The sequence below is a fragment of the Epinephelus moara genome, chromosome 17, assembly GCF_006386435.1.
Source record: "Epinephelus moara isolate mb chromosome 17, YSFRI_EMoa_1.0, whole genome shotgun sequence".
In the NCBI taxonomy this organism is placed as follows: Eukaryota; Metazoa; Chordata; class Actinopteri; order Perciformes; family Serranidae; genus Epinephelus; species Epinephelus moara.
The window spans coordinates 24077449-24149120 of NC_065522.1; the positions used below are offsets into that span (position 1 = coordinate 24077449).

A 71672-nucleotide genomic window follows, 5' to 3' on the forward strand; every position below is an offset into this window, starting at 1 on the left:
CTCAACTTATCTCTGATCCAGGAGGTTTTTAACATGAGCCGCAGAGGTCTTTTCCTTTTCAAATGAACAAACCAGGTGATTTATATACTGAACAAAGCAGTTTCACTTAAAAGAATTGTGTTTTTCCGAGGCTGCTCATCGCAGAGGGGCTGCAAACTACGGTAGATGCGAATGGTCCAATCTGGAGCCAGTGTTTGGTTCGTCTCTTCTGGGCTACTGTAGAAACATGGTGATGCAACGTGGCACTCTCCCTAGACAAGGACCTGCTACCTACGTAGATATAAACTGCTCATTCTGAGGGAACAAAAAACAACAATTCCTATTTTAAGGTGATATATAGAGTCCACCAGAAGTCCTCAAACCCCGAAATGAGTTTGCATTTTACCACTCCTGGTTCCCTCGTCTTGAAGTCAATAGGTTTATTGAATGGCTTTTAGGTTTGATGCCTGAAATAAGGTCTGTGGTTAACACAAGCTTAAGAGACTTTCACATTTTGTTCTCCAACATGAAATACATCAGTTAATACCCCACTCGTGAACTTTGAAGCTTCTATGTATTTTAAAAAAGGCAGTCGCTAGCAAGTGGCTAAATGAGACCACAGAACCAACCTGCTCTGGCTCTGAAATCGTCGAAATCCAGTGCTTGGGCAGTGACTTGCAGCGTCCTTTAACGTTGGCATGATACACAGCCAGTCACTGGCGGGACAAGAACGAAAGTTAAGGTGGCGAAAGTCTGAGTAGGGCTGGTGGATGGGTCCAACACTGACTGTCACCTGGGAGATTCTAAAGCCAAACCCTGTTCTTTTTACCTAAACCTAACCACGTGCTTTAGTTGTTCAAGAAAAAAAAAACATCAATGCCCATTGTCGTACCGACGTAGTGCGTTTATTTTGAAAGAGACTGTATGTAAACGGTAAATTTCCTGTGAAAACGGAAGTGTATCTTGAAAGAAGACAATGCATGTAACAGGCAGAACTTGACACGGCGTCCAAGAACGTCAACATCCAACACACCCAGGGTACCTTACACGTCGAATCTGGATGTGGAAGGTCCATGACCAAATTTCGATATGTGACAAGATTGGAGTGAGAATGCATTGACAGAACGTCATCGTGCCAAACGCTGTCTTGTTACGGTAAGTGACGTTAAGTCATGTGACCATAGTGTAATTCGTTTATAGTGTAATGTTAGCTTTATACTTTTGGCGATTGCATTTAGACTTCAGTAACCATAAAAGTGGTGTTCCTTTGTGAAGATTATCTTGCTGAACAAAACGTGTAGGTATCATAAACATTTGTTAGCCACAGTGCATACAGTGCATCCATTTCTGACTGTATATACCCCTTTATCCTACACACTGGACCTTTAAATAAGACTTAACATCTTACTTAAAGCCAGTGAAGGTCTTACTTACTGAATGCAGTACCTAAATATTTTGGTATGAGTACTTTTGCTTGAAAAGAGTGGAGTACTTCTTCTACCGCCGGAATAGACAAAGCAAATTAACTGGGACTATATTACAGTTGAAAATTATATAACAGTGCTAATGAACTACTTCTCGGTGTAGTTTCATAGCTGTGTCTTTTCACAAAGCCACAGAGCTCTAGTTAAAGTTAATTTTCTCTGTGTGAATCTTTGGTTAAAGAGTAGCGTAATGATTCTCAGTGAAACCAGGCGACACAGTAACCACAGTTGGTTTAGCCATCATGTGTGAAGTCTGGTTCCAACTAATAACTGATGAAAGACTCATCGGTCAAATATCTCACAGCCGATGTTTAATGTTTAGAATTACAGATAACGTGCTTATAACTGCGTCTACCTCACCGCCTTTGGTTGTTTATGTGTTAATGCTACACACAAAGTCCAGTGTAAATAAGAGACTGTGGTGTGTTCGGGGCTAAAAATACATTTATGAGAGATTTGTCACAGAACACAGCATTCTGCAGAGTGGAGGGTGGGGAGGAAATGAACAGGGAATGGGGGATTTTGCTGGGCTGGCTTCAAATGCTCCGTAGCCAGCTTTCTCCTGAAAAAAACAGGCTGTCTGTGTGGCTATTAATAGCTCCAGCAGCAGGACGGTGGGGCTCTTTAAGACTGAGTAATGGCTCCTTTCATACAACGCAAGCAGAAAAGCCAGAGCTTTGCCACTGTTCTCATCAGCCAGCCTCTCCGGAGCTGCTGATGACGTGCGTCAGATACCCCTGACAGTTTTTACAGACGCACTCACAGGCAGCTAGAAGCAGAAACACCATAGACGATATTAGTCAGTGGATTGTGAGTAAGAGAGAGTGGGGCCGCTCACGGGGCCATGCACGTCTGACAAATGCCACAAAGACCCAGAAAAACCAGCGGTTGGTATGCACGCAAAGAGCAGTTCTTAGTGTTTATGTGAGTTCTGTGATCAGTGGGTGAGTGTTGCCAGGAGGAAATCCATGAGTACCCTGAGCGAGGACGTCTGATGTTGAAAGACCGGATACCCCTGAAGGTCCCAGGTTACATCACTGGTGATGTGCCAAGGTGCATCATATGGTTATTTCAAAATCAAAAAGTGTTTGTCATATATATTTTAAACCAAGCGGCAAATTCCAGGGGTGAAAAGTGAGGCTAATGCGGAAGTGCCAAAAACTGCAGTTCCTTGAATGGCCACTAGAGGCTAGCTCCAGAGGTGAGTCAATCCCCATAGACCTATATGCCCAACTTTACAGCAGAAATAAACATGTTCACAGCGTGGTACAAAAAACAGTTTTGTTCTTTACAACTAATCTCCCTTCACGACAACTGTACAGGCCTGAATTTTCAGACAACTCACCCGTTAATTTTTATTAACACTTTCTGTGAGGTGTCACCACAGTCTGTGAGTCAGATCTACCCCACACTCTCCCACAGCTCCAATCTCTCATCCAAATATGGTCACTTCTGGCTCCAAAAATCCTACATGGCGACAGTCAAAATGCCAAACTCGAGGCTTCAGAAGTGGAGTCTACAATCCTATGCGTAACGTCACAGTGGCTACGTTCATTATTTTTGTACAGTCTGTGTTCTTAACCCTATACAAGAATAGTTCCACATTAGAAAAATATGCTTATTCATTTACTTGCTGAGTATGAGATCAGAAGATTGACCTCAGCTAGCAGCTAGCTACACTGAGCGGTTAGCTTAGCATAGCATAAAGGCTGAAAACGGGGAAACAGCGAGCCTAATTTGGTTGGTGGCACTCAGAATTAGTATTTCTGAATGCACAACTCGCATCATCTTCCTCCATTGTCTAAAACAAGCCAACAGAACTTGCTAGCTAGCGTTGGCTAACGTCTTTGGAGAATTGATTTGCCTCCAGCTAAGCCCCGCCCACCAAAAGGGTCTATACCTCACACCCCAAGTGATTTGGATATCAATTAATCACCCCGTGTTACTTTGAATTTGTGAGAAAAACTTTGTTTTTCTCGATTGCAACCATGGCGAACGAAGAATCCAAAAACTGAGAAAAATTCTAAATTAACAGGAGCTAAACTATATCAGAACATCTGTTTAAACGTTTAAAATCCATTTTTTGGATTCTTCGTTCACTGTGGAGGCATGCAAAAAAAAAAAAAATGTTTTCTTTACAAATTTGAGGTGACACAAGGTGAGTAAGCGATATTCAACTGATCATTTTGGGGGTGAAGTATTCCTTTAATGCAGTACGTACAGCTCCAAATTTGGTGATAAACATTTCCAGAGACTCGTAAGGATTAAGTGTTCCTTTATGGATTGAGATACACATACTTCCTAAGAAAAAGCATCAACACTGTCACTTGTCATTTGTCACTTAAGGACATACTGGTAACATTGTTGTCATTCACAGTATTACGTCTGTGATGCTGACTTGTCACTTGTTGCATGCACTAGAAGCATAAACCCAAGGTCGCCTCAGTTTTATTCAGCACTAATGAATAGACCACTCATTGCATAACACTGACATTATTCACACCTCTGAATAATTCAAAAAGATGACATTCTGTGTGCGAGCTTTAATTTGGAAAAACCCTCGCAGCCAAGTTCTGTTCACGTCATTAAAACAACCAAATGCACTGCTGAGTTAATTGTTAGAAAATAAAAAATGATAGAAAAACACACCTGTAGTGAGGTGACGCTGAGGGAAAAAGCGGCCTGACTGATGATAGAGGACTGAGTGGGAAGTGTTGAGCCTTTACATCCAAACTAAACTGTCTTTTGTTCAGTTGTTGGGATGTAACTTGAGTATATTTTGACTCATTGTTTCTCCGTTTGAGATAGTTGGGTTCAGTCGAGTAGCACATACTGGATAATGTCCTCTCCTCCAGGGCTGGACAGGAAGCCACCTCCTCTTCCTGTTTAGTCTAGATTCTGATTGGTCCCTGGGCTCGAGAGCATTTGCACAACAAAGCAGTCAACACCACATTTATCAGTTTCAAAAAGGAGCTAAAAGTGGCCCGAAAAGAGGCGGTAGAAACACAGTCAAAACAAAAGGGGAATCGCTGCTGACATCTCCCACCCTCCCTGATTCGGCTTCCATTAATTCCATTTTTGGACATTATTTTGCCTTCAAAATAAGAGCCCCCCCTCCCCATAAGTAGATACTGTGCAGAATTAGTGTACATGAAGCATTGTGATAAGAGTTATTCTCGCAGCTTCATGCCTTTTATTCTACTTATCATGAATAGCTCACTTTGGGAATACGGTGCTCATGAGAGAAAACACTGATTTAGTTCAGATGCTACGTAATTGTTCAGTCTCTCTTTAGCATGATGCAAGCGGCTGTAATGATCACCTATTTTAAGAAAGGTCTTTATCAGAATGACTTGAAAATAATGGTGATTTAAGGAATTCCCCCAGACGTACCCTTCCTCCTGTCTGGCCTGCTCATGTTATTACACTTAAACCCCCACCAGTTCACTCGGTCTGGCGAAGTTAAAAAAAAAAAAAAAAAAAAAGGAAAAAAGAAGAAAGGAAATTAGCTCATCAGCAGACTGACGCAACCCTCATGTAAAGATAACTAGAGGAGGAAAAAAGCAGACACGGTGTCATTCCCTCTGCGCCGCACGAGCCCATTAACATGCCTTATTAGGACATCTGCAGCCAGCTGACACACGGGCAGATGCTGCTTTTTGTTTTTTGTTTTGGTCCCTCTGCCTCTCATACCACCCTCAGATGACACACTGAGCCATGTGATTCCTGCGAAGGTCAGGTCACTTGGCCACTTGCTCATTGTGGGACTTTGGCCGAGTGGGAAATTAAACAATAACACAGCAGGTGCGCTTTCGGTAAAGATAAATAGACAACTAGGTTTCCTGTAAGGAAAGGACAGACGTTTCAGTGTCAGTGCCCATTTAAATGTTTTGGATGGAGCACACTTCGCTTTCTGGAAGCAGCTGGCAGACATCCCATCAGTGCTATCAATCAGGGATAAATTACACTCACAGCTCAGATAAAAAAGTCTTATTTACAGACCTCATATTTATTTCCCACTGATAACACCCCAAGCTTCCCATTTTGATACCAGGTGAAATGCTAAAGATAAATTTCCTGTCCTGTTTTAGCCTTGGGGGCAGGTAAAGACTGAGGTCAACAAAGTTTACAGACAACAACGATTCACGTATAAACCTGTTGCAACTGCAAACATCACCTGTGAGTACCTTTAAAATGTGAGAATACCCCATCAAGCCTTTGGGCTACCGTGCAAGTGTAAAGCTCTCTTGTATATTTGCACAGAGATTAGTGCTTCCTGATATAGACCTCTTTAAACGTTGGAGGAAAAACCCTTTCTAAATGCAGCCCAATTTGGTGTTGCTGATATCAGGTTAAATTGGAGCCTGGCAGTTACCAAGGAGAGTTTTCTATGCTCCCTCAATCCTGTGTTCCCTCAGCCCTATGTTCCCCCAGCCCTGTGTTCTCTCAGCCCTTTGTTCCCTCATCCCTATTTTCTCTCATTCCTATGTTCCCTCAGCCCAATTTTCCCCTGACCCTATGTTCCCACATCCCTATGTACTCTCAGCCCTGTGTTCAGTCATTCCTATTCAGTCCAATGTTCCCTAAGCTGTATGTTTCTTTAGCCCTATGTTCCCTGAACTCTATGTTTCGTCAACCCCATGTTCCCTCAGCCCTAGAAGATCTGTGAGGCAGTACTTTCGGCACAGCTGTGCTTTGAGCTAAATGCTAATTTTAGCATGCTAACATGCTCACTATGACAATGTTAATACGCTAATGTTAGTCATGTATAAAAATGTTTACCATGTTCACCTTTATAGTTTAGCATACTAGCATACCAACATTCAATAATTAGCACAAATGCCACATTCATGTCATCATTATGAAATCTGGATGACATAATGCATTTGATAAGTTGGAATTGTGTGATCATATTTCATCATCTATTCGTAGGTCCCAGAGTATACTGTCAGCATATGATAAGGAAACACTTTGATCACATATTGTCCGTGCAGGGTTAACCTAGCCAACACCCTCTGATGTTCACAGACACTAAACAGTAAACAAACAAAGGCGTGTGCATCAGATCCACAAATTCCTGTATTTCCACAAAAACAGCAGCTTGTGAAGAGCACGTAGCGTATCTAAAGTCCAAACACACAGCAGCAGCACATAAGCTACCGCAGCAACATCCTGAGGAAATCGCCTCTCCTTCAAAGCTTTACTGTAACGACACATCAAAGCTCGGGCCGCAGCCAAGAACTGGACCGTGTGTGTGAGATTAAGTAGGTTTTAATTGGCAGTAAAGCTCCTGTAAAGATGTAAAACCTCACAGACTACGAGCTCACACTTTATTAGAATATCAGAGTTATCAAACGCAGCAGCCACCCACTTCTTGTCTCTTGTCCTTCTGTGGTCATTTCCTCAGATTTGATACCTTTGAATTTAGGCAGAAAACAGGAAAACCTGACTATGAGGCCCACAGATACAATGAACCCCCGCCGACGACTTGTCTTCTGAGTAAGTGAGCCATTTCCTTCTGTGAAACCAGAGGCCTGTTGGACTTGTTCAGGAAGGTGTTACCAGGGAGCCGGTAAAGACTTGGATTTACATGACTGAATCCGGTCACTTTCACTGGAAGCACTGCTATTGTCGCTTGAGTGTGTCAAACACATTAAAACATACAATTACTGTCAACACTCACTCCCTTACTACAACAATACCAGCATCCTGTATTCTTCAGAACATCATTCATGTCATATTTCGGGCACTAATGATCAATACGAACATGTGATGCCGCCAGCTAACTGTAACTTCAGCATTTATTTTGACACCAACAGAAAGTTAGTTGTTTTTCTGCTGTACTTCACTGAGAAAAAGCTTAATCATGCTCACAATCAGACCATACAACCGCTCAAGATTGACAGATAAAGTTATGCAACGCACCTCTGCTGCAATTACAACACTCAAATATGATGACTCTTTAACACACTTGTCATACCACACAAGGACACACACACACAAAAACCAACCCCTCCTATCATGTTCTCTATTGTAGCACACATCTGAGAACAGTGCAGAGCGACCCATAAATATGCAGTTACCATTCCTGTTTTCATATTTCCATGCCTCATCCAACTTCCCCGTACGGTTAAACGCTCTGTTGAAACAGTCTCTATGGGTGTGTGTGGTATTCAAGTAAATAACAACAAAAGCTGGTGTGACTAGGAGTCATCGGGTTTGAAAATTACACAACAGAAGTAATCAGACGTGATGTTGGAATGTTGTAGGTCAATATCTTTATTACACGTTACATATAGTTGACTGTAGACATAGACGATGGAAAAAACATCCCATGTCTCATGCTGTGACACACAACAAGTTTAGTTGATTCAAAACACACATTAAACACACATTAAACATGGCTTAATAGAGACAATTTCAAACACAAGTACACAAATCAGCTTCACTATAACTCGCAGCATTCACAAACACTTGTCATTATCTGGACACATTTTCCCCACAAATACAACATGCTAACGTTATTAGCACAAGCCTATGGCATTTTACATTGTATAAATTAGCCTAGCAGCTAACGGACTTTTCCTCTTCTCATATGAAGCCAGGGACAACAGCAACATTTAACAAAGGCGTCGTTACAAAATTCAGTTCCATTACAACTCACAAGGTTCACCGACAAAACAAAGTCTTAGAATAATCATGTATTGCAAATAACTATAACATGCTAACGTTATTAGCACAAGCTGATGGCATTTTACATTGTATTGATTAGCCTAATCATAGCCTTCAGGTTGTATACCTTCAAAAGCCAGTCAATTTTTGCATGGGGGTGTCATTCTGGGTGAAATTTCAAAATCCCAACTTTCAGCACGAAAAGCCATTACTTGACCCTGTAATGCATTTTTATCCTATCCATGACCCTTCAAGTGGACAAAAATGTCCATTTTCTAGAAAGTGTCCAACAAAAGGTCACAGGGGGTTGATCTTCAAGTGGACAAAAATGTCCACCTGTCATTTAGCCATTTGTTATTGTTGCTGGGATAAAAATGCCTTACAGGGTCAAATAATGGATTTTCGTGCTGAAAGTTGAGATTTTGAAATTTCACCCAGAATGACACCCCCATGCAAAAAATCACCCCCCTGTGACCTTTTAATTTGTCTGTGAGGGAGTTTTGAATTTTGGAAATGGACAAAAATGTCCAGGGGTAACACATTAAGGTGGACACTCAAGATTAGTGTCACCAATTCAGTATCTGACCAAATGTCTCCCCTTCTGATGGTGAGTAATTGCCAGAAAAATGTTTTTGCACAACAGTATGACGTCACAGTTGACCTTTTGGATATAAAACAGCATCACTTCATCATTTTATCCTATTAGACATTTATGTGAAATTTTGTCATGATTAGTGTATGAATTCTTGAGTGATAGCCAAAAAACATATTCTGTGAGGTCACAGTGACCTTGACCTACAACCACCAAATTTAAACAGTTTATTCTTGAGTCCAAATGGATGTTTTTGTGATACATTTGAGGAAACTCCCTCAAGGTGTTCTTGAGATAATCACAAAAATGAGACAGACATAAGGTTACTGTCACCTTGACCTTTGAACACCAAAATCTAATCAGTTCATCACTGACTCTTTGTGGATGTTTGTGCCAGTTTTGAAGAACTCCCTTTACGGTGAACCCTTTATTGGGTTCACATGAATGAGACAGTTGAGGTAACAGTGACATTGACCTATGAAAACCAAATCAAATCAGTTCATCGTTGAGTCCAAGTGGATGTTTATGCTAGGTTTGAAGAAATTCTCTTGAGTAGTTCTTGAGATATTGCTTTCACAAGAATGGGACGGATAAACAACCCGAAAACATAATGCCTCCAGTCATGGCCATCGCCAGCGCGGAGGCTTAAAAAACCCATTGACTTTTAGATGAAGGAGCCGGGAGAGCTAAAATGCTAACTGATTGGCTAGCTCATTTCCATGTTTGGGGACTCGTTCCTGCACTACTCTATTTACTACCAAAATGGTGATGATAGCCTACATTGTGTGCTGTAAAAATGTAAATAAGATGTTTAAAATTATAATTCACTTTTTATATTTGGTGAAACATATTCTGAGTCGACTTTTAATTTGTTCAGTAGCGTAGATATTTAACAAAACCAGCAAAAAAGTGATAGCCATGCTAGCAGCTGTGAGAGGCTGCCCTTATAGCTACTAATGTTAGCATGCTAACAGTGGTAAAGCTAATGTTTAGCAGGTACAATAACGGTATAAAGGTCACCACCTTGGTTTAGCATGTTAGCATGCTAATTTTAGCCACAGCATTGAACACAAATACAGCTGATGGGAATGTTATTTTTGGCATGCTAGCACCATAGCTAGCTAACAAGTGATTGACAGTTCAGGTGATTATCATATGAAGGCAAAAGTTCATTCTTGTTATATCAGTATGGTGGTGGTAATGGTGCCAGGGACAGACTGTGGCGTACCTTTTGTTTTCGTGGGACTCAGAGATAGCTGCCTTCATTGTTGACAAGCCTCGCTACTGCAGATATAAATCAGTAAATGCCACTGATATTTGATGTACAGCAGTTCAGAGAAAGGGAACTGGGCATAAAAACATTTCTACCACGGATGGGTGGGAGCATATATCATGTCAATGTACTTCCTCAATTTTCTGTGTTTGCCCCGCTTCCAACAATAGCAGTTTTACATCCCTGTTCAGCTTCTCAAGGCACAGCACGCTTACGAGAACCGAACCCTGTGAAAATAATGGAAACTGTTCTAGGAAATGAAATGACTCAGTAAACTTGATTCTTAAAACAACGCCCCTGATCTTCAGGACTCTCTGCTTCACTACAGTTGTAGTAACCTTCAGGGCTGGTCAGTTATTTTCTGTATTTTGTGTGAATTTCAAGCTAATCTCATTAGCCAACGATTCATTTTCCCTCTCTCTGCAATTTGCCTCTGCTTCGTCAGTGGTACACAATGTGATTTTGTTCTCCCTGAAATCCCCAAATTTCCTAGCAGCTCAACTGTGAACTGCGTTTGGCATCCAAGGAACTGTTTTTGTCATGAGGTGTTTGTAATGTGACCATTTCCCTTCACCCTGCCTCTTACTGCAGTCAGAGATTGTCTTTGTTTCCCCACAATGACTTGTAATAGTCTCCTCAGAGAATCGGAAACTTGGTTGGTTTCAGTCAAAAGTAGCAGTCAAGACTTTTGAATTAATGGCTGCTAATTAGTTTCTGAACAATTGGGTGTGTCTGTAAAAGAGCCCACACCCACTGATAATAATGTTTTGTGGCCGATTGTTTAGTCTAAAAAAAAGACTTTGCTCTCTGATTCAGAGGGACTTGTACTTATAAATGATGATTTGGTTGCCTAAAAAAGTCTTTAGTTGTACTAAAAGTCCCTCTAAGGAGTTGAATATGCAGTTTTTCAGTTCAATACATTTTGTGTTAATGGATTTAATGCTGTATTCACACCACGAGTGACACAGCAACAGGGTACAAGTCATTCCCAGTGGAAGCCGTCGACATAAAGCTACATACGAATGCCTGACACTTGTTGCTGTGGACAGGCGTGAAATCAAAGTTGAGCTGGCACCAACAATCCTGTCTTTTTGTGTCTAGCTGTATTTAGCTTAATTAGCTCGCACTATGCTAGCCTTATGTGCTAGCCCAAACAGGGATGCAATGAGGTGGCGAAATGCGACGTTAAAATGGGGCTCAGACATTGATCAAAAGCGTAGATATTTTTTTGACCAGATACAATCTTTAGGTGACGTTCAGCTGAGGTGCTTTGTGGTATGTAGCAGACCACACAAACCTGTGACGGCATAATTACGTTAAGTAGCGCTCGAGCAACACTTTATTGGCGACTTGGCGATAACGTAGCTGGTCATGCTGTTGTGCTCTTGCTCGTAGTTTGAACACAACATAAGCCTGATTTTCCAACACATTCTCACTCCGACCTATCGACATGAAATATCGACGTTTGGTCATGGACCTTTCACATCCAGATACGACGTGCAAGATACCCTGGTGCGTTGGTTGTTGACTTTCTGAAGTCTGCATTGTCTTCTTTCAGGAAATTTACCCTTTACATACAGCCTCTTTCAAAATAAACGCACTATGTCAGTACAACAACGCAAATTGACCTTTTTTCTCCTACAAAAACAAAAACACGTGGTTAGGTTCAGGAAAAAAGAACAGGGTTTGGCGTTATAATCTTACGTGACATGAACACTGCTCTCCCGGGTGAACGTTGGTGTTTGATGGACCCATCCTCCACCCTCCTGCCCGCGCTATTCGTACTTTCACCACCTTAACTTTCGCTCTTGTCCCGCTGCATTTCCCCCTGACGCCGCTGAGTGCCGTTAAACTATAACAGCGACCAGCCGCGCAGTGTCTGAAGCCGCAAGTCACTGCCTGGGTGCTGGATTTTGACGACTTCGGAGTGAGACCGGGTTGGAGTTTCCCTTGCAAAAACTAGCATTATCACATTTAACTATAGCTGTGAGTGCACCGTGCTAACCAAGCTAGCAGCTAACGTTATGGTTAGCTCCAACCTCTTGCCCGAATATGGTCACTTCTGGCTCCAAAATTCAAAATGGCGACGGCCAAAATGCCAAACTCAAGGCTTCAAAACAGTCTACGGACCAATGGGTGATGCCACGTTGGCTACGTTCATTGTCTTATACAGTCTTTGCTCTGTACCTTATATGTCAACCTCATGGTAGCGCTACAAGAAAAATGAGGGAATCACTGAAGTCAGTAGGGTTCATCCTCTGGCTTCCACAAATATCTCTAGCAAATTTCAATCCATCTATCCACGATACATCCAATAGTATCTTTATCATAATACACTACTGCTGAACAAATAAACAGAGCTAAAAATAAAAGGTACACTGCTGATTGTGTTGAATAAAAAGTAAGTTTGTTTAAAGGGGATTAAACCTGTGAAGTCTGCACTTCTCTGGACCTGCAGCTGCACTCCTGCCTATGCAACGCTTTGGATGCTGACTGTGTTCTTGCTGCCCGTTGCAAGATACGTAGGGAGGGCGTGTGCCTGTCTGAGATGGTCCATTATGTCACCGGTGCCCCAAGAATAGTTCCAGTGTGTCCTGCGAGCTACTGAGGCAAGTGTGACGTTCAGAACTTAACTGTTGTTGGGCCAAACCCAGGAGAAACAGGGGCCCTACTGTTTCCACACGTCAGGCACACCCAGCCACACACACACACACACATACAGATGCATAGACGCATACTCACATGGAACCGTTTAAGGTTTTCCCTCTGCCACTGTTCAAAATGCCCCCAGAATAAACACTCGAGGCAGATCTGAACCAGTGAGGCCAGTGATCCCCATTAGAGCTGGGCTGTGACGCAATGTGTAGGTAATGAAAGGTAGTGGGTTTCAGATGTTGCCTCAGCCTTGTTTTGTACATATATTTTTAGAAAGCAACGTGAAACTTTCAATGTTCGTAGAGCACAGGATCATGGGCTTGTGACATGATAACAACTACAATACATTGACATAAACACATATAAAAACAATTTTATTAGTCATGTGAATGCAAAAATATGAGGTTTTATCACAGTTCTTTTAGACACAGCTCTTTGGGTCATGCTGAAATTATAAATTGAGAGAATTAAATAACAATTTTGATAATCTGTTCATCATTTAGTTCATTTAAATCACAAAAATGGGAACAAGCGGGCCTCTCAAATATAACAGTTTCTCTGTAACTTCTGTCATCTTGGGGTTTTGAAATGTTTTTGGACAAAATAAGTCATTTTAAAAGTCAACTGGGCAACTTTGAGGCCCATTTTTGCCCATCAGTCCTGATGCATTTATAATAGGCTACAAGGGGGATTGTCTCACTCAGTCACCACGTATGTATGTTGCCAGTGTTTATTTTGACGGTCTAAATGACATTATAACCTCTCAGAAGTAATAATCAAACTGTGAAGTTGCTTTTGGTAAATAAAAGGTGATAAGGTCAAGGCTAAATTATATATGTTGTGCTATTTTTATGCTGTTCTTTAAGACTCAAGGTAGCCAGATGGGGCCACCGAAAATCTTAGGGTGGCACCAAAACCACAAGACATAACTGAATTTCAGGAACTCGATAATGCTGTGTTAGTATATACTGTAGGCTAGTTGCAACATGGAGAGTTAAGCAATCGCATACTGATATACTTTGGTTTCATCTGATATGCATAGACTAATACCCACACAGTTGACATTTTGAATTCCACAACAATCCCGTTATGATGTGTTAACTTTTGTATCTGTACGTTAGGCAATTCAGTTTTCTCCACATGGCTGGTTTTTCTTTCAATTCGAAGAAGTACATTGATTGTAAGGAACAAGCCGTCTCAAGTTTAGGGGAGACTTGTGGGTACCCACAAACCCCACTTTAATTCAGATATCCTGAGGTGAGACTTCAAGGGACATGTTTTAAAATGGTACTGCCACTGGTTGCCTCGCCAGAATTTAGCTTAAACTTGAGGTGATATTAAGCCGGCGTGTCAATTTAACCCTATTAAATGCATTGTATTTTTTATAAATACACTTAAATCTTTACAGGAAATGTACAGTTTCTGCTCGTTAGATGCGTACAGCATTTTTTAAAATAAACTTCAAGCCTTGGTAAAACAATCAACACATTCTCATTCCGACCTCGTCACATATCAACATTTGGTTATAGACTTTCCACGTCCACATACGACGTGCAAGGTACCCTGGGTGTGTTGGTTGTTGACAATCAGGGACGCCGTGTGAAGTTCTGCCAGTTACATTGTCTTCTTTCGAAATACACTTCTGTTTTCACAGGAAATGTAACGTTTGCATACAGTCTCTTTCAAAATAAATGCACTACGTCAGTACAACAACACGAATTGACGTTTTCTTCCTTCATCAACTAACACACATGGTTGGGTTTAGGAAAAAAGGACAAGGTTTGGATTTAGAATCTTACAGGACGCAAACACCACTCCTCGAGTAAAAGTCGGTGTTTGTTGGACCCATCCAACACCAATCCTACCTGCCCTACTAGGACTTTCGCCGCCTTAACTTGTGTTCTTGTCCCGCCGCATTTCCTCAACGCAGCCGAGCGGCATTAAACTATAACAGCAACTGACTGCGTATCATGCCGATGTTGAAGAACAGCTTTTTCGTCAGTGTCTGACACTGCAAGTCACTGCCCATGCATCAGATGTCAACGACTTCTAAGTGAGACCGGGCTCGGGCAACAAAAACGCGTGGTTAGGTTTAGAAGCAAGGTCATGATTTGGCTTAGCACTCAAACAGGAAGTGAACAACAGCCTCCCGGGTGAAAGGTCTGGGTGTGTTTGACCCATCCACCTCCTCTCCCACCCATGCTTTAAGGGCTCTCCAGCTCCTTATATTACGTCGTTAATGGTAGCGTTTAAAATTGTCCAGCGGCATATTATACCACTGTGACAGGTGCCATCCGGCCACATTTCATCATCACATACTGGCACCGCCCAGCAGCATATCGTACTGCCGCGAAAGTTGGCTTTTTTCTTCTTTTTTTTTTTTGGCTTTTTTGGCTTTATTAGATAGGACGGACTTGACCGCAAAAGGGGATGACATGCAGCAAAGGGCTGGATATGAACCCACAGCCGATGCGACAAGGACAATGCCTTTGATCATGGGATGACCACTCTGACCACTGGGCATCCCTGAAAGGTGGCTTTGGTGTCGGCGTCTGATGCCGAAATCACTGACCAAGCGGCGGTATTTGACGAGTTCGGGATGAGAACATGCTGTTCCACCCAAACAACCCCTGGCTCCTCTTTGGGGACGCCACTGAGTAAAACATTGTTAAAATCCATATAACTTTGTTTAAATTCAAAATTAGATGCAAAAAACTCAAATATATCAGGCTGATTTTTGGGGAGAAATGTGCCTATTTAACGCTGCCGAATACATAGAACATTTCCATTTGAAGGAACCACAAAAGGGGTTCAATAGTTCACACATATTTGCTTCCATGAGGAGCTGGTCGAGTATTTACAGTATATAATAAATAATATGATTTATCATATTAAACGTGGTGACAGAGCCTTCACTGGAAACACTATAGGGGCAGTGTAAATATGTACACAGGTCTTCCTCAGAGCAGCAGTGCCAGTAAGAGAACAACAGTGTGTCAGGTGTTATCATGCTGCCATGTCCTGTAAATCTCTCCTCTACTGTAAACCATCACCTCCTCTCCCCTCAGACCTCCCTCTGCTGCTGCTGCTGCTGATGATGAGCACACACCAGCCAGCCTCCTCCTCCTCCTCCTCACTGCTCAGACGCAAGTGCTCGTCCACGTCTGTGACGAGCTCGCGCCTACGCTGTTTTAAAAACGGTTGCTCCACGCGCTCAGTGATTCACTCAAGTCAAACGCGTCGAGCAGGGAGAGCACAGAGCATGATTCAGTGTCTACATGAACTGTCTCCGTCTGCATGTGTCTCACTGCCGCTTATCCGAGCACGAGGAATTCTACGAGGAGAGCCGGTACAGAGTTATCGATTAGTTTATTGAGTTTGATTTAATGACAGTTGGTCGAGTTTAGTGTGAACGTGCGGGATAGCAGACTTCACCTGACCCGGTGTGTTTGAAAACACCACCAAACTCTGCAGTTCACCTGAGACGCACGAGGACATCGTTTGCATGAAACTGTGGCCAGGTAAGACACATTTTTTAAAAGTATAAAGTGTGATTTTATTAACATATTCAAAATATAATGACAGTTTGTGAAAGCACATGCAACTTTAATCACTGTCACGCTTATACTTGTGATATATTACTGAGAAATGAGGGGGCTTGGCGGACGCTACGGGGCTCGCCGAATCTCACTGTAAAATCCGCCAATTTTAAGTTGTCTCGCTCATTTCTTAAATTAAATGTCGCACAGATGACATATTTTGATGTTACAGTAATCAATAGGCTCTAATGTTTAATTCGGCATACAAGAAATGAGAACATAACATGAAGAAAAAGTTTTTAACAACTGTTTTCTGTTGCTCCTTTTAGAGAAAGTGAAGCAAACCCCTGTCATGCCTTGTCTTAATTTAGCTTTAGCTTTGTATGGTAAATCATGAAATGTAGAAACCCTAATTTAAACTCTTAGTTCACATTCTTGTGTGCTTTATTTGTATTTTTCTTCATATTTGAAATAAAGTTTAGGGCAAAAATCTCCATACACATAGGTGTAGATTTAGGGGGGTACGCAGGGGCATGTCCCCCCTCAATTTTAAGAACATTTGCATTTGTACCTCCCCAATAAAAACATAAAATAGCAGAGAACTTTTATTTTGTCAAAATTAAAAACATTTTCACCATTAATTGATGCAGAAAATGCACATATTGGTACATTAAAATCACCAGAATGCAGGAAATTAAGTGTTTAAAGCTCAAATTTTGGTTCCATAGAATAAATATTAAAGTTAAATAGAAGCTGATGTGTTGTATCCACTTCCTAATGCTGATCGGCAGCCACAGCTCTTTGCACATGTTCAAAAAACTTAGAGAGTTGTTTACTCAGATCACGTGAAGTTACGCACGACAGCTTACCTGCATGCAGATTTGGATTGTTTGTTTGGGACATGGCTGAGTTTGTGACTCGTGCCCTGTGGCAGGGAACAACAGTGTTGCACAGTACCTGTGGTTTAATGCAAAACAGGTAGCCACCTGCGTGTGTGTGTTTCCAAGTGAGAGTTGTGCACGTTTGCAACCCACACGTGTAACTGTGTGTGTGCATGCCCGGGGTCGGCCCAGGCTCTAGGTCAACTCTCATCTCTTTTGTGAGGTGACACACTCACAAAAGCACGCCATTGTTTGCAGGAGAAATATTTAGGTGGGGAACGCAAAGCTGTTTCCTGCGCGGGGTCCCGGCTAACAATGACCGCCACCTTGGAACAGTCGGCGGTTCTCAGTGCAGCTCACTTCTGAGGAGCTCGGATGTTGAAAGAATAGCCAAGAAAAGAGAAAGGGGGAAAAAATAAAGTTCGGAGAACACAATGAGAGAACAGGCAGGTCTGTGGGTTTGTAGGATGGGAGACAATGGGAGGCCAGATGTGGACGTTGCATAAGACTGGGGTTGGCAAGGTCACAGAATCCTTCAAGTCCTCCTGTTAGAAACAGCACTGTGATATAAGAGTTTGTAGTTCTTGGCACGGGGTGCATGTACCTGTGATTACCTGCGTGCCACCTTTTGTGTGTTACGTTAACCTTCAGATTATTGTGGCATGTTTCCACTTCATCAGTGTGAGGGTTCACTGCAGCGAGGACAAAGCCCAAACCTCACTGTAAATATTTAATGGCTGGTGTCTGTGGTGAATGAATATTCCTCCCATGCGTCACCTTTGTAACTGATCCTGTTTGGTGGCCTTCTGTTTTTCCATGCTGCGGTACAAGTTGTGCTGAGTGCATGTTTTTTTTTTTTCCCCTTATCAAGGAGTTGAAAGAATGAGATTGCACAAAAACGATAACGAACAGAGAGTTGCTTTTAACCGAACTAAATGTCAAAACAACCTATTTCCAGGATGTACTTTCTCCTTCACCGTATTTAACTCTGAACAAAGCTCAAGCATCTGTCACGCTCAATTATTCATCTGCTAACGTCACTGTCTGCCTCTTTTCAGATAAAAGCAGTGGATGCAACTACGCTCCGTCTGTGGAAGAAAGGTGGAAAAGTGGGAGAGGCTCTAAAGACGACCAGCTGGCCACCGGCAGATACACCTCAGCTAAAATTCCCTCCAAACCCAGCCTGAAGCGCACCATGTCTCTCAGCACGTTTCACCTCATGCAGACTCTTAAGAACTCTCCAGCTGCGCTACGTCGCCGCTTTCGCCGCGACCGCACAGAGTCTTTATCCCACGGTGATCCTCTCTTCAAGGTCCACTACCTGGGCACGGAGAAAATCTTCTCTCTGGATCGAGAGCAGGCTCAGGACGCTATCAGCCACTTGCTGGAAGGTATCGCTAACGGGAAGAAGCTGAGCAAAGATCACGCCCTGGTGGTGCGCCCGAGATACGTAGAGGTCAAGGAGCTGAGCACAGGTCGGCAGCTCACCAAGACGTACCTTCAGGACATTGCATACTGTGCGGCGGACGCAAACCGGCCCAACGTCTTCTTGTACATCTGCAAACATCAAGGGCAGCAGCTGCAGTGTCGGGTGTTCTGGTGCAGCCGGGCGGAGCGGGCACGAGACATGACAGCTTGTCTGGCACATTCTTTCCAGCGGGCGCTGAGCGACTGGCAGCAGAATGGCTCGGCCACGCTGCAGCCAGGAGAGGGGAAGGGGAAGCGCGTGGAGGAGTCGTCCAACTCTCCCGCTAACAACAAGAGCTCCACGCTGCCCGCCAGTCTGGGAAAAGGTGAGATGACAGTACTGCTTCATGAAGGCTTAAAAGTGTTTGTTTTTGTCACTGACGGGCTCAGATTATTGTTTAAAGTTAACACTTAAAATAACACAATGAGCCTGTCAGTGGCAAAAATAGGTTCTTTTAGTGGACGTAAATTCACGGTGCACAGTTGTCCATTACTCCAATACTGGAGTCATTTCAAAAACATTTGTCTCCATGAGTCACCTAGACTTAAAAACATGGTGAAATAGGGTCCAGGTTGAAAAATAAAAAGGCTATGAGTATGTTTTCCTTCGGAGTTGGAAGCTGTAGGGATGGCAGTTACGGCTACTCTGCTAAGCTAGGCTAGTTAACGTTTAGCTTGTTACTTCTGGTGTTACGTTTTTAGATTAGATTTATTCTTATTCACATGATGTAGTGAACTTAACTACTATAATGTTTGGGCATTTTTCATTTAAAGGAAACCCTAAATTAGCTTGCTAAGGCTAACTACCTAGCTAGCTTCCAGTTAGCTCTGGTTTTCCTCTTCCTGTGAGTTTTACTTATTCCCCCTTCCACATTATTGATGTTTTTATGACAAAATGGCACATTGCGCTCTCACTCAATACTAGACCCATTTGAAAAATTATTCACTGCTCTGCTAAGCTAGGCTAGTTAGCTTTTAGCTCATTAATCTAATGTTACTTCTGGTGTTACGTTTTTAAACTAGATTTAACCTTATTTACAGTTACTTACATGAGTCCTACATTAGCTTTAGCTGTGGCTAGCTTCCCAGGTTTCCTCTTTTTGCGAGTTTTACTTGAATTTTTTTTCCCCAGCCAAATTATATTATACGATAAGTCCCTTAGACACAAAGCCTTGGTGAAATAGGGTCCAGGTTGAAAAATAAAAACGTAAATGTAGGTTTCCCTCTGGAGTCAGAGGCTGCGGGAATGGCTGTTATTGCTACTCTAAGCTAGGCTAGTTACCTTTTTGGCTAGTTAATCTAATGTTACTTATGGTTTAAGTTTTTAAACTAGATTAAGCCTCATTTACAATTAGTTTCATGACATTATCACATCAATTATTAAGATGGCCTTTTTCATTTAGAGGAAACCCTAAAGTAGATTTAGCTAAGGCTAGCATCCCAGCTAGCCTTGGTTTTCCTCTTCTTGCGAGTTTTACTATTTTTCCCCTACCAAACTAATACTTTTTATACCAAAATAAGTTATATTTTTTAATAGATGTCAAAATTTTAGACTATTTTTTGACTCAGTTTTGATCAATTATGTAGTTATGGTGTTTTGGCTTTGTAGGGCTAAATAGTTCTAAACCACAAAGGCCTTTAATGGTTGAATAAAGAGCCATTTCCTTGATTAACTGTCGTTATCACTCTCTCCTCTTGCTCTCCAAGCTGTTCAGACAGATAAGATTTCCACTGCAGCGAGCACATTTAGTGAAAGTAATGAAAACCAAGTGCTGAAGTGGAGAACAGTAAATGAATACCCTCACCAGGACACTTTCAGAGTCAAGGTTGACAAACTCGTGGGGCTGCTTGGATGTTCATGATTAACATTTTAACACCGATGTTTCATCCGCAGCTGCCGAGCCACTCACCACTGACTCATCACTGACTCTGTGTCTCTTCCTTTTCAGTTCGCTGGAAGAAGAGGGGCTCTGTGTCTCGCAGCCCCCTCAGAGCCATCACCAGAAGAGGATCTGCCTCTGACAGCTGGAACTGAACTCCCGCCACTTTAACCCCTCAAACATGGGACCACATTAACCTGAAGACAACCTCAAGGATGACGGCACTGATGGGAGGGAGGGTGATTACAGGACAGACGGGAGGACAGAGGGACTGAAACTGGGAGGTGTGAAAGGTCCATATTTGGATGAATGAGGACTCTGCTTGTGAGAGGGTGTCGCCTGAATCAGTGAACGTATGGACTTGAAGGTTTTTCACGCAGCAGAGTTGACGGTTGCAAGAGTGATGTCCGATGTAGCACAACATGCTGTCGACAGCTGCCTTTGTTCGCCTGTCAGCAGCTCTGTGACTGGCTGCGAGCCGTTTGTGGACCGGGCTGGTTCGTTTCTGTAACTCTTTCATTTTTGGTCGGCTTGTTTGCTTTGAAGTAGTCTGCTTGATACTGAAGCCACCGAAGAGTTTGGTGTGCTGGAAGCAGATAATTAAACCAGCAACAACAGCAGCTGTCGGCCAAATGATCCACAGATGACGACTAAAAACTGGAAAGAGACAAAGAGCTTTATCTTTTTTGTTTTTAGAAGGCGGATTTTTATTTAACTGACATATGTGACAGGTCATGATGATTTTATGTTATTATTTTAACCCTGTGGCACTAGGATGTTTATCTTTTTATTTTTGAATCTACGTTGTGAGAGTTTTGGCCGAGATTACAAACAGATGTAAAGATAGAGAGGGAAAATGCAGGCATGCTATAAAAACGTCAAGTACATTTAATTACAGTTTTTAATTCAATTTTAAAGCATAATGCATTCATTTGAGAAAAAAATTGCCCCTTTTTTTTTTTTCATAATTCTGAGATTTCATGGAAAAATAATGCTCATGTTTTTCTGACTTAACCAAGTAATTATCTTATTAATTAAGAAAAATGAGAATTACTGAGATTAAGACACTATCTCAGAATTTAAAAAAAATGAATGGGAATATTTTCAGCTTTTTTTCTTTTTTTTTTTAAATTAACCACATAAATATCTTATTCAGTTACAAAAACGAGAATTAAGAAAATTATTATCTCAGGATTTTTTAAGGGGAAAAAAATCTGCATGTTTTTCTAATTTAACCAGATAATTCTTATTTATTTACAAAAATGAAAATTAATTAAAAATAATTATCTCAGAATTCTGGAAAAAAAAAGTTTTTAAATGGCAGAAATCTTTAGCTAGTTTTTCCTAAATAACCACGTCAGTATCTTAATTCAGAAAAACAAGAATTAACAAAATTATTATTTCAAAATTCTGAGAGGAGATTTCGTGGAAAGAAATAATGCTCTTGTTTTTCTAAATTAACCTGATAATTATTGAATAATCCAGAAAAAAACAAAACAAAATTATTATCTCAGAGTTCTCATTAAAAAAAAAAAAAAATCTGCCTGTTTTCCTGAATTACCCAGATAAGTATCTTAAGAAAATTGAGAATTAATGAGATTATTATCTCAGAATTCACTTTTTTTTTTGCTTTTTCTCAGTTAACCACATAATTATCTTATTAATTCAGAAAAAAGAGAAATAATGAAATTATTATCTCAGAATTTTCATAACCAGATATTTATCTTATTAATTTGTAAAAAAAAAAAAAAAAGGAAAATTAATAATAAATTCTGCAAATTTTTCAGCATTTAAGAGATTATTATCTTGTTAAAATAGAAAGTAGAAAATTGAGAATTAACAAGATTATTTTATTAATTCAGAAACACAAGCAGCATTTTTATTGTCCCTTAAATTTTTTCTCAGAATTCTGAAATATTTTTTATTATTCCGAAAAAAAGAGTGGATTTTTTTTTTCTTGAAATCTTTGTCCGAATGAACGAGATTATCTCAAAATTCTGAGGAAAGGGACAATTTCTTTTCTCAAATGAATGCATTATGGTTTCGTATTAGTGCACACATACACGATAATTTCTGAGCACTTCCTGTAAAATGTTTATATCTGAACGCATCAGTTTAATTCCTCGTCAGGTCATCAGACGTTTTATCTTCCTGCCACCTGAAGAGGTCAGCAGCAGCACCTGCATTATAAATGGAAAATATAGACCTTAGCAGAACCTGCAGGGTCGACAAAATCCTCCCCTCAGGCACCACAGCAGCATCCTGCAAAAACAAAAAACAGATCCCAACTGTCCACTGCCATGAATAATTTGCATTTACGTGGAGAAAAGCACACTCAGCCATGACTTGCGGGTTTGTTTGTGTCCGAACACTGGGAACGCTGTGTTCCCGTGTGGAGCCTCTGTGAGGAATGTGCGGCCGTGCACCTGCATTCCAAACGGGGGGGAAATTTGAGAAATGTCCAGCCATGACTTTGCATAGTGAGCAGCCTCGTCAGGAGACCAGTGCTCCCTAAGCCTTCGACTCGTTCACATTACCAAAGCCATAAAAGGTGCCCTGACTATTTAAAGTGACGGTTAAAGGCAGTGATGTCTGCGTTGTTGCATAAGATGCCCTCATGATTCAGTCTTAAGGTTTACAAAGACATGAGGATTAGTGGTACACCCCGAGGCTACCATGTCATTTTGTGTTTGCTGACCACAACTAAGCTAGCGATGTCGCCTTTTTATTTTGTTTTTTTATTATTACAGGAAAGGTGTTTTTGACTGATGTGCCACAAGGTTTTTATCAGTTAACATTTTTGTATTCATGATGTATCTTCTCCATTACAAACGGCGCAGCCCCCATCTCAGAAAAAGGGGTCAAAGTGCCTGCTTTAAAGCGTATTTTATCAATGTACTGTTTTTATGTCGTTGTACATATTTAAGTAATATGTATTTTATGGAGTATTAAAACTTTTTATACAACATTTGTTTGTCTGTACATGTTTATTTTTGTACCACTGTAACTTTCAAGACAAATATTTAACCAGCTTTGACCTTGACTCTGTTTCACTTTGCTTTTAAGATGTTATATTTGGCCTGAAGCAGCTCAGTGTGTGTGGGAGGGCAGGATTGAGAGGTTTGGGGGGTGGCAGCAGGGCAAGACATTCAGAGAGGTCCTGGGATGTTAGATCTCAGTCATGTGACTCATTTCCCAGAGTTACTTCTCCAGTGTTTTCACATTTCAACAGCTCATACATGTGACTATCTTTCAACTGTGGTAAAGATACAAGCTCTTTCTACACAGAGATGGTGCTATAGAGCCGCTATGAAGTCCCTTCTATATGCTGTCTTTGCATTTTTATAAAGAACCAAACAGTATCACGCTGTTCCAGTGTAGGGGTCGCCGGTTCAAGTCCCTGTCTGGACCAAATATGGAGCATGGACTGGTAGCTGGAGAGGTGCCAGTTCGCCTCCTGGGCACCGAACCCCCACCTCCCCGGGCGTCTCTCCAAAACAGCTCCGTCGCTCTGACATCTCTCCATTTAATGCGTGTATTGGTCCTGTTTGTGCATGTGTGTGTATGACAACAGAGTGAAAACATTGAATTTAGCCTAGGGGATTAATAAAGCATGCCGGCATGGTGGCATCAAAAGAGCCGTGACAGGCGTGACATGTAACACAACAGCATTGGCCCCTAGCGTGACATACAACATATGTTTCAGCAGCGCTTTATAAGCGATAAAAACGGCATAAACACATCAATTTAAATCATTAACGATCCCTGATATATGGTGGTTGAGCCTGTCTTGTGCTCAACGGGGGAAGAAGCTCACAGACCTGCATACATCTTTGGCCACTGTTCTTCTTTGAGTTAGCTGCTAACTGCTATCAACTGCTTTTTAAATCTCCCGGGCGTGGGTTGCAAACAACACAATGTCAGATTGTTACAGCACCTATGAGCTCAGTGGGTAGAGCTGGCATCCCATGTGCAAAGGCAATATCCTTGCCGCAGCTGCCACAGGTTCGATTCCAGCCCACGGCCCTTTGCTGCCTGTCATTTCCTTTCACGACTAATCCGTCCTGTCCAATAAAGGAATAAAAAAGCCCAAAAAAGAATCTAAAAAAAAAGACTGCCACACCCATCCTGTCCGTGATCCCGTCCTGCCGGCTGTTCCTTGTACACAGGCATCGTTTCGGCACTGTTACTATCTACACTGCTGGCTTAAAGGCGAGACAACTCCATTACCCCATGCCACGAATGTACCTTTTTTACAGAACAGTGGCAGTGTAAAAAGGGCTAAAGATACAGCTCCAAGTGCACTGTGTGGCCTTGGAAAAAAAAGGTTTGCCCAGTGTGTACTATGGATGGGCATTTTGAGTAATTTCTGTATTCAAGTACTTGCATTAAATTATTAGAGTACTTAAGTCCTCTTAGAAAAAAAGCTAACGTAAGAATAGAAATGTAAATTAGCCAACAACAAAATTTATTCAACAACGGCTTCAATTAGCCTATTAAACCATAAATTAGCAAACCTTCTGTTGCTACCATTACACAGGTTAGACACAGTACTGTAGGACCGTCTCCAATATCTGCCCAGTTGGCATGAGCTAACACAGCAGCAGCAGCGGCTAACATCCAACACCGAGCTGTTATACAGACCCAACAAATTTAGGCCGAAACCTTCTACTGTGTGGTCCAAACTGTCTGTAACCGGTAAGGTAACATCACAAGGTTTTATCCATTTTAGATAGTAAAAAAAAAGTTATGTTCACATGTGGGTGGTGATTACTCTATACGTTCAATAACGTCCAAATTGAGTACATGGGTTCTCATGCTCATCCATAGTCGTCTTTAGAATAACCACAACACAACAAATAACCTAAATTCAGTTGTTCTGATGACATATCAGACATTTGAACCTATTTACTGTCTTTTCTTTTTCACAAAAAGTCAGTAGAAGTGCACCCATAATATTTCATCTGAATGCGCATCATACACAAACAATCAGAGTCACTTCTCTCCGGCAGAGTCCTCCACTGTGGGACTGCTCTCTGACCCGGTGCCCTCTCTGTGCCGCTGTAACTCCAGTAGGGACTGGACGTGGAGACGCCTCAGAGGCTTCACCTCCTCCACCACTGAAAGGAGAAAACCATCATCAGAAAACATTCACTGATGCCCTGAAATTCAAGTGTGGAGTGTGAGGAGGGATCCATTTGTAACGTAGCTAAACAGCATCACCTGCTGGCTTCAATAAAAATAATATTAATGATGGTGTATTAAAATCAAATGATGCCTACCTTTGTCATAGTGCATCTCGTCCCTGTTTCCGTAAACCACGTACATGTCCAGGAAGTTAAGGAGAGCGCCTGTGACGAGGAAGCGGTCGGGGAGGGGAAGGCTTTTGATGTAGCGCATGTCCAGGGCGAAGGGGTTGGAGGGAGAGGGGACAGTGCACAGACACACCAGCTCACTGATGACGTCCCACACACGAATACCTGAAAACAACAACAGTAAACACGACACAGAGATGCTTTTTGGGATAAATATTTGTAACAGTCTAACAGTGCAGAGTAACTTTACGACCAAAGCACCCAGAGCTTTTTCCACCAAGCTAATCCAGACGAAACAGTAGTCTCTGAGAAGGTTAAACTCAAGCAAAGACATCTGGGTCTGATTAAGCTCATGGAAAAAGTTGTAATTATTGAATCTGTGCAGTGAAACAATAGCTCTCTCATGTTTGGATTCCTCACATTGTTTCCATACCTCGTGTCTGCCAGTCTGCGATGGACTTGAGTTTCATGGGCGTGTCCTTGACCATCGAATCCGTGCCGCCGATGTTGACCAGGCGCTCGTGATTGGAGCGTATCCAGGCGTAGGGGCGTCCATACTTGACATAGCCGGCCAGTAAAAACAGAGTGCAGTTCACCTCCTGTGGGGAGGACAAAGTCGAGGTCGTGAGACTTGAGCAGGCGAGTTAGTGGTTGTTAAAGTGAGACTGGCTGACGCACTCACAGGCACTGCTATCTCTCTTTCACTGGGGGAGGCTGGGAGGAGATGCTCCTCGCTGCTGGGGTCCCTGAGGACAGAGAAAGACGTCCAACAATGTGTTTGTGTATAATGTCTGCACTGTGTGAGTCTATCACACGAACATCTGCACCTCGGAGCTGTAAGGCTCTTTGTTCAAAGCCTCATTAGTAGTCTTTACTTAAAGGAACACTTCACCCACAAAATGATCTTTTGTATATCGATTAATCACCCTGTGTTACGTTGAATTCTTGAAGAAAACTTACTTTTTCTCACAAGCCTTCAGAGTGAACGAAGAATCCAAAAACAGAGAAAATATTTGATGAATTGAAGTCATAGGGGTCCATGTTTAACAACAGCAAAACCATATCAAAACACCTGTTTACAAACTCTCACACAACTTGTGCAGTATGATTCAAGTCTTTGTTATTCACTGGTATGCTCAGGACTTTCCAAACAGACAGCTTTTTCTGACGAGGACCTGACCTGAAAGTGAGACTTACGTACGTTCTCATCAAAGCCAGACTCCATTGACAAAAACAGTAATTTTACCTCCCTAAAGGAGCTGCTGGTCTACCACTGCCTCGATCACACTTTGGTGAATCCGAACCAAGACTTTAAAAGGTCCAGTGTGTAGGGTTTAGGAGGATATATTGGCAGAAATGTAATATAATATAATAAGTATGTTTTCATTAGCTTATAATCACCTGAAAATAAATAATGCTGTGTTTCTGTTGTCTTAGATTAAGCTGTTTATGTAGAGGGGCGAACAGTGAGAAATTGTTCGGACTCGTTTTCTGGGGAACAACAATAAACCAAAGTCCAATTCATGACATTTCTGTAAGTGCAGTGACCCATTTATTATAACACGTGCTCACCTTCACACAGGTAAAAGTTTCCATTCCCGCCACACTTAACACGGTCAAAAAACTGTTTGCTTCCCCCGTCACACACCTGCTGCTATATTACCTGTGTTTTCCTGTTCTACTGCGCCACCCGGTGTACAAACAACAAAACTGCATCTATTTACATGTAGTCACTATTATTTAAACATGAATATAAACAAATACAAAGAATGTTATCGTAGCTCCAACAGTTGATATCTACATAGGAAGCGGGTCCTTGTTTATGGAGTCGGCCATGTTGCACTGCCATGTTTCTACAGTAGCCCAGAACGGACAAACCAAACACTGACTCCACTGGCCATTTGCATTTTTGTGTTTTTATGTTGCCCACTGTAGTTAGAGGCCCATCTGCAACAAGCAGCATCAGAAAAAAACACCAAGTTTTTATGCGAAATTGCTTTATTCAATGTTTCTACAGGTTTAAATCACCAGATCCACTTGTTTTGGAGAGGAGGAGACCTCTTCAGAAAATTCAGCTCCCAAAAAAAACCTCTTTCACGTCTGGATCTCAAGTTCTCAGAGAAAAGAGGTGAGCACACGTTAGCATGTGATTGGCGAGCCGCACATCTTCGACATTTATTTGTAATGTGAACCTGCTTAATACTGCTTTATTCAGTGATTTTACCGGTTTAAATCACTGGGTGCGTTTGTTTTGGAGATGAGGGGACATCTGTGAAAAATTCAGCTCCTGGTAAAAACCTCCTGATTAATGATCACTGAAGGAACTCTAACCAGGAGAAGTTTCAGCTGGTTGCAATCTGCAGTCCTCACCACTAGATGGCACTAAATCCCCCCAAAACTTACACAGTGCTACTTTAAAACACCAAAGTCACACAATAACACAAACTAACTAACTGATGGAGCTGGTGGTAGACCAGCATCTCCTGTGTTTAGCGAGGTAAAATTACTGTTTTTGTCGATGGAGTCTGGCTTTGGAGCGGGAGATTGACAGGCGGATTGGGGCGGCGTCAGCAGTGATGCGGGCGCTTAACCGATCCGTTGTGGTGAAAAGGGAGCTTAGCCAGAAAGCGAAGCTCTCGATTTACCAGTCGATCTACGTTCCAACCCTCACCTATGGTCACGAGCTCTGGGTAGTGACCGAAAGAACGAGAATGCGAGTACAAGCGGCCGAAATGAGTTTCCTCCGCAGGGTGGCTGGGCTCAGCCTTAGAGATAGGGTGAGGAGCTCGGACATCCGGGAGGGACTCGGAGTAGAGCCGCTGCTCCTTCACATCGAGAGGAGCCAGTTGAGGTGGTTCGGGCATCTGGTAAGGATGCCTTCCGGACGCCTCCCTTGGGAGGTGTTTCGGGCATGTCCAACCGGGAGGAAACCTTGGGGCCGCCCCAGGACACGCTGGAGGGATTACATTGCCCGACTGACCTGGGAACGCCTCGGGTTCCCTCGAAAGAGCTGACGGGAGTGGCAAGGGAGAGGACTGTCTGGGCTTCTTTGCTGAGGCTGCTGCCCCCGCGACCCGGACCCGGATAAGTGGAGGACGACGAGTATGAGTACAAGTCTGGCTTTGAAAGGAGCATTGACAAATTTTACATTAAGTTTAGTATTAAATACAGGGTTTTGGAGAAAATGCATGTGTTTGTGGAGTACTGATCATACGACTGGATAAATAAGACTTGGAATATACTGCTTGAGTGGTGTGCGAGTTTGATAACAGATGTTTTGATATAGTTTTGCTGTTGTTAAACGTGGACCCCTATGAGTTCAATTCATCAAGAATTTTCCCAGTTCTTGGATCCCTTTTATTCCGTGGACCCATGATAGAAAAACAATTATTTCCTCATGAATTCCATATAACACGGGGTAAGTGACTGATATACAAATGATCATTTTGTGGGAGTAGTATTCCTTTAACAATGAGAGATTAGTAATGCTTCCCATAGAAATAAATGTAACTTTTTTAATTGAAAAAATAAGCAAAGCCTCACATTTTAGAAGCTGTAATCACTTTTGTTTTGCTTGACCCTAATATTTAAACAATTAATGGATTATTACATGATTGTTAGTCAGTTGATTTTCAGCACTATTGCACTATATTCATTGAAAGTGGACGCTGGGCGACATTAGCGAGCATTAGGCTGCATCAAAGCATCATTGTAATGACTGTACAATCATGTGTACAACAAATGCCACAGAGACACCATCTACGTCACTGAAAGCCTTGACATATTGTTTTGTTTTGTACAGGACTAACAGGAAGTGATGCACCAACGGATGTCCATGAAGATTCAGATATAAACATGTGACACACACCTGACTGTCTGTGGCTGCGCCTTGGTGTGAGCGTGTGCCGGAGGGTCTCGTGGGCCCTGAGGCTCCCCAGGCAGGGGAGAGCTGCTGCGGCTGTCCAGGCTGGGGGAGCTGCTGCTGGGGGACACATCGCTGCTGTTCTGGCTGCTGGTGGACGAGTAGGAGGAGGCTCTGGAGACCGCAAACCCTGGGGAACGCCAACCCTGCAGGACAGGTATGAGGTCACTCAGTCACAGATGATGATGATGATGAACACATGAGGAAATATGCAGCGAGATTAAACTAACCAGATCCTCATTAACGACCGTCAGCAGCAGCTCCTCTTTCCCTCTGAGCCAAGGCTGGAAGTATTTAAAGCCCTGCAACACAAACAAGATTATCTGCAAATGATGGTTTGATCATGTGTGTGTTTAATCTTCTCTGCATGTGCAGTCACTGACCTGTAATGATCCCAGCAAGGCCAGGTCACTGAGGAAGTGCTGCAGCTTCCTCCTCTGCTCCCTCTCTCGTTTCTGTTGAGTCACACAAGACGCAAAAAGACAAAAAACACATTAATTCCACTCAAGTCTGACCTCAGTGAATCCCATCAGCCCCCTCCCTGTCTAGTATCCTAGCAACACATGCAACGCCTCCCCTCAGCATCCTGCATCTCTGTTGACAATAAAGACTCGGTATAATAATGATGTAAAACAGGAGCAGTGCAGACATGACATGCAACAACCCGACTCTTTCCTTTCCAGATTCATCCCCTGCTGCAGCTGATACATAAAAGCACATAATGATGGAGACAACTCACACTGCCGCTGCTCATCTTGGACCAAAATGCAGACAATGTCGTCTCCTTCACAGGCAAACATGGCGTTACATGCACACACTAACACCTCACACTGTGCTGTCTGATACGGCTCATTGTCCCGGTGAGCTGCTGTCGTGTTACACACACACACACACACACACACAATCTGGTTTTGTTCTCCTCGGGTGTTGCCTTTTCGGTGTTCACTGTCGCAGCATGAAGTTGGTTTGGGAATGGTGATGCGAGTGAAGCCCCTAGCGGCCATGTTGGAGTACTGCAGGTCAGAGCTGGACTATGACAGTAAGGATGGTTCAGTTTGTTGAGGTAATCACAGGTGGAAGAAGCACTCAGATATTTCTTCCCCCTAATTGTTTAGTAGTTTTCATATGTAAGAAAACAACATGTATACAAAAGTATAGGAAAACATTTTCACCCCCTAAGAAACAAAAAGACAAATAAAATCTAGTAGAGGACAATAATGTGGCCCTGTATTAAAAAAAACAATCCATCAACATCAACTAAATCTGCAAAGTAACTAGTAACTAAAGTTTTGCAAATCCTGGCATTTCAGAATCTGGACGCATGAAATGCTTTGTGCATTTTTGCGTAAAAAATTACATCAATAATCAAAATAGTTGACAATTATTTTCTGTCAATTGATTAATCGACTATTTGTTTCAGCTGAACTTACGTTTTCATGTGTTTACAGAGAATTTAGTTGTAAATCTACGAGAATAAAGTCTCAGAGAATTAAGTCTTAAATCTAAGTAAATCGAGTCAAGACTTTATTCTCGTAATATTATGACTTTATTCTCGTAGATTTATGACTTTATTCTCGTAATATTATGACTTTATTCTCGTAGATTTATGACTTTATTCTCGTAATATTGACTTTATTCTCGTAATATTATGACTTTATTCTCGTATATTTATTACTTTATTCTCATAATATTATGACTTTATTCTCGTAGATTTATGACTTTATTCTCATAGATTTGACTTTATTCTCATAATATTATGACTTTATTCTCGTAGATTTATTACTGTATTCTCGTAGAGTTATGACTTTATTCTCGTAGATTTATTACTGTATTCTCGTAGATTTATGACTTTATTCTCGTAGATTTATGACTTTGTTCTCGTAATATTACAACTTTATGCTTGTAGAATTACGACTTTACTCTCGTAGAATTATGACTTTATTCTTGTAGATTTTACTTTATTCTCGTAATATCATGACTTTATTCTCGTACATTTCCGACTTTGTTCTCGTGGATTTTACTTTATTCTCGTAATATTATGACTTTATTCTCGTACATTTACGACTTTGTTCTCGTAGATTTTACTTTATTCTCGTAATATTATGACTTTATTCTCGTAATATTATGACTTTATTTTCGTACATTTACGACTTTGTTCTCGTAAATTTGACTTTATTCTCATAATATTATGACTTTATTCTCATACATTTCCGACTTTATTCTTGTAGATTTTACTTTATTCTCGTGATATTATGACTTTATTTTCGTAGATTTATGACTTTGTTCTCATAAATTTGACTTTATTCTCGTAATATTATGACTTTATTTTTGTACATTTACGACTTTATTCTCATAGATTTTACTTTATTCTCATATGACTTTATTTTCATAGATTTACTTTATTCTCATAAATTTGACTTTATTCTCGTAATATTATGACTTTATTCTTGTACATTTACGACTTTATTCTCGTAGACTTTACTTTATTCTCCTAATATTATGACTTTATTCTTGCACATTTATGATTTTGTTCTCGTAAATTTGACTTTATTCTCGTAATATTATGACTTTATTCTTGTACATTTACGACTTTATTCTCGTAATATTATGACTTGTCGTAGATTTACTTATTCTCGAAATCTAAGATTTTTTTTTCCTTCGACATGGCCCTAATCCTCCTTAGTGATCTTACTAGCTTAGCTTTCTAACCAGTACACTTGGGCCTTTGATGTAACAGTAGGAGCTATTGTTTACATATGTTCCCTAGGAACTATTGTTTATGTTGCAGGAGAGCTGCTACACAAGTGTTGTAACACGAACCGTTTTGAGTGATGCACCCAGAGTAAACAGGCTAGGCTGCAATGTTGTTAACCTGTCTGCTGAAGTTACGAATAAACTATGACACAGTTGGGTTTAAACAATAAATTCTGTAGTCATTGAACAAGGGAAGAGACAGAATTTAACATTTGAGACATTCACTTGTTTTCTTGCAGAGAGTAAGCTGAGAATAGTGACACCACTCTGTGTCTGTTGAGAGTTAGCTAAACAAGGGCCAGGAGATGATTAGCTTAGCCTAGCATAAAGGCACGTGTTGGGGTTCTTAACTTCCTGTGAAACCACAACTAATTTATGCTTTTAGAGTTGGATTAACAAATGAAATCTAACAAGTTAATTATTGAACTTTAAAGGTACTATTTGGCATATTTTTTAAATTTCAGACAAAGCCAGTTACCTCTTTTCCCCTGCTTCTGATTTTCATGCTAAACTAATATAAGATAAGCTAAGCAAAGCTAAGCTGAGCAAAGATAAGCTAAGCAAAACAATGCAGTACATGGAGGTGAACATTTCAACAGTTTTCATAGAGATTATTTCTACAGTAGAAAATATTCTTTGGTCTATCTATTTTATTCTACGTTGTGTTTGGATTTCTCATCAAACCCCCAATATCAGACAAACTTTGCTGTGGTGTTGGTTGGTTCATTTAACACACACATTTGAACAAACATGACAAAAATAATCACTTTATTCAGTGCAAGTCAACAGGGACTCAAAGTGAGAACACGCACCTCATCAACACATCAGTGCTTCTCATATAATCATCGTAAAGTGCAAAAAGAGCATTAATTATCAGTGTAGCAAAAAATCAAACCTTTAAAAGCATTGTCATATCATGTCTACATATCGACTCTCTTCACAGAAGACAGTCTAAAAGTTCCTGGAGGAGAAGTGAACGAAGAAGGTCCTGATCTCTTTGGGCGAGATGGTCACAGTGAAAGGCTCATCTCTGACACCGCAACACCTTTCATTACCTGAGAGGAAGAAAACACAAACAACAAGGTACGTCAGAGATGAGAGAACTAGAATTTCATCAAATGTACATATTGATATAAGATTGTTCAAATTGGGGATGTGCGTGACCAGTCAATTGAGCACTGTTGCCATTGCTTGTCGAAACCAGAAGTACTAGACAGTCAAATTTGCGCTAAAATTTCATGTCCTCCTAGTCGAGCTTCTGTTAGCTACTAAGCTAACAAGACAATGTTTAACCTTAGAGACTAAATTGAGTTTTCTTACTCTTGGACTGGTCGACATGTCTAAGTTTAAACTTCCGTTCAGACGTCAGGGACATTAGTCATCAGGGAACATCCCTATTTTAAATGTATTTAAATGTCAATGACACAAAACCAAGAATTTCCCACTTGTTTCGAAGTCGTCCGCGGTCCTCCACTTCCACCTCTGCAGACGGGCGATATCCCAGGTTCCTGTGAGAGAACGCTCCTTCAGCACTTTTACTTCCCCTAAGCCCTGCAGAACTTCCTGTTCACACAGGAAATGACCAATGAAAAAGAAAAAGATGATGTAAGTTCTATTTTAAAAATATCACAATCCGAGGCTTTCCTCATGATGACATTAATATGGAGACAGTACGGGTTTTTGTTGCACCTTCAGGTTTATGGTGACCGGCTTTGAAAGCTCGGGGTCTTCTCCGTCCTCAAAGAGATGCATGATTCTCAACAGGACTCGGTTGTAGTCTGGCTCCGAGTGCAAGTCCTTACCTAGATGAGTATCATACAACAAACTTTTTTTTTAGGACTTAATCCCCTGAGAAAAGTCAGCGAGGACTTAAAAAACCTTCTGACAGCCGACCTGAGTTTATGTGTCTGAGGTGAACATCGTGATCAGAGCTGTAGTTCCATCCAGGGATACTGAGGCTGAGCAAGTGGAGGTTGGGTGGCAGGACCACTGGACGCAAAGGAGAACTTCCTCTGGGTTCCTTCTTCTGCCAGGGCCTCTCTGAGTGTGCAAGAGAAACAAATTAACTGATAAAAACTCAACCCCTAAAACCCCTTTAAAAAGATGAGCACTCACGAGGCTGGTCTATGGGCATGACGACAGGCCTGTGCTGCAGCTCTATTGCCTCCCTCTGGTAAAGCTTGGACGTGTCACTGATGGAGCCCAGCATCATCCACAGGGTGGGTCGTACGACGGTGCTGTCGTTGAGGGTCAGGTTGTAGCCGAGGTTCCAGGGTAGGTTGTTCCAAAGACGCCGATGGAGCATGACCTGAGGGGGAAAGAAAGAGGAGGTTGATGTGTGTTTCTGTGTAGGTAGAGACAGACTGATAAATATTTGTGTTGCCTTCAGGTACCTCTAGTTGTCCATTAGCTTGGCTGGACACACCGTGAGCTCTGTCGCTGACCAGCACCAGTCTGCTGAGTTCATCCTCAATGTACGCTGCCCGAACCATGGGGAAGTAGTTCTGCAAAATGAATATTATAAGATTATTCTACTCATTTAAATTGGGCCTATTATGTCTTCCCTTCTATTCTGTCATATATATGATGTTACAGTGTTGGATGTATATGACCAAAATTTCAAATAATGAGGTAAAGGTATATCAACATGATTGCAGTAAGCAAAACCCTCAGGCTTCAGACTGTTCTGAATACTGTTTCCATCGTTTTTATCTACTTTTGTGACAAGCTTCTGTCAGATTTCTTTAATGGTCATCTGCTCCAGACAAGCTATGGAAAGTGTTTACATTACATAGCCCACGCTGCTACATGTAGCTACGTGCTAACTAAGGGAAGCAGGGAATATTGGCTGACGATGTTATTAATTTCTCCTGATTTTGGATCATATCCCTGCTGGAACATGTCCAGTTGTGTTTTGATGCTTTTATTGTTGATTTTCCAAAGTAAAAAATACCGCTGTGGTCTGTGTCATTTCCGGACTGCAAGTACACTGCTACATGTAGCTACATGCTAACATGAGGGAATGTGAAACCCTGGTTGCAGATGTTGTTCATTTTTCCCCGATTTCCGATCATATTCTGTCTGGAACATGCCCAGTTGTGAATATTGGTGATTTTTTTTTATGGTAGAAAGTGCTGCTATATTCTGTTACAGTCACTCCCTGCTTGCTAGTGCACTGCTACATGTAGCTTCATGCTAACATCAGCAAAACTACATGATTTGCTGGTATCCGATCATGACAGATTCCTTTATATGTTCATCTGCTTCAGGCATGGTACTTAAGCTGTTTACATTACAAACACTGCAACATGTAGCCACATGCTAACAACAGGGAAACGTAATCTTGATTGCAGATGATGTTATTTTCTCCCTGATTTCAAATGACATTCCTGCTGGAACATGTCAAGGTGTAAAAATTATGGTTTAGAAGCTTTAATTGATGATTTCTCACAATAGAAAGTGCCACTTTACTCCATTGGAGTCATTCTCGCGGCTGCAAGTATAATGTGACATGTAGCTACATGCTAACATCAAGGAAACATGTAGTCTTGGTTGCTGATGTTGTTAATTTCTCTCTGTTTTGTTGTCAATTTCCTGCTGGAACATGTTAGATTGTGAATATTTTGTTTCAGAAGCTTTATTGGTTATTTTTCACAGTAGAAAATACTGCTATAATCCGGTATCATCATTTCCAAGCTGCAAGTACACTGCTACATGTAGCTACATGCTATTGTCAGGGAACATGTAATCTTGGATGCCAGTGTTGTTAATATTTCCCCAATTTTGGACCACATTCGTGCAGGAACATATCTGGATGTAAAAATTTTGGTTTAGACGCTTTTATTAATGATATTCCACAGAAAAAATGGCTGGTTTACTCCATTACAGTCATTGTCTGGCTGCAAGTCCACTGCTACTTGTAGCTACACGCTAATGTACGGGAAACAGTTAATCTTGGTAGCTAGTGTTGTTCATTTTTTCCCAATTTCCGGTCATATTCCGTCTAGAACATGCCCAGTTGTGAAGATTTTGGTTTAGAAGCTTTTACTGGTGATATTTCATGGTAGATAGTATAGCTATACTCTGTTCCAGTCATTCCCTGGGTGCAACTACACTGCTACATGTAGCTACATGCTAAAATCAGCAAAACATGTCATCTTGGTTGCTGATTTTTTCAGTTGATTCCCTATTTCAGATCATATTCCTACTAGAACATATCTGCGCCGCGATACCTTGTTACAGTCATCTAGCAGTGCAGAGACGCCAAAACATGGAAGACCCGCAAACGCTGACCACACAGATGATCACAGCAAACTGGGCTTTTTTAGAAGAGGGTGCTTAAAGAGACAGAATTTTAATAAAACTAGTGTGCATATATTATTTTGAATAAATCGAGGGACTTACTCTTGCTAAAGTGTTATTAGTGAACTTCCTGTACGTCCTCTTCAACATCTGATAGCCATTGTCATCTGTAAACAGGGTCCTGTTGTTCTTCAAGGAGGAGCTGGTTCTGAGGACGACCTCTGTGTTGAGATGGAGGGGGCCCAGCAAGTACATCTGCTCCAGCCTACGACACCGCGGTCTGCTCCCAAAGCATGCTGGGACTCGGGTGGTGATGGAGTAGGTGTAGTCTTTATCACTCTCCTCTCTATAAGATGCATTGTAAAGAGTAAATGCCAGTTATGGTTCATTTTACTGCACTACAACTGATCAGTTACCCACCTGTAGAAGCGCTGCCTGATCTCAGTCACAATCTTCCCGGGGATGATCTCCATTTCCACAGCCTTGTAGGCGCGCACAGCCGAGCCGTTGGCGCTGAAGATGTAGTTATCAGAGATGGGCCCTGTTTTTACATCCCCGTTTGCGTGGTACTCCCAGAAGTCCTGAGTCATCCTTACTCTTCTTTTTTCTTGACTGCAAAGCATAACATAGAGGTCAGAGGTCAGAGTTGTACTGTATTACTTAAGTATATCTGCATGTAGTGCAACATGATCTCTTAAATCTTACAGGTAAGTGATGCTGTGCAGTAGATTTCTATCCTGGTCGAACATCAGCTTGTAACAGTCACTCAGAACAGGCAGGAGCCTCCTCCCTGCTGTCGCCGAGTCCCGGATGTTGCGTCGCTCAAACAAAACCCCTTTAGCTTCATAAGTTGAGCCACACTTGAACCTATGAGAGCATTTCCTGTCTGAGAACTTAATCAGGTATTTCCTGTGCTGAAGGCCTCCAAGTTCCACCACAATGAAAAGGTCATAGGTCACATTGGACTGTGCTGACCTCTGGATCTGTAACAGACAGTATTCAGTATATAATATAGATTTTCTCATCTTGTATCTCATCTGTATTTCACGCTATCTGGTAGCTGCCATATGTAACCACAGTTCAGTGCATACTTTTTATTTAAAGACAAAACATTTACACATTTGTTAGTCAGTTGTCAATAATGACCTGAGCAGGGACAGGCTGTCCATCATCATCAAAGACGGCTGCAGAGGGGAAGGTTACAGTGACGTTGACGATAGTGGTGATGTTCCATGCTAACGGGTTGTAAACGATGACATGTTGCTCCAAAGCCTCATGAACAGCTGGCAGGAGGAAATATAAGACTCAGTTGTTTAGACAGTAACTCATATGTTTAAAGGAATACTTCACCCCCCAGATGGTCATTTGTATATCAAGTATTCACCCTGTGGTACACTTAATTCGTGAAGACAGCTTTGCTTTTCTCACACGCCTCCACAGTGAGCGAAGAATCCAAAAACGCAGAAAACACGAGGGATGAGTAACTGATTTACAAATGGTCGTTTAGGGGGTAAAATATCACTTCTTTTTCTTAGCATTCAGCTCAAAGCACCAATGTTAGCATGCTAAAGTAAACTGCAAAATGTTACCACCTTGTCTGTGGTAGTGGCTGCTGAGGATGCTGGGTAGGCTGTGGGGCAGCAGGAAGAGCGCGGCCAGAAGCTCCTCCACTCCCATCATGGCCTGCATGAGATGCTGCAGGTACATGTCTGCCACTTTGGGAGACTCTGTGCCAGTGATGCCGTCATGGTGCTGGACCTAAAACACACACCAGTAAACAACATTTTCTGTTAAAAAAACACATACTAATTCATTTTTCTAATCTTTATCATGTATTTGACTGTGAGCGACAGCTGTCAGTGGCAGAAACAAGCACTTATAGCAGACATAAATCGACGTTGCTTTTAGAAGTTGTTCGGAATAGTCACTCAGACACAAAAACATGGCAACATAGAGTCCAGGTTGAAAAATACCAAACTTACCCTTTTAAGGAGTCAAATATTTTCGACAGATTACCTCTGAGACAGCCCAGCGAAGCGCCCTCAGTTTGTCCAGGGCCCAGTCTTTCGCTACAGGTCCGTCAGGGAAGCTGATTCGGTACCGGGTGAAGAGAGTCTCCGCTGCGTGCAGCTGTGAGCTGGCCCGTCGTGCCACTCCTTTCAGAACATTTCTGGAGGCGTAAAACCCCGTCCACGCCTGGTGCGATTCTAGAGAATACATCAGTAACGGTAGATGATATCAACAGAAAAATTGTGTTCCTTGCGTTCTGTCATGTGAAGCTGGTTATGCTTCGTATCATGTTTTAGGATAGATTTTCTCACCAGTGGCAAGACATGGAGTAAGACGTGTTTCTCAGGGCTGGGAATATTAAGACACNTTGCGTTCTGTCATGTGAAGCTGGTTATGCTTCGTATCATGTTTTAGGATAGATTTTCTCACCAGTGGGGGCGCTGTTGAGCAAGACATGGAGTAAGACGTGTTTCTCAGGGCTGGGAATATTAAGACACTGCAACAGCATCCACTGCACGTAATCCTATTTTGTTTATCTGAATTCATGACAAGGAAGTTATAAACTCTGACGCTGGTTGAGAATCATTGTTATGAATAACGGCATGTCTCCGTAAGTACAAGTGCACCAGCTCCTCCAGCACAAGGCCTGAAGCTTCAGCACAGAGTACTCCAGGTAGACCCGTCCGACCTGCTACCAAGGCAAAGTCAGAGGTTACAAACGTGGACCTGGAGGCAATAAAGTCGGACATCCTCTCATCCCTGGGATCCGATATATTGGCGGTGATAAGACAGGAACTGTAGAATGCCCTAACTGAAGAGTTTGACACTAAAAAGTGAACTGCAATCGGTTAAGGCCGCGGCTGTAGGATCCAAAATCGAGCAAAGGAAGGGGGGCGTGAAGGACATTGAGGGAGGACTCTCAATCTGGTCAGACGAAGTGGTCTCCCTCCAAACTACAGTGAATTATCTCAAAAAAGGTAATGGAGGACCTGAAAGGACAACGTAAGGACATGGAAGGATGGATGAGAGGCAGGAATGTGCAACTCGTGGAAGTACCAGAACAACCGGATTCCAGTTCACCCGTGCCATTGTCCGAACTGCTAAGAGAGACACTTCAGATGGATGGAGAGGTAAAAGTTGACCACTCACACCACAGTCTTGTGGCGAGGAAGCCAGGGGATACACCTTGTGCTATCATCGCTAAATTGCACTATGACGGAGACTGCATGCAGATCTTGGGAAAATCCCAGGACCGAACCCTGCTTACGACGGGAACTCAGTGGCCATTTACCCGAACTACACGTCTACTGTCGCCAAGGCAAGAGATTCTCACCAGTGGAATATGGTAGAAAATCCTCACTGCTGCGGAGCTCCCAGACGAGACCTGATTGGTAGATGGCTTTGAAGTATTCACTCAGAGTGGCGTACTGGACTGTCACCCCAAACTCTTTGCTGTTCTGGTTGATGTACGTCATCAGAGGGTCCATGTTGTTGAACTGGACAGATGAGTTGTAGAACTGCTTGTCACAGCCCTGAAACACGAGGAGAGTGCAGCGGGATTTTAGTGACATGTTCATGTATTAGTTAAGTGCACAGAGACACAAGGGTATGTTGAAGAAAATTAATTCTAATAGCTTTATAAACTGATGCTTAGTTTCCGTTTACTCACCCATGGCCAGAGCACATGTTTCGTCCTGAACCATGCAGCCCTCTGCTTTATGTTCTCCACCATCGTCTTGGCGTAGGCGTGCACCGTCTCCTTGGTGACGGGTAGGCTCATGTTGGGGTAAACTCCGTCTTTCGGGGGATTCGGAAACAAGGCAACTCCATTCCAGTAGAAACCAGAGCTGAGACGTAAGAACAGATTTCCTTTTATGTCTTTTCAATAATTTTATGAGTATGTATAGTATAATTATGGCGAGTAAAGACACTTCTGTCTGTTACCAAGAACGAGTCCAAACATGGAGTACCTGTTAGAGAATGGCAGGTGGGATGGGGTGCAGTAGCTGAACTGGTCCATAGTGTGAGTGAAGATCTGCTGCTTCTCTTTTAGAGAGGGAGAACCTCTCCACACAAACTGTAGTTTCTGTAATAAAGAAAAGATAAACAACCTGTTGTGACTATTAGGTGCCATTTTAAAGGAATACAAAACCCCCAAATAAAAATGTGATTAGTTATTTACCCTGTGTTACGTTAAATTCATGAAGAAAACGTTTTTTTGGACGAATGGACGAAGAATCCAAAAATGGAAAAAAAAATTCTTGATGAATTGAGGTATTTAATTTTTTAACTGATTTTACTTATCTGATAAAAATGTAAGAAAAGCGGTTTAAGAGTGTGTTCTTTGGGTTTTCAACACTGAAGTTGTGAATTTTAAATAATAATCCCTTCACTGATGGCAGTCGTATTTGGACCGAAGCATCAACTTGTACCTTGTTTTTCTGCATGCTGTCTTTGAGGTCGTAGTCAATGCGGGAGATGAGGTGGGCGTTGAACCCAGCCAGGGCAAAGAGCACCGGCGTGGTCGCAGAGGCTCCGAATGGATCCACGTGCCAGGAGAACTGAGGACGCACCCCGAACGTCTCGTAGAGGAAACCGTGTCCCTCTGAAACAGCACATTGACAAAAATTCATTACATGTCTCCTTCTCTCAAACTGACGTTTACAGAGGGTGGACATGTGTTGGGCTACCTGTCATTTGTAGTATCTCATCGTCTAGATCAGTTACAGCCTCGTCGTGCATCACTTGGCCCCCGATGATGAACTCAAGTCGACCCTCTTTTACAAGATGTCGTACCTGGAGAGCCAACCAAGCATGTTAAATATTCACTGAGTATTTAAAGGGTCACTCCAATAATTTTTTCACTGATTAAACTTTATGAATGTACGAATCCAGACTATCCCTTTGAGAGAATTGAGACTATTTCATGCCATCTTGTTTCCTTACTTGTTTCTTATGTGAGTCCGTGGCCACAGTGTCCCACCACAGCCGGAAGAACTCCTGCTCCACAGCGATGAACCTGCGGTCTCCAGCCTTCGACAGCTCCTCGGTCACGCTGGTGTACACATTGGCTGCATAGGCGTGCATACTCTCCTGTGGGAAGATGCACACTCATGAGCAGTGGTGGAAGACGTATCCAGATCCCTGACGTGAGTAAAAGTACTAACACCATAACTCCACTACACTTTGTTTCACTGCTGTAGATGTAGAGTGGCTGTGCTGTGATACCTCTAAAAGAGTCATCTTTTCGTGCTGTCAAGAAAACAGCCCTGTGTTTAGCTTTGTGACGATGCATTTTTCAGCTGATCCAACAGGGTTTTTAAAGAGTTTATTTGGCTTAAGAAGCAGGAGAATTTTCCCCACACATAAAGGAACACTTCATCCTTCAGTTTATCACAAACATTTAACATCAACACATGGTTTTCCCTGGATATAAGAAAATGAATCTTCAGAGTAACTTAAGCGGTCAGACAAACGTAGTGGAGTAAAAAGTACAGTATTTGCCTCTGAGATGTCGTAAAGTTGAAATAGAAAGCTGCACAAAATGGAAACACTCAAGTACCTCGAGTTTGTACTTAAACATACCTATTTAATTAAAAGTATATTCCGCTACTACTCATATATGGGTGATTCTTTATTTTTATCACACTTAATTTGACACCAAAAGGAACAAAGAAAAATGAATGAGTGGCCTTTTATGTGTGGTTTTTGCTATATTTTCTTTGTTGCCGATTTTGTTCATTCAGCCATGCTTAATGTTTTATTTTTTTTTGATCCTGTGAAGACCACATTGAGTTGGTGTGTAAAAAAAATCTATTAAGTCTGTTTTTTTTAACGCTGTTAATAATTCTTGACAGACATTGCTGCTACTTATTTGTTTTTATGGACTTTTTCATCACCTTATTGCAGTTGCTATTATATATGTGTGTCCTTCTAGCCCACTGAATGTGAACTCAGCACACTGCTGTAAACAAGCTTAATGCTCAGACAGCTTTCCCTGTTTTTTATGTTGTGTATTTTGTGCATATTTAATGCTAAATTAGGCGAGACATTAGCCAGGCAACATATGAGAATGTGAAAAATGTGACAAAATGCCATTTCCACAACAGTAATTTCCACAAAGTCAACGATTTTGTAAGATCATAGTCAGGTGTATGATTAACCAATTATACCAAACAGCTGCTGATGATCATCAATGTCACATGTAGGTTGAAACACAGTCATTAACTGAAGGAGAAACAGCTGTGTAGGAGGCTTAAAACTGGGTGAGGAACAGCCAAACTCTGCTTCCAGGGTGAGATTGTGGAAGACAGTTTAATGTCACAAGGTAGTTATACTGCACAGCAAGGTCTTTACACCTGCCTTAAACTTTTGCACGGTTTGTGAGAAGCTGTGCACTATGTTCTTGTCAGGTTTAACACTTTATAAAGAGAATATGGTGACAGAAACCTACCTGAATAGTGTACACCCAGCCAACATCCATGTGACTGTGAGGAATAACAAACGTTTGAATGGTCTCGTTTCCTCCTGCTGAGCAACAGCAGAAAACAAAAAGCACAAAACCCACTAAAAGTCTCATTTTATATCTCATAAAACGAGACAAACGATCAATAACTTCTCCAGTCTTCACACAGACTTCCTTATTATTGTTGTGCTGCAGCATGTGACTGACGACTCCGCTACGGAAGCCCTGAAGAACCAAACTAGCCACTTTTTAACTAACGCGTGTTTTTCGGTGACCTTTAAACCGGAAACATTAAATGTAAACACTGCGAACACTTGGAGGTGAGGGTGTTTCACCTCATGCAACATTAAAAATGTCTAAAAATAAAAGAATAGCGTTGATATTTGGAGGATTTGTAACGGCCGTTGCTGCCGCGTTTTACCCCATATTCTTCTACCCGCTCGCGCACAAAGATGAGTACAGTAAGTAGCTAACGGCTCTTATTAAACTTTCATTTACACATAAAGACAGTTTAATAATGACATTTAATATGTTTCTGCGTGTAAAGACTTTAGCATTGTGCTTAATTCTTTACAGGCAGCGTTACAGCTCAGCTCAATGTTGATTTACGTAACGAATAATTAGCTTTACTTAGCTAGCGTTAGCTAACTGGCTAATAGGTTGTTTTAGCTAGCATGCTAGTTAGCTAACATGTTTCATGGCACTTTCTCAGTGTTTTCTCATTCATTTAACATATTATATTGGGGCTCTATCTTCCCAAAAGACACAACAAATAATAGTAAACGAGAATAAACATAAATTTAATGTTATATAAACTATACAGCTAAATGTAGCTGGAGTTAAAAGTGTTCACTTAAACTTGCAAGCCAGAAATAGGAGTTTCTAACTGCAGTGATGTTTTCTTTCTATTATTCTCAGACCTTAAACATGTAAGTTAGTTAGCCCAACTAATACTGAAAGACAGAGTGATGCCAAGAAAATTCATCCAGCTAAATAGTAGTGGTTTCACTGTGTGTTTTATACAGCTACTTATTAGCAGTGGTGGAAAGTAACTAAGTAATCTCCAGGGGAAAATTGGCATACGTTACAGTTGCTGTTATAAGTAAGCACAATAAACATGTAAGATCATACAAAATAAGATAAATGCAACTGTCAAACCTGCAGCCAAACCTTGCTGTGGTGTTTCACAGTGACCTCTCCTTTGAAAAACAAATTACAAGCATTGTCCAGTCCCCTTTCTATCGGATCCTTTCTCTCTCTGCACGATCTTGAGAAGGTCATCCATGCTTTAATTTCTTCATGGTTAAATTACTCAGGGTTGAGCCAAAAAGACATCTCACAGCTTCAGCTAGTGCAAAACGCAGCTGCTCGGCTTTTAACAAACATTAGAAAACATGACCATAAGTGATTTTATGGTCTTCCACCACTACTTATTGGACAGTCTTTATAGTTGTGGCCAGCTCAGATGGAAAGCTGTAGTCAGGATATACAGCAGATCGTGGATAAACGTCTTCCAGTGTTACTGACAGCTCCGCAGACACAGGAGAGAGACAAAGCTGCAGTGTGAAACTCTTGTTCCTGACATTGATGTTGACCACCACAATCTTCTTCTGAGAATACTGTACTTTTCTCTCTTTGCTAGGAAGTGTCCAAAAGTCGAACCGGGCAGGAGTCAACCAGGCGGATGTTCAACCTGTCGGTAAGAGCACAGAGTAGAGTTATGTCTGAACAGGTGTATTATACCTGCTGAAGGTTGTGTAGACTGAAATGTTGTAGATGAATGTACCAATAGTGAGCAAGACAGTGTGCTGGGGTTATCATCCTTTTTTGTTTTTGCAATCAGTCAGAAGATATTGGACTTTAATGGGATTTTATGTATTTTGCAAAGACTTCTCATGCACACGTCTGTCATACACACATGGAGCGGCTCAACACAGTTCTGTTTCCTTTTTATTTTTTGTCTGTCGTAGTTAGAAAAAACAACAACATTTTTTAGTCTTGGCTCGTGCAAATATTTAAGTTCATGAAGTCCATGGGGTTGTGGAGCAGACAAGAGTTTTAATTCTTCATGTATCTGAGCCACCAACCAGCACTAATTTCAGTGACAAATCCTAATTTATGAAACAGTTATCTTCTTATTTCCACGGTCTCCTCCCACTAAAATAGCACAGCTAACCAACAGAGGGTGGTCACGAGTTGAGATGACAAAATGGAAAAGTTTTTACACAAATACAGACGCCGAATTGGCAAAAATACTGTCAACATATGACGCCTCTTGTCTTGTTTTTCTTATGTGAGTTATGTGTATTTATAGACACGTAAGGAATTAATAATATGTCGTATTTCTTGATGGTAGTTTGCTGTAATATTTACACCAGGAGAAGGAGGATGAATAATCTTAAAGGGAATCTAGCTGTGGTCTTAAAGATAGTGACTCAGTCTTTGCAAAGTATTATCGTGTGTAACTTCAAAGCGCACATTGTCTTTAGATGTGAGAGATGTCAGTGGTGTAATGTTGCTGCTACACACACGTTCACACTGTTTATTTTGTTAATCTGCAGGTGTGAAGATATGGTCGGATCCATTCAAGCCTGCAGGCAAATGACGACCAGCGGCTGCTCCACTGATCCCACTGACACTGATGAGGACTTCTATCAGAGAGCGCCTGTTTGATGAGTGCTTGGTGTGCGCGTGAGTGAATGTTTTCCAGAGTGTGTTTGTTTTTTTGGTTGTTAAGTGCTTCCTTAAATCTTAAAAATAAAGTGTAAAGCTCATTCATCTAAAAAAAAAAAATCTCTAAATGACTTGTTAATATCAGTTTTGNTGAGTGCTTGGTGTGCGCGTGAGTGAATGTTTTCCAGAGTGTGTTTGTTTTTTTGGTTGTTAAGTGTTTCCTTAAATCTTAAAAATAAAGTGTAAAGCTCATTCATCTAAAAAAAAAATCTCTAAATGACTTGTTAATATCAGTTTTGCTTTGATGGGTATGGTGATGTGAAACAAAGTAATCTACACAGAGGGTGACAGACATGAGACAAGTAGCGTCATGTTTACTTTCTACTACAATTCACTTATCTTATAAATCAGGGGTCTTTAATATTTTTTAGCTGAAAGAGAGACGGAGCAGGGACCCCTCACTATGTAGATTATATGATATTATCAGCTAATATGATTGCACAAGGAATCATGGGTAACAATTAGCATGAATCTTTGCTTATAATATCTTGGATCCATGTTAATGTGTCTTTCAGTCAGTCAATGTTCCTGCAGTAACCCTGAGGACCCTCTAGGGGTCGCTGACCCCCTGTTGAAGACCCAGGTTTTAAACGTCCAAGATGAAGTGTCTGCAGGTCCTTAAAAAGTGTCACAATGTCCTCAGTTTTATAAATATTAGGCTTTAAAAGACATTCAATTGTGGTACATTTGAATTTTTGAGGTCTTAATCGCCACAAACATTTTATTTAATTTCATTTATCACATTCTTTCATGTCCTGCTGAGAAAAACCTTCAAAATTGTAACTTATCAACACACTAAAAAACTGTTTTGGGTGTGAAGCATTATTTTTAAAGGATTTATTTACATGAAATAAATATGATTTCTAAAATATTCTTGATCTGCTTTTGTTATTTTAAACTTGCCCTGTGCCAGAAAATAGCCTGGTCCAGACAAGAGTTCACACTTTCAAACAATAAAAAAAAAATGTGTTAAAAGGCTTCAAAATCTAAAACTAACAGTATATTCTGATGAGGCCAGTGTAAAAATGTACTGCTGTATACATCTTTGTTAAAAATATTTTTTTGTGTGAAACTTTTAGCCCTTTGAAGATGTGTCCCTGATATTTTTAAACTCTACGATAACCTTATTTTATCAGGCATATAAGGTGTTCGCTACATCCTAGAGACTCCTATCTCACTTCCTGGTTTCCAAAAAGGTGTAAATGCTGCTCAAGTACTGGTAAGCTTTCTATTTTTTAATAAATTCATTAAATAATATTGATATTGGGTGTGTCTCCTTAACATGACATGTCGACTTCACAGCCCCTCTAAATCAAAACTAAATACAAATTTTGGTTTGAAAATGAGTATTTTGATGAGCATTAAGAGAACTTTTCGCAGGTATGAAAAATAAATGGGCTCCTCACTACAACTGCAGTGAAATGAATAAATATATCTAATTTTTTGTCAATTCTGTAAGACATCACCTCCGTCAGATCGTACCTCTGACATCCATAATGTATGGTATTTAAGAAAAAATTAAATCTTGGGGAGGTTGGCCAGTTACAAGGTTTAATAGTCCAGACTTTGATCTTTTAAAACTTATTTTCCCACCCTAATTGAAGAATAAACCCCCCAAAAACCCCCAAAGTTAGGTTGACTGCAAATAAGCAGATACACCACACACAAGAGAGCTGAATTGCTTCTTGGATTTAATAATAGCAATATCCACACCCCATAACAGACAGTTTAATTCAATGATATCTCTCTACATCAAGGGGAAGGTAGTGCGAGGGGAGAAGGGAGTGTCCTGCCTTTGTTCCTCCTCAATCTGGTCTAATTGTCTGTAAATAGAAAAAAAGCATGCATTAAATCAAGTATCAAGATACAGTTTTATAAGTAGAGAAATCAAGCATTAACCCAACAATCATAAATACAATAAATAAACGTAAATAGTCCCCAAAAATAAGGTTTTGTCACAGTTCTCAAGAATGAGATTTATCCATCTTATCTTTTTTTTTTTTCTTTTTTTTTTGTTGTCAAAATGAGTCAAGCTCTTCTGTGTTTAAGTCCACATTTCTGATGTTACAAATCGTTAAACTTGCACTTACCTTTTGGTTTAATGTAGCTTTAACACAACTCAGTCTAATAACCATATTCCTACATAAAACCTGCCTCTGCGTGGCACCACAGACTTCTCTTTATAATTACTTGCAACGCTTCACTATGAAAGAGATGAGTTATCCAAAAATAAGTCTTGAATTCGGTTTAAAATTATCTTGAAAAGGTTAAATAAACGCATTAAATTTAAGTGTCTGATACTTGTAAACCAGGTGTGCCATGGGATTTTGTGATTACCACACATTATTATTGCAATATTCAACTGGGCCTATACCAAAAGTTATGAATTAATTTTTAATTGACTGTATCAGTATGTTGTGCACACCCATTTCCTAAATAAAGAGGCAAACTCTACCTAAAAAACTAATTTAATGTAATTTTGAAGAAAAAAAAACTTTCTGTTGCTGTTCGCGCATGGGAATTATAGGTGTGACACATCACATTATCTTACATTATTTCCCATTTCAATGGATATGTTATCAGTGCTTTGGTGTAATTTTAAAAGTTTAAAATGAATTCTTGAATAATTTTGTTAAGTATTTCATGAGTAATAGTTGGTTGTCAATTATTATTTGATATTGGTAAATAAAAACAAACATTTATGTCATAAGAGTAGACACTCTGGACCCTGGATGAGCTGGTGCTAGTTCTATTTTTGTCCACTAGGGGGAGCTCCTACCTTATCTGTGCCCACAAAAGGCTCTGGACTGTGAAATGTTTTGTTTGTGCATCTTAGATATTTTGGAAAAACTTTCTTATTTCCAAAATCCTTGCCTTGGTATGCAGCCTGCAGGAAATTATAATAAAATACAGTGGTTTGTTTACCCATCCTATTCACAAGAATCTCTTTTGACATTTTATTTTGATTTAGTTGATATAAGAGTCATAAAAACGGTTCAGCAGATGAGGGATAATGTCCAGTAATGTGCAGTATCATCTTCCAAAATGGAAATAGTAGAGACAGAGTTATTCCAGGACACATCACTCTGCATTATCATTTCTCTGTCACGGAGAGACACAGGGTTTAACTGTTGCCCCGCTGTGTAAAGTGGCATGTGACTCTGGCTGTGTTTTGCCCATAGGCTGAAAAAGACGGGGGCAGAGCTCCGTGGTCGTCTTGTTCAGAATCGTACTCGATGCGATCCAGACTCCCTTTACGAGTCCATGGGTGCTGTAAAAGCAGAGAGCTCCAATTTTTTTTCCCCTGTACTTTTGTGGTTTCCTGACATTGACCAGCATCCCCTTTCAGAGCTTGGTCCATCAAAGTCCTCTTGGAGGAAAGATAGATTAAGAAAGAACTAAAGCATGTGTTTATGGTCCTTCAGAGATGGTGCATTTTTAAAGTTGCCCTTAAATCTTTCACAGTCCCCGATGCAGCCTGTACTTTCGGACATTCGTGAGGCCTGCTGCCAGCGAAACAGACTGCACGGGCCAGCAGCGGCCACTTTCCTTCTCAAACCCCCCAATCAACAAGCCCCATTGTTTATGAGAGGTTGTTATTGTTGGGCTGCATTCAGAAACAAGAGAAAACTCAAGAGCCCGGCTGTGCAGAGGCGTCCAAAGTAAAGAGAGCAAGGGGTGAGGGGGTGGTTAAGGGAAAACGAAAAGCAGAAATTCCTCTCATTCCCCGCTGGTGTTTTCCAGATTCCTCAAGCGACAGCTCCTCGGCTGTGTGAGTGAAGTAAGCAACCAGAGGGGAAATTGAAGCGAACGGCGAGAGGAAGAGAACCGCATTCTTGAGGGGACGCGTCACCTACACACAGAATAGAGAGACACTCAATCTCTGTTGCTTCGCCTGGCAAAGTATGTAACAGGTTGTGCAGCACGGCCTTCGGCTTTCTCGTCCCGCCTGGCTGTGAATCAGTGAATCACTGTGACATTTCATTCTGAGCTCACTCCGTACGCCTGTCCTTTCAGCAGCAGGCCTTAAAGTCTGCACCAGGCTTTTATGGCTCTGTTGTCGGGCCCTCTTTCTGCGGCCCTTGTCCCATTCAGCTGGCTATGTAGATAGACACCCATCACTATAAAACATTCAATAGGGTCAGAGCGCGCTATAAACCAACATGAACTCAACAATGTCGCCTTCGCAGCACTTTTACTATCCCACTATTAACCCATCACACAAATCTCCCCCAGCCATTGAGGCAGGTCCCAGAGAGTGGTGGCACATCGTCGCTCCGAGCAGTTTGTTAGGTGTGTGTTCAAGAGCGGCACATAATTGGCCAAGGTTTCTAACTAATTGCCATGGGAACAAGGGTTGACAGACAGGCCACGGGGGTTGGAGTAACAGCGGAGAGCGTACGGGAAGGGGTGGGATGTGAATTACGAGCAGCAGAGCAAACGCCTCGCTCCAGTCAAGTGTGGAAAATAGAAACAGAAAATAACAAGTGAACAAAAACAAGAACTCCGGAGCGCTCTAAAGAGCCTCTCGATGACACGCTCTGTAATTGAAGACAGAGAACTGTGGCATTCATTTCTATTTGAAGTGAGGGAGGACTTCTTGTTCCTTTTTAGGTTTATTTGCAAATACAGAATTAATTAATGAGGTGTACGCTCACATGTTAACATCAAAGTAAGTGGATTCATAACTTCAATGCAGTTTTATGGATCAACATTTAGTTACTTATTGCCCTCTTAAAGAAAAAAGGCAGTAATCTGTAGATTTATTTATATATTGTACTGTATATCAGATGATTCAAAGCTATTAAAGTCAACATAAATATAAAATACAGTCCATAAAGAGGCCATTTATAGCTCAAAAAAGGTCCCACATCAATATGTCCACATTATAAGAACCAGGAAATATGAAAGAGACAGTCATGCAAAAGAATTCAGAGCTTCAGTCTAAATGTTTGTAATTTTTAGTACCATATAACATATAAAATAATGGATGTAGCTATGGTGATGTCACCCACTGGTTTGTGGACTCCCATTTTGAAGCTTGAAGTTTGGTATTTTTTCCATCTCGGATTTTTTGGAGCTAGAATTGACCCAAAGTGACCACATCTGGACTGACGCATAGACTGTGGTGATGCCTCGCGGACAGCCTGTAACTCAAAGTGGCCACACCCTTAATTATGCGTAACTTTAAGCCGTAATAACATTAAAACTGGTGAGTTAAATAAAAGTTCAACCCCCCGTACAGTTGTTGAGACCAAACTGTTTTGTACCAGGCTGTAAACATGTTTGTTTCTGCTGTAAAGTTGGGCATTTTAACATGAAAGTCTGGGGATTGACTCACTTCTGGAGTCAGCCTCAAGTGGCCATTCGAGGAACTGCAGTTTTTGGCACTCGCTTGTTGGCTTTATTTTTCAGCTTGTTTCATAATAAAAAGCATAGCCACGAAGCTAACGTTACAAGCCAAGAAGTAGCTAGTGCCATGTTCATGCTAGGGCGCTTTCAGACCGAGAGTTGTCTTGCTTTGGTCCGAATCAGGAACTAATTTTGTTACAAAGAGTTGGTTTGTGTTCTCACGGCAGCATTTACAAGAGGACCAGATCAGATGCCTTGTGTGAGAAAGGTGCTCTTGATTAGTCAAAATTTCCATGTGGGAAAAATCCAGGAAGTAAACAAAGCGTTGAAGAAGAGTACACTTGCAAGATAAATGTGACACTTTCTAATGTCACAATGGAGGGACAACTACGCAGGTTGATTTTAGCGCTGCTCATCGTGGACTATATTGCTGTCATTGTTCATTTTAGTCAAACCATACAGTTTGAAAACGAGGCGCGGCTCCAACTAGAAAACAATGTTTTGATGCATTGGATGTGCTGAATGTGCATATTAAGGCAGTACAGGAGGAGGTGCACATTAATAATCCTCCAGGACTGTAACATGCTCATGTTTAACCCAAACAATGTGTCATGTGACTGCAGTTGGTTAGGATCCAGGTCGGAACACATTCTCACCACACACGAACCGCACCAGAGTTCGTGTGGAACCGGACCGAGACCACCTCTTCAAGAAGGTCTCAGTCCGGTTGTTTTGCTGTGTTCACACCTGCCCAAACGAACCTCGCTTAGGCGGCAAACAAGCTTGAATTCGGCTGAACCGAACCAAACAGGGCAGGTGTGAAAGCACCCTTAGAGCAGTGGCTCCCAGCTGGTCCAGCCATGGGTTCTAGATTTGTCCTTACTTGTTAGTTCAAGGTCTGCGCAGTTGAATATATTCAGCGTCATACTTGAGTTTGGCCATGTTGGCGAGCTAGTTTGCTGCCTCTGTTAAGTAGCTGTCCATCTACAGCAGAAAACGCCACTTCAAAATAAAAGCTGTGTGCCAGAAATTCATTGTACTTCAAAGTGACGAGTGTTTTCTGCAAACTTGACACGCTCGTGAGTCACTTGCGGTCCATACAGAATGGACCCACAACCCACTTTTGGATCGTGACCCACCAGTTGGGAACCACTGTGTCGGAGGACCCAGTCACTGGACCTTTGAGGGGCCCATTCATTTTTTGTGGGCTGTCCCTTTAAGGCTGAAGAGTGGATCCCTTCAAACCTCATGCAGTACAGACGGATCCGCTCCATTGCGTGCATTCCACTGAAGCAATGACTACATTTCACCACAAATGTCGCCAAAAAAGAAAAAACAAGACTATCGCTTAAACACAGCACACATCCACACAAGTGCAAACACACAGTTGGTTTGCTCCCTCAAAACAAGCGAGAGTCTACATTTCACATCTCACATACGCTGCATAGACTTGTAAAACAATGTACCGGAGAGCGCTGTCCACATTCTTGGGTCAGCAGGCGCACGGCTGTGGAAACAGATAGTATAAGTCTGAAGCAATGTCTAGGAAAAAAGGCTCCGGCCAGGCTCGCAGCAGGCAGGCGAGGCAAACTGCCCCGGTGACAGTGTGGTCTGGAGCGAGCTAGAGTTACATTTAGTGCGTGCGTGAGTGTGTGTGTGTTTGTGTGTGTGCATGTGTCATTCAGGAAAGAAAGCGAAGAAGTTCAGCTGAGAGGAGCCCAGTATCCCCTGGAGACTAAACTGTGGTTGTGGAACTTACTGGAACTCCAAACATCGTGTGTGTGCCTTTGTATTATGTTCATATTTGCCCGAAGCAGGACCACAAATAGATAATTATGGTTTGTTTTAGGTTGCATCTCCGTTGCCCAGTCGTGAAGGCATTGCAGTTCATAGCTGCGGTGTGTCAGTGTGCACAGGGAGCCAATGGGTAAAGGGCAGATGATGCAATGATGGTTTGTCGACTCTCTCCTCCTCGGCTGGTGTAATTTAGACCCTTACAGGAACTTGGTTATAAACAGTCTGTATGTGGCCACCCAGCAATGCACGTGTGAAAACATGTTACGCGGTTTTTGCCTCCTGAAGTCTGTTTTTAGCCGGCTACTAATTAAAAGGAAACATTTTGTAATTTTCACAATGTTTAGAGCAGTAATTTGCGCAATTCTTTTTTCTAGCATGCTAACGTGTTTTTAGCCGCCCTAAAAGCCCCAAAGAAGAGATGCTCTGTGCAGCACGAGGGTTTTATAACTGAACTATGACCAGGAGGCACACTTCAGTTTCTCTGTGTGGAAATCTGATATTTTTACATCACATTTGTGGTTTTTAGAGAAATATTTAAAGAATTATTGGATGGATTTCCCTGACATTCATGTTCCCCCAGGGATTATTTGTAATAACTGTGGTGATGCCTTCACTTTTCATCCAGCGCCATCATCATGTCAGATGTTTTACTTGTCCAGTGTTGGTTTATCACCAAATACCTGCAAAAGTAATGACATTCCCATCAGCCTCAGTACTGTAAGTTATATTTTAGACAAATGATAGTATGCTAACGTGCTAAACTAAGATGGGGGAATATGGTACATCTGCTTAAAGGGGACCTATTATGCTTTTCCATATTTTTTTCTTATGTATAGCACTACAATGAAGAATGTTCTCATTAACCTTAGCCAAAGTTTAAAATAAGTTTGAATAAGTGTTGACATAACACTGTGTGATTGTTCATGGTAGAAAGTGCCTCCGTTAGAATCATTCCTTTGCTGCAAGTACATTGCTAACGTATAGCTAGGTATCTGCTACTATCAGTGAAACCTGTAATCTTGGCCACTTATGTTGTTAATTTCTCCTGGATTTTGATTGTATTCCTGCTGGAACAAGTCCGGTTGTGTTTACAAAGTTTTATTGCTGATTTTTGGCAGCAGAAATTGGCGCTTTCCTTTGTTACAGTCATTCCCTAGCTGCAAGTACATTGCTAACGTAAATGTAGGTACATGCGGACATCAGGGAAACACGTAATCTTGGTTGCCGATGTTGCAAATTCCTCCCTGATTTTTGAATCGTAATCCATATTACCATGTCAGGTTATTGGTGATTTTTCACGGTAGAAGATGCCGCTGTTCTCCGTTTCAATCATACCACAGTTACAAGTACGCTGCTAATGTATATCTATATGCTAACGTCAGGGAAACCTGTAATCTTGGTTGCTGATGTTAATCATTTCTCCTCGATTTGTGGTCGTATTCCTGCTGAAATATGTCAGGTTGTGTTAAAACGTTTTTATTTTTCTAACATGAGGAAGTGCCACTATACACAGTCATTTCTTTGCGGCACTGCTACATGAAGCTACATGCTAACGTCAGGGAAACCTGTAATCTTGGTTACTGATGTTGGTCATTTCTCCTAGATTTTTGATCGTATTCCTGCTGGAACAAGTCTAGTTGTGTTAAGAAGCTTTTATTGGTGATTTGTCATGGTAGAAAGTGCCGGTCTTCTCTACAGACATTCCCTGATGCAAATGCTTTGCTAACGTATATTTAGCTACATGCCGACATTAAGGAAACTTGTAATCTTGATAACAGATGCTCATAATTTCTCCTTGATATTGGATGATATGCTTGTTAGGACATGTCCGGATGTGTTGAGAAGCTAATATTGGCGTTACTCAAGGTAAAATGTGTAGCTACTTTCCTTTTCAGTTATTCCCCACCTGCTAGTACACTGCTACATGTTAATTCATGCTAACAAAAGTAAAACCTATAATCCTGACAGTGGATGTTCTGAATTCCTCCTCGATTTCGGATCAGATTCCTGCTGGAGCTTGTCCAGTTGTGTGTTGAAGCTGTTATGGGTGTTTTGTCATGGTAGAACATGCAGCTATTCTCTGTTACAGACAGTCCTCGGCTGCAGGTACACTGCTACATGTAGTTACATGCTAACATAGAGAAAACCTGTAATCTTGGTGGCTAATGTTCATTTCTACCAGATTTCAGGTCATAATCCTGTAGCGACGGTGCAGAGATGCCGAGATATGGAAGACCTGGAAAAACACACCAATCAGAGCAGACTTCATTGTGAGCCTGTGAGCATGCTGACGTTAGCATTTAGCTCAAGGCACCACTGTGCCAAGTACAGTGTCAGAGAACTGTTAGCGTGGCTGCAGACAATTAGCATTTTGCTGAGATCACTTGGCAATTAGACGACAAATCACAGGACAAATGGAAAAGATGAACGACTCTGTATCACTGTGCAACACAACATACAGTATTTTTACTTAAACAGACCTCCATATGTTGCACTTGTGACCAGCCAAAGCCGATTTTCAGCCAGCCTGTTTTCCGTCACTTTTACAAGCCTTTTTTTGTTTCCTGTGGAAAATGTGTCCAGTAGAAAGAGATATGACAATATAGAATAAATAATTACAAAACAGAAACACACAAAACACGTAACTCTAGTCTCTACTGTGGCTAAACTCAATGGGGCCGTCTCTCTTCACTGCTTTTCAGGCAGCCAGTGAATGTAATTAAGCAACACCTCCAAATGAGGTAGGAAATTCTCGAATGTGGCTTGAAGCGTGCCAGAAGCCTGTCGCTTGGCTCGTGTCCACATATGGATCTGTTGAGGAAATGTTTAAGCAATTAGTCCGAGTTTAAGGCTGGAAAAAAGTTATTATTTCCTCCATATTTTTTTGTGTCAGTGGTGAGGAAAATCTTTGTTATGGACCGACCTCATCCTGCAGACCATCTTTTCCTCTTTTAATGTGTCGTCCCATGTTCCACTGATTCTATGGAACCAAAGCGAAACCACAATTACATTTAGCTTCGGACTGTTTGATTAACGGAGTCCTGCAAAACCGCACGCACGCATGCGTGCACACACTGATTGAAATATTATTGTCACCCTTACTAAACACGCGCCATTACAGCACCGCCGCCGTCTGAGCTCGTGCGAGCCTCGGCCGTCAATCACGCTATATAGCAGGTTTCCGTTTTACAGTCCCATTATAATCTTAAAAATTTCTTATGCACTAAAATAGCAGGGCGGCTGTTGATTTAGGCGAGGTTACTGACAAAGAGGGCCAGAGCTGTAAGCAATCATGCTGCTCTTCCAAACCTCTCGGAAAGGCTAAGAAAAGAGGAGAGCAGGGAGTGATTTATAAGGCACCTTAATACTTGACACGTTCATCGTGAAAATAAGTCTGCGGCCTATCAAAGCCATCGCTTACATTAAAAAACCATGGAAAGCTCTTTTAAACAGCTTTTTTTTATACTCGGTGGGCCAGTTTTCATTCATATTTCCTGGCACGGTGCTCCACTCCCCCTCAGTCGAAGGAACTGTATCAAAATAAACACTTTAACCCCAAGACGGCATTTAAAAATTATATTGTAGTGAACAATACAGAAAGTATGCAATTTCACAGAGTGGTTTAACAGCAGGTAATGCAGTAAAGATTGATAAAAATGTGTAATATGATGATCTAATGTGACACACTAAGTCTTGTTTTAGTTGGACTCTGCTCACCAGTGGGTTGAATGATTCACAGTGTTGAAAATACTCACAATGCCCTGCCATTTTCATGCAGCTCGGTGAACTGTATCCTGTTATTAGTGGCTTACATACAGAGTAAATTAATTCAATAAGTCAAAGTTATATCCTATATGGCATTAGCAGCAGCTGTATAGAATTAAATAGCTTTAATGGCTATTTAGCATCCAGCAGTGGTGCAGGATGATGAGTCATTCGGTGTGTATTTTCATTTTGGTGTAAATGGTGTGTGGGTGAGTGAAGACGGTGTGCCTCTCTGTTCCTCGTGGGTTTTCATTAGGGCCTTGTGGATGACAACAGAATATATGACTTGGCTCCGGACGGGAATTCAGGGAAAGTCATGGAATTTTGGACGCCTTGACGGAACACAGGCTGTCCGCTGTTGGCCTGCTCCCCACCGAAGAGGAGGAGGAAGAATCCTGCTGCAGTGTGTGTTTGTGGTGGTGGGCCGTAAGGACATCCTCAGGGAGCTGACCCAGAACAATGACAGGTTTACAGCACCAGGCCGGCGGGCGAGCTCGCATGTGGCTAAAACCTAACAGAGACCAGGATCGCTCTGAGCACAAGAGCAGATTTGACACAACCGGATCGTCCAGATGATTAGTAACTCTGGTAATCTGTATTTATGCCTCGGCAGGGAATCTACTGTATCTGTTCAATGCATTTCCTCACTTAGTCAAAAAATCTTTGACTTCTCTCAAGAACTGAGTCCATGAGGAATCACTCAGTCTCTTGTATTTTGGAACAACGACCTTTTTAGATTTTTTGGTAATGAGCAACATGCAAAATGTTTCAAGAACTCCCTCTGAATTTATCCTGATAAAACTTGCAAATATGATTCACATTACTGCTTTTAGAGCTGACAAATTTAAGAAACAAAAATGAGGACTCTGACTGTTGTGAGACCTAACCTTTTTTTTTTGAGACGTAAGTTCCTTGGGACTTGACTACGTTAAGACTTGGCCTCACCTGAGACTTGAAAGTACAAGAGCAGATTCGCAAACTCTAACCTGGTAAAATCCAGGAACAATTAAAAGCTAATAAGGCAACAGGAGGTGAAAAACAAACAAACCGCTTTTTGTGGCACTATCCCCACCGACAGGTTGCTACAAAACACCCAAGCTTGAAGCTTAAAGAGCCAATGGACACACACTGACAGGTCACTCCAAAACACCTGCAATTGTTGCTCAAAAAACAGGTCAAAACACCTGTGATTGGAACCTAAAATGCTGATGGATAAACACAGACACGTTGTTACAAAACATCTGCAATTGTAGCCCAAAAATCCAGTGTAAAAACATATACAGGTTGCTACAAAACACCTGCAATTGGAGCCCAAAAATCCAGTGTAAAAACATAGACAGGTTGCTACAAAACACCTGCGATTGGAGCCTAAAAAGTCAATGGAAAAACATTGACAGGTTGCTACAAAACACCTGCGACTGGGGCCTAAAATTCCGATAGAAAACACAGACGGGTTGCTACAAAACACCTGCAATTAGAGCCTAAAAAACAAAAACAAACAAAAACTATGTCCTTACAATGACCAGACGCATCAGCATGAGCAAATAAAACATGAGCTTGCAGATTTGTGTAGATATCCAGACTAAGACTTACTCTGACTTGTCTCAAATGATTTGAGACTTGTTTTAGGACTTGTATTTAAGGACTTGAGACTTGGCTCGAGATTTGGTGTTGCAAGACTTGGCATGGACAAATACATTTTCACTTGTCCGTGAGGCCTTGAAGCTTAACTTGAGACTTGCTGTTGCATGGTTGGACTTAACATTGCAAACTTGAAACCTTGACTTGGACTAATATTGAATGACTTGGGCCTTGACTTGGATTTACCCTCAAAAAACTCAAAAAAAGGTTTTAATTGCTGGTCAGGTTTTCACAGTGTGCGAGCTGCCGAAGGCAGTGTCATAAATCTGAAGTTGAGATTGTGGAAATTGTATCATCGTATCCTTCTGAATAGCTTTAGAGCCTTGGACGAGACTTTCTTTCCACAACTGCTCGAGAACTTCATTATTTCCTACATTTGTTCGCCTCGGCTGTACGTGCAACAGAGGGTCAAAAATAAACCTTGGTCATGTCGTGTGCATAACCCTAAACCTAACCACAGGATTAAATAGCGCCCATATGCACTGATGTCAGTAGGAAATTTGCAAAAACGATTGAATTGCATGGATAAACCTCATCCTCATATTCTGTCCGAAGGGTATACTTCTGCTATTTAATGCCATCCGCACAAGAAAGCCACCCCGACATGAAAGCAGACTCATATCCCACCTGAGCTACAAATGATCTCTCCCTTTGGGCTATGAGCTTACTTTGTGGTCTCCCTTTTCCCTGCTCCCTGCTCTCCTCATCCATCCATCCCTCCGGTGCTGCTCCATTCAGAGAGAGAGAACAAACCACATGTTTCAGGGAGGAATCCTGACCGGGCAGCATCCCAGACCAAAGTACCTCCAGCTCTCCTGCCCCCTGGCATCACTTAGCTCTACCCTGTCATTAAGGACAGGGTTGGATGATTTGTGTTGGAACGCAGCCCTTTGTTCGAGTAGGATGGGTGCAGGAGGAGAAAGACGGGGAGTAGAGGAGGAGGGGGGGGGTTCGGGAATGATGTCATCTCAGGTCGGCGCTGGAAGTGGGCCGGGACCTGTGGCGGCAGGAATGGTGTTGCCTTTGGGCTTTGGTGCAGGAAAAGACAGATGGAGATGGAACGATGTGGAATATGGGGAACAAGAGTGTGTAATTTGGTATGTGTGTATCTGGATGAGTAAATATGTCTCCTTTTTTGTTTTGTACCGTGCACGAAACGTTCAGTGTGTGTGTGTGTGTGTGTGTGTGGGTTTGCTAGTCTGTGTGCGAAGGCATGTGGTCGGAAAAGTATAGGCTGTTTTATGTTGCGTTCGCTCTTTGTTTCAGTGTTTCTTTAGTGGGTGGATGGTTGAATGAATCATTTGGACAGAGGCTGAGGTATCAGAAAGAGCGGTTTGGCTCGGGGGTGAGGAGGGGAGGGAGACAAGAGAGAAGGAAAACCAACTTGTACTTGTGGCTTCTGGATTCCTAATGCACACTACTGCGCAGTGATGTCTGTCTCCCTCCCGCTACCTACACTATGTAGTGTGGAACATATCAGATACACCACAGACAGCGAGGACTGAAAGTAATTATCCAAAGCATTTCTGTTCAAGTAGTGCTGAGCCTTGTGTATTTTGTTTTACTTTGTCTTAAAGGATCATTTTGGTTTATAACAAGTTGGGTCTTATTTTCAGAGTTTTGGCCTTTATTCCTATCCATGACTTTGTACTCACCACGTTAATTGCCAAGATCTGAGAACGCAGCAACAGTGCTTGAAAGAAGTCCAGTCAACAGTCAAACAATAATAAAGGTTTTAGACAAATCCTTGAGTTAGCCAAACTATTTGGACGAGCATATGAAGGTGAAAAATTTAATTATTACTCACACTGTCCATTGTAAACTTCAATTGTCCAAGTTGCAATAAACTAAAATTATTGTATCATTATAATTGCTGTTCAGTAAATTATACCAAGGTCTTGCGCCCCTTTCACGCATGCAAACCTGAAATTATGTTTTGCCTGGAGGAGCAATATGTGAGAAAGCAAATGTCCGAATCAGTTGGATCGGACGTTAAACAGATTACATTGCCAGCTCCCGAGTACAAAGTCTGGTTCATGTCCGATTGAGCCCATGTGTGAATAGAGCAGGTCAGGTGATCTTTCTATGATGCAGCTTGCACAAAACCGCAGGAAAACAAAAATCCAAGGGTGAAAAAGGAGAGGGATATAAACGAAGATGGCAACGAAAATGTCTAACTGGAGAGATGACAAGATTTGGAAACTTCTGTCAATAAGACGCGTTGGTTGGGCATGGGCTCAGTATTTTATGTGATGATCTATCCTGTATCCTGGGCGGCGACCTCTAGTGGCCTTGGTAATTATGACAGGCGCGAAGGAGGAACTCAGATCACGTAGTATAAAGAGCAGCAAAGTCTGCTTAGCGAGGAGGTCAGGGTAGATGGACAATCCGGGTCTCACTCCGAACTCATCGAAATATGAAGCTTGAACAGTGACTTGCGGCGTCAGACACTGACGAAAAAAGCCGTCCTTTAATGTTGGCATGATATGCGGCCGGTCACCATATACTTTAACGGCGCCCAGCATGTCAAGGGGAAATCCGGTGGGACAAGAACGAAAATTAAGGCAGCGGGTGGGAAGAGTGGTGGACTTTGACCACGGAGAGCGGTGTTCGCATCCAGTAAGATTATAAAGCCAAACCCTGTTCTTTTTTCTTAAACCTAACCCCGTACGTTAGTTGCTGGAGAAAGAAACGTCAATTTGCATTGTTGTACCAACGTAGTGCGTTTATTTCGAAAGAGACTGTGTGTAAACATTACATTTCAAAGGTACCTTTCACGTATGTGGATGTGGAAGGTCCATTACCAAACGTCAATATGTGATGAGTTCGGAGTGAGAATGTGTTGGGGTGGACGGGTCAAACAAGCACAGGACTTTCACCAAGGAGGCCGCTGTTTGTGTCCCATGTGAAGCCAAAAGTACTGTTGATATGTTGTACCTAACTAATGTCACGTAACGCAACAAACTTACTTATTTTAACCCAAAGCACGATCTTTTCCTAAACTTAACAAAACTGCGATCCTTTTACAATATTGAATGTTCACCTTTTGGCCAGCTGGTAAGTGCTGGTTGGTTGCACCATCTGAAGCTTTATAATGGTAGTGATAAGATATGATAATGTTCATTTAATTGGCTGATCGAAATGAGTGTTTAGGAGTTGAGGCTGAGAACCACCATAAAAAGTACTCTAGAGTCTAGGAGGAGTTACAGGATGCATGAGTTCTAGTTTCTATACAGCCATTTTTTATTATTCACTCTATTTAATGTTTAGTAATTTTCACTTTATCTCATATTTCCTCTGCAGCTGTGTCTGTATTTATTGTGCCTGCGGTTACAAGTTGCCTTCACAGTGAAAACCCACGTGGCTTCTGCATAAAGATGATGCATCTTTTGACTCTCAGCCATCTTTTAGAGCGAGCAATCAGATCAACCATAAATGGGCTGCGGACAATTTAACAGCGACTCCACGGATCCTTAATGGCTCTAAGATTAAACGCGTCTTTACTGTGAAGTTCAAGGACTTTTTATCAACCGTGTACTTCTCAATGTCGCTCACACTGAACGACGACTTTGACTGAATGTGAATGGAGAGCGTTCATTCATACATGTTAAGCAGTACATAGTGTGTGCAGACTTGACATATTAACTCATTCATTCCAGTGTGACGTGCTGAGGAAACGGACTTGCGGTGCTCTCCTGATGTTATTTAACATATTTATTGCAGCTTTTATTATTTCTGCCTCCAATAATATTTAGATGGAAGGGGACTGATAGGAGCAGAGTTCCAATAACAGAGATTAAGTGCTCTGGGGGTGATTTGTGCAGCGTTTTTGAGGAGAGAGGCATCTGCCTAAGTAAACTCAGCCTAACACTGAGGAATTGCGCTCTGGAACGTGGTGGTGTAACCGGAGCGCGGGTTTGGGAATAGCCCAAGGGAACTGGGCTCAGTTTTCCAAAAGCCTCTATCTCCTGCGATATGTAGTGTGATTTGAGGAGAGGCGAGGACTGTGTGTGTGTGTGTGTGTGTGTGTGTGTGTGTGTGTGTGTGTGTGTGTGTGTGTGTGTGTAACAGGGGAAGTGGATGGAGGGCTTACAGAACGGCTAAGTCAGGAAAACAAGTCTCAGGAAACCCTATACCTCACTCTGGCACCGACACAGACGTTCTTTCTTTCTCTTCCTCTCTGTCTCCCTCTCTCCCTCTCTCAGTAACTCCTGTCTTGCTGTATCTCTCTCAGTTTGCTCTCCGCCTGCCTGCGCTGGAGAAAAGACGAGTGAAAGCAGCAGCAGTCAGAGCAACAACCCAACAAAAGCCACCCTTGACACTCTGTGCTGTTCAGGAAACAGCGATTCTTGTTGGGAGTTGAAACCTTTTTGTAGCAAGAATCTCTTTTCTTTGCTGATTTTTGGTGCTTATTTTAAACGTTTTAATTTTCAAGAGAAGCTAAATTATAAAGGTGCAGGCTCAGAAAATCATAAAAATATGACATTCCAATATGATAACTAAATTACTTCTCGGCCCTCAAGATAAATTGATAAAAAAAAATGTTTTGTGAGGACATACAGTCCAGTCCCCAGAAGAAAATGTTGACGTACAATACTGCAAAAAAACGACGTCGCATTTGAGCTGACTTAGTCATCTGGAGGTGAAGGGGATGGTGGATGGCGTGACACCTAGGTGGGGCGTCATCAACAGCTCCTCCCACAAGTCTTCAACAGCCCCTCCCGTTGCGGAATGCCGCCTCAGTCTGTTTAAACTTAAAGGGCTTCGCTGATATGTTTACCCTACGAGGCAGAAAATTCAGTCAGCTAGGTGGCCAAACATGACTCCAAATAAATGTTAAAGTTGCTCCATAACAGCTGGATGTGTAAATTAGCACGTGTCAGCTATGATGAGTCTGTGTTGTGTTTACAGCTTGCTTCCAATGATCGAGAGTGGCCAAAATTAAAATCAGTCATTGCAGATTTTTGCAGATTTTTTCCACAGGTGCGTTGGTTGTTGACATTCTGGGATGGCGGGTCAACTGCAGTCTGTCACATGCATTGACACACATGGTTATGTTAAGCCAACATACACATGTGATTGGATTTAGGCAACAAAAGCATGTGGTTGGGTTTAGGACAAAAGAACACGGTTTGGATTTACAGTCTTACAGGAAGCGAACACTGACCTCCAGGGTGAAAGTCGGTGGTTCCTGTACAGCAGGGTAGGAAGCGAACACTGACCTCCAGGGTGAAAGTCGGTGGTTCCTGTACAGCAGGGTCAGTCTTTGTTTCACTGTTATAATCATTAAAAAGCAAAAGCAGCATGTGTATACATTCGGTAGGCTACATCTTCAGTAGCTAGCTAGCTAACCCTACACTTTTCAGGGACTGATTTTGGTTTTTGAACAGGGAAGAAACGTATATCTTTTTCCAACCTCTCCAGATAACGAGTATCATTAATACACGACGTGCCCCAGGCACAACATTTAGCTCCAAATCCACAAAACCAGTAGCCTGGAAATCCAGACCCAAATCTAGAAAGATTTAGGGTCTGGCTATGAGTAATGCAAATGGCCCAACTCGAGGGGCGGCACCAAGCATGCATTTGAAAATATCACTGCAAGCAATTGGATAACACTACGACCAATCAGAACAATACACGGGGTGACGTATCCAGAGCTTAGCTACCAGCGGAGCTAACTGGTAGATTAGACTCTTGCCGTATCCAAGTCTAACTCGTCGTTGCAGCGCTGTTGTCATCTGTTTAGCTCGCCTCTGGCCCGCCTATATCAGATACACCGATGTGATTGGTGCAGCTCGGCTCCAACGGCATGGGTAAAGAGCATCATTACTGATTGCCAGAGTGACTCGCTGAGCAAATTCAAATTATGCTCTCGGAGAACTCTGGATTTCCAGGGTACAAAACCAGCCTGAACATGAAGGAAATCTGAAACAATGGAGCACAGCTGTGTTGTTGTCGGACCCTGATGCTACATTATGATTGCCAGTCTTCATCTAGGGGCGGGACTTAGTGAAGGGTCAGTTGGTGCAAGTACTGGACATTCATATGCTCCACCCCCAAATGTCTAAGTAGAACCTACGCCCTTGATTCACTGTACAAGTTTCTGGCCATGAAGAAGATTCTGACCTCTATTTTGTTAAATTTTCGGTCTTTCTCAGACTTTTTCTCTAATTTCCTGCCTCATTTCTTGCTCCCAAGTTCTCTCATCTCTCCATCAGTTCAATTAAAAGCTGCTTTGTATGTCCTCAAACCACTCATGTATATCACATTAGCTATCTGTCTTTGTCTTCTCTCGGCCTCACTCACACACTTCCTTTGCCTGCTCTCCTTTATCTTATCCCTTTTCCACTACCCCTGAAGCCCTTGTCTGTCTCCGTCGCCCCTCTTTCCTCTTTCAAAAACACTTTCCACTGCTTTTCTTTTCTTTATCTGCCCCCCTCGCTCCTCTTTCCACATCTCTGGACCCCTCGCTGCACCTCCCACAACAAACACACCTACTCACAACACACCCTGGTCATCTCTCTTCCCGTCTTTCCGTTTGTTTGCTGCCATCTTTTTCTCCCTCTGCACCTCATTCTCCCTGTCTGTTTTCCTCCATCTATCATTATCAGCCTCTGTTTCCGTGTCTCTCTCAGCCTCCACCTTATCAGCCTGTCCTCTCTCTGCTCCCCAACCCGTCTCCCCCTCTCCTCTTGTCTTTCTCTATCCTTCCCTTTTCCAGCTCTCTCTGTGTCCTCGCTGTGTCTATGGGGGCAGCAAGTGGTCAGGCCTGCCTGCAGGCATCAACAGCACAGGGCCACTGCCTCGGGCTGTGTGTGTGTGTGTGTGTTAATGTGTGTCTGTGCTAGGCTGATTGGCACAGTGCCCAGACCCACCTCCTGTGGTGAAACCCACTCCTTTTCTTCTTAGCAGTCTGGACTGCTGCCCAGACTGACCCTCACACACACACACACACACACACACACACAGATACAGGCATGAAAACACATTCACAGATAACCTGACTGGCACACAGATGTGACGCACTATTACACTCAGTAACACACACACACACACACAGATAAGTCTCGTGAATATCTAGCACCTTCTATATCTCTGTCAATGAACAGTATATGTAAGCATTCAAACGTGTGGCTATTCGCCTCCTACGGTAGATATGCATTGTGCCAATAGTGTGTGTTCGCGTTTGTGCGCGTGTGTGCAGGTCTTGGCAGTCAGTGTGTGTATGCATGTCCCAACACAATGGGTCCGACTTCCGCCCACCACCATTCTACAAATTGATGTGTATATCATTCAATTTAGGATGTTTACATTCGATTACACTGTAAGTTCACCTTTATAATGAAGGAAAATTACATTATTAAAGTGTTATCTTGTAAATAAGTGTTGTTATTTACCTGTTTTTCTTTTTGTTTGGTTGTTTTTTTTTACCTTAAAATAGTTAAGAAACAACCCAATCACCAGAAGGAAGTTTTCATGTAGCAGAATCTTTGTTGTGTTTGTACTGGGTGCGAATAAAACATTTTGCGCTAGTGCATTACATGTAAGGTCAAAGTAAAGATATGATTAGACATGAATTCCCTCCAGGAGGCACGAAATACACAAATTAAGCAATGGAATGAAGCGAGTAGCACAATTTTGTGCCATACTCGCTGTTGAGTTGAAAAATCTGAACTTCAGCGACCAATTTGCGCCGATAGCCCTGCGTATGACGTGAATTATTTGCACATATGAAGGGAGTCAACACAAAATATTCTAGCATTCAAACCTGAAAATTCGCATCGTATTCGGTGTGAACACAACGTTATGTTTCATAATGGGTGCGAATAAGACAAGCGCGATGGGCATGAGCCGTGAGGTGAATGAGGCAAAATATGTGTATAATAATTAAATGGCATGAATGAAGCTAGTAGCACAATTCCCATTATACCCTTAAGCCTGATTTATGGTCCTGCGGCGTACTTATGACGTACCTACGTCATTGCTGTGACGCCGTCGTGAACCCTTCGAACTTCTCCGTCACTCCGTTTTGTCGCGGCGCAATTCACCGCCAGAGCGGTAGGAGGCTGCGTTCCTTTCCTGAATGGTTATCGTTGTCTCTAGTTGATTCTTCATTTAGCTTCCGGCTTTTCTGGTCACAGAGAAATAAACGCGGAGCACGGACAGACAGCTCCCCCGTATCCGTATCTGTATTGAACGTTGAGCATAAATGGGCCTTAATACTGCAACATCTACATCGCAACAGAAGATGTTTAAAGATGGCGGGGATGGCGCAATCTGGAAATACGGAACCGGAAATGCGTTGCTATCAAGCAAACCAATCACAGCCCTCTTGGTCTGCGCTGGGTCTGCGTCGCCTCAACGTGTAGTTACATTTTTGGGGAGGTGCACGTCAGGCTACGCCGGGGGCTACAGCGAGCCTTCTGCGTAGCCACGTACCCTACGACGTAGCGACGTCGTTGATTTAATGCAGGACCATAAATCAGGCTTTATTCGCAAAAGTTAAAAAAAATTGATCTTCAGCGACCAATTCATGCTGCGATAGCCATGCATATGACATGAGTTATTAGCACATATAAAGTGAGTCAACACGAAATATTCAAGCTTTCACACCTGAGGATTCGTATCGCATTTGGTGTGAGCATCCGGTGCGAATAAAACAAACGCGATGGGCGTGACGTGAATGTCACAAATTAAGCAGCGCAAATGAAGCGAGTTGCATGATTTTGCATCATACACTTCACAAGAGTTAAAAAATCTGAACTTCAGCGACCAATATTCATAAGTCAAGTTCATTCATCGTTTCAACGATTTCATGCATGTATGACGCGAGTTATTCGTGTATATGAAGTGAGTCAACACAAAATATTCTAGCGTTCGAACTTGAAAATTCACATCACATTTGGTATGAACACAACAATACCTTTCACACGTGGTGTGACTGAAACAATTTGTGTGAGTGAATTACATGTAACGTCAATGTAAAGACACGATTAGACGTAAATTCCCGCCAGGTGGCACGATGGCCGCAACAGGAATGACACAAAATGTGCAAATTAAGCCACACAAATGAAGCGAGTAGCATTTTGCATCATACGCTTATTTGCGAGAGTTGAAAATCTGAACTTGAGCGACCAATAGACAATCAGTATTTAGATCTTCCGGGGACGTATGACGCTGAGGACGTATCAGCGCTGTAATCATAGATTCATTGATATTACACGCATATGAAGCAAGTCAACACAAAATATTCTAGCGTTCAATCTCGAAAATTGGCATCGCGTTTGGTGTGAAACAACATTACAACAACAACAACATTTTAACAACGCGGTGGTTAACGTGAGGTTATGAACAAGCACAAAAACCACTTGGTTAGGAAAATATCGTAAATGTTTTAGCTTAAAATACCCAGTGTTGGTGGCACAAACGTTGCTGGAACAGGAATGATGTCATGGTAAAAAAACAACCTGTCTAAAGTGTCTAAAGAAATCTTATTATAATAATTATTTTAAAGAAATGTAAGTCAGACCCCTTCCCAACTTTCACACAGTCCCTTAAACATTTAATTTTTATTCATTTTTATTTCATTTGGACACATAAAACTGCATGAAATGTGTCAGGAGAAGTCATAAAGCCTCCAATCAAAAAAAAAAAAGCACAGTGGACCAGTGGAAAAAAATCCTTTGTTATAACTGAACCAGAAATATTTCGGCGTGACATATTGTATCTGTGGAAATCAGACATTTACTGCACCAAACTACAAGTTTCTGACATCTTTACAGTGTGACAGAGTCAACAGGAGCTGGTACAGCAATGCCTTTAAACTGGAGTCATAGGAGGAGCAATTGGTGTTTTATCAGTCCTCTGGCACATCTTGCACAGCCGTGTCACTCTTTCCATGTCATGGTCAACTAGCGTGTGGCTGCTGGCCTCCGCGCTCTCATATCTGCTACTTGTGGCCCTCGAGTCAGACTCCGAAACGTGAAAAGCTGTGTTATTTATTCTCGCTGTCTGTTGCGGTCTTGGTGTCGCTGTCTGCCTGTCTTTTTCCTCGTGTCCCCATCTTTCAAGAACTCCGTTCTCTCCTGCTCGTTTATAACTCTTCAGAGTAATAGATAGAAAGACAGATAGAAGTATTGAGAGCTACCGCAATTTGTCCCAGATCCTTTCCCCAGATGCAACACAAACGAAGGGCAGCGCCAGGCCGAGAGCAACCCCGGCCGCTCATTCCCTGACACTTGGATGCCAGCTCCTCTGTGGTTTCAGCCAATGAGCTCACCCCTATTGAAAATAACAGCAGTGACATCACTGTTTTGGCCCATCGCAGCTCCCACCCAGTCAGGAGTCAGAGGTAACCCGCAGCGAAGGCAGGAAGAAACTAAAAATGAACGGAAAGAAAAAGAGAAAGGGGAGAAGAGGGGAAGATGGTTTTTATTTAAAGGTAATAAGGTTGGTTTATAGTCAGGAGAAGGGGAAGCAGAGGGTGAGGCCGGATCGAGGACAGACAACGCAGACACATATATAAATAGATACACATTTTTCTGCTGGCTTCAGCCGTGTTTTGGCTCCATCGTCGTCTACAACATTTAAGTTCTGTTGGAGCGGTTTTGTTTCAGTGAGGTTAACCTTTACACACAACTCTCCGTCTGTCTGTCTGTCTCTGCCCTTCTTCTTTCTGCCCCGCGAGGTCATCAGCTGATGTACCAGCTGCTGTTCATGACTCTTCCGCCTAGTTGATCTCCTGACCTTTCAACTTTGACCCCTGCAGGAAACACCTCCCTTCACACACACACTTTCTGTGTAATGGCCAGTAAGCCTCATTCAGACCACCTGACACAAATTTACGAGCACGTAACATGCGCGCGCCATAAAAGATGTCTAATTAGCTTTTCTCTTTATTGCATGGAAGAACTGTGCACAAAACTTCAACATTTAGACAAACTTTAAAACTCACAAAACTCAAAGTAAATAACTGAATAAATACAATTGCAACATCACAACAAAGCTAAAGGCCCATCTAACCTTAAATATCTACACTGCAGCGGGTTTTAACCTTTTCAGGTAGCCTACAGAATAGTCATAGCAACACGTTCCCACTCCCAACTCATCAAATACAGCATCTTGGTCAGTGGTGTTACACTTAAAATGTCAACGCTCTATAAACCCCTCTAGCATCAGTTTTGGACATTCAGGGACGGTGTTTCTGTGTCCGCTTATTACACACGTCTTTTCAAAATAAAATTTGTGTTCACAGGAATCCTATAGTTTCCTCTTGTTACATGAGTACAGTGTCTTTTCAAAATGAAGTTAATTATTGACAGGAAACACACATTTTCTGCATGTTACGTGCATACGGTGGCTTTTCAAAATAAACTGTCTTGTTCACAGGAAACATACAGTCCCTGCATCGTCTATGCATACAGTGTCTTTCAAAATAAAATTTGTGTTCACAGGAATCCTATAGTTTCCTCTTGTTACATGAGTACGGTGTCTTTTCAAAATAAAGTTAATTATTGACAGGAAACACATTTTCTGCATGTTACGTGCATACAGTGGCTTTTCAAAATAAACTGTCTTGTTCACAGGAAACATACAGTCCCTGCATCGTCTATGCATACAGTGTCTTTCAAAATAAAATTTGTGTTCACAGGAATCCTATAGTTTCCTCTTGTTACATGAGTACAGTGTCTTTTCAAAAAAAAGTTAATTATTGACAGGAAACACACATTTTCTGCATGTTACGTCCATACAGTGGCTTTTCAAAATAAACTGTCTTGTTCACAGGAAACATACAGTCCCTGCATCTTCTATGTATACAGTGTCTTTCAAAATAAATTTCCATGTTCACAGGAAACATACAGTTTCTGCTCATTACATGCATAAAGTGTCTTTTCAAAATAAATTTCTAAGTTCACAGGAAACATGCAGTTTCCGCTCTTTACCTGCTTACAGTGTTTTTTCAAAATATAATTCCATGTTCACAAGAAACATAGTTTCAACTCATTACTTGCATACAGTGTCTTTTCAAAATTAACTGTTGTGCTTACAGGAAACATACATTTTCCGCTTGTTACGTGCATACAGTGGCTTTTCAAAATAAACTGTCTTGTTCACAGGAAACATATAGTCCCTGCATCTTCTATGTATACAGTGTCTTTCAAAATAAATTTCCATGTTCACAGGAAACATGGTTTCAGCCCTTTACATACGCACAGTCGCTTTTCAAAATTAACTTCTGTGCTTACAGGAAACATACAGTTTCCGCTGGTTGCATGCGGACAGTGTCTTTTCAAAATAAACTTCCATGTTCAGAAGAAAGATAGTTTCTGCTCGTAACGTGTAATGTATCTTTTCAAAATAAACTTCCGTGTTCTTCGGAACATACAGTTTCTGTTTGCTTCTTGCGTACACTGTCTTAGAAATAAACTTCCACGAGTCCACTTGTTACATGCATACGTTGTCCTTTCAAAATAAACTTTTATGGTCACAGGACATGGACGTTTTGTTACCAGAAGTACTTGGTTAAGTTTAGGAAAAAATCCTGGTTTGGGCTAAAAGTCGCTGACTTTTGGTTTAATAAGGGACACGAACTGCGGTCTCCTTGGTGAAAGTCCATGTTTGTTCGACCTATCCTGCTCCCTGAACTCTTCCCTACGTGGACTTGCTCACTCCTTATACTATGCTAGTTGCTTTGAGCACCTTTGCTACACACGGAGTTACACATGTCATCTGGAGTGCATCTCATGTAGACACTAAAGGGTGCCTTGTGCGTCCGTATCAGAAGCTGAGGGGTGTGACAAAGCATCGGTATTTGATGACCCTGGAATGAGCACGAACTTTAATGTAACAGTAGTTTATCCAGTGGTTTATTATTTTAGTAGTCTGCTGTAGTTTAGAGGAGGTTTAAAAACATTAACATATATATTGTGTGTCATGATGTAGCTTCAAAATATCATCATATTATTTGTAAAACATATCGCCCAGCCCTACAGAGTATGCACAAGTGCATTTAAACGGGAATATTAGTGGAATATTTGTTTCATTAAAAACGTAAATAATTTAGGAGTAGTATTATCTATTTTCAAATTAAGGGCAAAAACCAGAACAGTTCTTGCATTTAAACGTAGTCGGTGTCACATCATAAAACTGATTTGGCGATAGGAGCATTAGATAAGAAAAGAGGGCGTGGTC

At 41.7% G+C, this 71672-nt stretch overlaps 4 protein-coding genes across 5 annotated transcripts; 2 read left to right on the forward strand and 2 right to left on the reverse strand.

Moving 5' to 3' along the window:
* Positions 1-15880: 15880 nt before the first annotated feature.
* Positions 15881-23390, forward strand: si:dkey-19b23.8 (low density lipoprotein receptor adapter protein 1). Its single transcript, XM_050067699.1, has 3 exons — positions 15881-16176; positions 18134-18868; positions 20492-23390. The coding sequence occupies exons 1-3, from the start codon at positions 16161-16163 to the stop codon at positions 20575-20577; spliced, it is 837 nt and encodes a 278-aa protein (XP_049923656.1). The 5' UTR covers positions 15881-16160; the 3' UTR covers positions 20578-23390.
* A 117-nt stretch (positions 23391-23507) lies between these two features.
* Positions 23508-30643, reverse strand: si:dkey-19b23.7 (uncharacterized). Its single transcript, XM_050067698.1, has 8 exons — positions 30399-30643; positions 30043-30114; positions 29890-29961; positions 29606-29805; positions 26420-26483; positions 26171-26336; positions 25705-25902; positions 23508-25542 (listed from the first exon to the last, which is right to left on the reverse strand). The coding sequence occupies exons 1-8, from the start codon at positions 30411-30413 to the stop codon at positions 25418-25420; spliced, it is 912 nt and encodes a 303-aa protein (XP_049923655.1). The 5' UTR covers positions 30414-30643; the 3' UTR covers positions 23508-25417.
* Positions 30644-33164: 2521 nt separating this feature from the next.
* Positions 33165-43419, reverse strand: man2b2 (mannosidase, alpha, class 2B, member 2). The gene is made up of 19 exons (XM_050067667.1): positions 43179-43419; positions 41672-41818; positions 41416-41521; positions 41158-41330; positions 40696-40811; positions 40395-40572; positions 40059-40257; positions 38732-38922; positions 38308-38473; positions 37862-37998; positions 37421-37698; positions 37136-37327; positions 36818-37061; positions 34807-34917; positions 34529-34721; positions 34307-34453; positions 34103-34215; positions 33859-33976; positions 33165-33468 (listed from the first exon to the last, which is right to left on the reverse strand). The coding sequence occupies exons 1-19, from the start codon at positions 43386-43388 to the stop codon at positions 33365-33367; spliced, it is 3123 nt and encodes a 1040-aa protein (XP_049923624.1). The 5' UTR covers positions 43389-43419; the 3' UTR covers positions 33165-33364.
* A 25-nt stretch (positions 43420-43444) lies between these two features.
* Positions 43445-46792, forward strand: smim20 (small integral membrane protein 20). 2 transcript variants are annotated; one of them, XR_007571489.1, is made up of 4 exons: positions 43445-43651; positions 44833-44889; positions 45752-45857; positions 46009-46792. XR_007571489.1 is itself a non-coding variant. In XM_050067714.1 (3 exons), the coding sequence occupies exons 1-3, from the start codon at positions 43543-43545 to the stop codon at positions 45793-45795; spliced, it is 210 nt and encodes a 69-aa protein (XP_049923671.1). In that variant the 5' UTR covers positions 43448-43542; the 3' UTR covers positions 45796-46002. The 2 variants fall into 2 exon arrangements, 1 of the variants encoding a protein (XP_049923671.1); XM_050067714.1 differs by lacking the exon at positions 46009-46792 and having other exon boundaries at positions 43448-43651; positions 45752-46002.
* Positions 46793-71672: the final 24880 nt, after the last annotated feature.

Coding starts and splice junctions, on each gene's coding strand:
- si:dkey-19b23.8 (XM_050067699.1), top strand. Junction 18,869..20,491: donor GCCCGCCAGTCTGGGAAAAG/GTGAGATGACAG, acceptor CTTCCTTTTCAG/TTCGCTGGAAGAAGAGGGGC.
- si:dkey-19b23.7 (XM_050067698.1), bottom strand. Junction 29,962..30,042: donor CCTTGCTGGGATCATTACAG/GTCAGTGACTGC, acceptor TTTGTGTTGCAG/GGCTTTAAATACTTCCAGCC. Junction 25,903..26,170: donor CGCAGACTGGCAGACACGAG/GTATGGAAACAA, acceptor TGTTGTTTTCAG/GTATTCGTGTGTGGGACGTC.
- man2b2 (XM_050067667.1), bottom strand. CDS start 43,388: ATGCTGCAGCACAACAATAATAAGGAAGTCTGTGTGAAGACTGGAGAA. Junction 37,699..37,861: donor GACAGCCTGTCCCTGCTCAG/GTCATTATTGAC, acceptor TGTCTGTTACAG/ATCCAGAGGTCAGCACAGTC. Junction 33,977..34,102: donor CGGTCACCATAAACCTGAAG/GTGCAACAAAAA, acceptor CTGTGTGAACAG/GAAGTTCTGCAGGGCTTAGG.
- smim20 (XM_050067714.1), top strand. CDS start 43,543: ATGTCTAAAAATAAAAGAATAGCGTTGATATTTGGAGGATTTGTAACG. Junction 43,652..44,832: donor CGCGCACAAAGATGAGTACA/GTAAGTAGCTAA, acceptor TCTCTTTGCTAG/GAAGTGTCCAAAAGTCGAAC. Junction 44,890..45,751: donor GGCGGATGTTCAACCTGTCG/GTAAGAGCACAG, acceptor GTTAATCTGCAG/GTGTGAAGATATGGTCGGAT.